The sequence below is a fragment of the Tachypleus tridentatus genome, unplaced genomic scaffold, assembly GCF_004210375.1.
Source record: "Tachypleus tridentatus isolate NWPU-2018 unplaced genomic scaffold, ASM421037v1 Hic_cluster_1, whole genome shotgun sequence".
In the NCBI taxonomy this organism is placed as follows: Eukaryota; Metazoa; Arthropoda; class Merostomata; order Xiphosura; family Limulidae; genus Tachypleus; species Tachypleus tridentatus.
Genome location: NW_027467777.1, coordinates 33,487,685 through 33,559,773, shown reverse-complemented (window position 1 = coordinate 33,559,773; position 72,089 = coordinate 33,487,685). Strand labels below are relative to the sequence as shown.

The 72,089-nt window shown below is 29.9% G+C and overlaps 1 protein-coding gene across 1 annotated transcript; it reads right to left on the bottom strand.

Annotated features, from left to right (window-relative positions):
• Window positions 1–20,678: 20,678 nt before the first annotated feature.
• LOC143241755 (high affinity cAMP-specific and IBMX-insensitive 3',5'-cyclic phosphodiesterase 8B-like) lies at window positions 20,679–66,978 on the bottom strand. The gene is made up of 7 exons (XM_076484978.1): window positions 66,965–66,978; window positions 65,152–65,212; window positions 61,767–61,827; window positions 27,362–27,430; window positions 25,508–25,647; window positions 23,741–23,900; window positions 20,679–21,130 (listed from the first exon to the last, which is right to left on the bottom strand). Exons 1-7 carry the CDS (start codon window positions 66,976–66,978, stop codon window positions 20,982–20,984), a joined length of 654 nt encoding a protein of 217 aa, XP_076341093.1. The 3' UTR covers window positions 20,679–20,981.
• Window positions 66,979–72,089: the final 5,111 nt, after the last annotated feature.

Genomic DNA, 72,089 nt, shown 5'->3' with positions numbered 1-72,089 from the left:
AAGAGTTATTATTGTTAGGTTAAAAGAGTTATTACTGTTAGTTTAGGTTATAAAGAGTTATTATTGTTAGTTCAGGTTATAAAGAGTTATTATTGTTAGTTTAGGTTATAAAGAGTTATTATTGTTAGTTTAGGTTATAAAGAGTTATTATTGTTAGTTTAGGTTATAAAGAGTTATTACTGTTAGTTTAGGTTATAAAGAGTTATTATTGTTAGTTTAGGTTATAAAGAGTTATTATTGTTAGTTTAGGTTATAAAGAGTTATTATTGTTAGTTTAGGTTATAAAGAGTTATTATTGTTAGTTTAGGTTATAAAGAGTTATTACTGTTAGTTTAGGTTATAAAGAGTTATTACTGTTAGTTTAGGTTATAAAGAGTTATTATTGTTAGTTTAGGTTATAAAGAGTTATTACTGTTAGTTTAGGTTATAAAGAGTTATTACTGTTTTAGGTTATAGGTTATAAATAAAGAGTTAGTTTAGGTTATAAAGAGTTATTACTGTTAGTTTAGGTTATAAAGAGTTATTACTGTTAGTTTAGGTTATAAAGAGTTATTAGTTGTTAGTTTAGGTTATAAAGAGTTATTAGGTTGTTAGTTTAGGTTATAAAGAGTTATTATTGTTAGTTTAGGTTATAAAGAGTTATTATTGTTAGTTTAGGTTATAAAGAGTTATTATTGTTAGTTTAGGTTATAAAGAGTTATTACTGTTAGTTTAGGTTATAAAGAGTTATTATGTTAGTTAGTTATTAGGTTATTAAAAGAGTTATTATTGTTAGTTTAGGTTATAAAGAGTTATTATTGTTAGTTTAGGTTATAAAGAGTTATTATTGTTAGTTTAGGTTATAAAGAGTTATTAGTTTAGGTTATAAAGAGTTATTATTGTTAGTTTAGGTTATAAAGAGTTATTATTTAGTTTAGGTTATAAAGTTTTAGTTAGTTTAGGTATAAAGAGTTATTAAGTTAGTTTAGGTTATAAAGAGTTATTATTGTTAGTTTAGGTTATAAAGAGTTATTACTGTTAGTTTAGGTTATAAAGAGATATTACTGTTAGTTTAGGTTATAAAGAGTTATTATTGTTAGTTTAGGTTATAAAGAGTTATTACTGTTAGTTTAGGTTATAAAGAGTTATTACTGTTAGTTTAGTTATTATTGTTAGTTTAGGTTATAAAGAGTTATTACTGTTAGTTTAGGTTATAAAGAGTTATTAGTGTTAGTTTAGGTTATAAAGAGTTATTACTGTTAGTTTAGGTTATAAAGAGTTATTACTGTTAGTTTAGGTTATAAAGAGTTATTATTGTTAGTTTAGGTTATAAAGAGTTATTATTGTTAGTTTAGGTTATAAAGAGTTATTAGGTTATAAAGAGTTATTATTGTTAGTTTAGGTTATAAAGAGTTATTATTGTTAGTTTAGGTTATAAAGAGTTATTATTGTTAGTTTAGGTTATAAAGAGTTATTATTGTTAGTTTAGGTTATAAAGAGTTATTAGTTTAGGTTGTTAGTTTAGGTTATAAAAGAGTTATTATTGTTAGTTTAGGTTATAAAGAGTTATTATTGTTAGTTTAGGTTATAAAGAGTTATTACTGTTAGTTTAGGTTATAAAGAGTTATTATTGTTAGTTTAGGTTATAAAGAGTTATTACTGTTAGTTTAGGTTATAAAGAGTTATTATTGTTAGTTTAGGTTATAAAGAGTTATTACTGTTAGTTTAGGTTATAAAGAGTTATTACTGTTAGTTTAGGTTATAAAGAGTTATTATTGTTAGTTTAGGTTATAAAGAGTTATTACTAGTTTAGGTTATAAAGTTATTATTGTTAGTTTAGGTTATAAAGAGTTATTATTGTTAGTTTAGGTTATAAAGAGTTATTATGTGTTTGTTTAGGTTATAAAAGAGTTATTACTGTTAGTTTAGGTTATAAAGAGTTATTATTGTTAGTTTAGGTTATAAAGAGTTATTACTGTTAGTTTAGGTTATAAAGAGTTATTATTGTTAGTTTAGGTTATAAAGAGTTTATTAGGTTATAAAGTTAGTTTAGGTTATAAAGAGTTATTATTGTTAGTTTAGGTTATAAAGAGTTATTATTGTTAGTTTAGGTTATAAAGAGTTATTATTGTTAGTTTAGGTTATAAAGAGTTATTATTGTTAGTTTAGGTTATAAAGAGTTATTACTGTTAGTTTAGGTTATAAAGAGTTATTATTGTTAGTTTAGGTTATAAAGAGTTATTACTGTTAGTTTAGGTTATAAAGAGTTATTATTGTTAGTTTAGGTTATAAAGTTATTATTGTTATTAGGTTATAAAGTTATTATTGTTAGTTTAGGTTATAAAGAGTTATTATTGTTAGTTTAGGTTATAAAGAGTTATTATTGTTAGTTTAGGTTATAATAAAGAGTTATTATTGTTAGTTTAGGTTATAAAGTTATTATTGTTAGTTATTATTATTGTTAGTTTAGGTTATAAAGAGTTATTATTGTTAGTTTAGGTTAGTTTTAGGTTATAAAGAGTTATTATAGGTTATAAAGTTATTATTGTTAGTTTAGGTTATAAAGAGTTATTATTGTTAGTTTAGGTTATAAAGGTTATTACTGTTTAGTTTAGGTTATAAAGAGTTATTATTTAGTTTAGGTTAGTTATTAGGTTATAAAGAGTTATTATTGTTAGTTTAGGTTATAAAGAGTTATTATTGTTAGTTTAGGTTATAAAGAGTTATTATTGTTAGTTTAGGTTATAAAGAGTTATTACTGTTAGTTTAGGTTATAAAGAGTTATTACTTGTTAGTTTAGGTTATAAAGAGTTATTACTGTTAGTTTAGGTTATAAAGAGTTATTATTGTTAGTTTAGGTTATAAAGAGTTATTATTGTTAGTTTAGGTTATAAAGAGTTATTATTGTTAGTTTAGGTTATAAAGAGTTATTACTATAAAGTTAGTTTAGGTTATAAAGAGTTATTACTGTTAGTTTAGGTTATAAAGAGTTATTACTGTTAGTTAGTTTAGGTTATAAAGAGTTATTACTGTTAGTTTAGGTTATAAAGAGTTATTATTGTTAGTTTAGGTTATAAAGAGTTATTATTGTTAGTTTAGGTTATAAAGAGTTATTATTGTTAGTTATAAAGGTTATAAGTTTAGGTTATAAAGAGTTATTATTGTTAGTTTAGGTTATAAAGAGTTATTATTGTTAGTTTAGGTTATAAAGAGTTATTATTGTTAGTTTAGGTTATAAAGAGTTATTACTGTTAGTTTAGGTTATAAAGAGTTATTATTGTTAGTTTAGGTTATAAAGAGTTATTATTGTTAGTTTAGGTTATAAAGAGTTATTATTGTTAGTTTAGGTTATAAAGAGTTATTATTGTTAGTTTAGGTTATAAAGAGTTATTATTGTTAGTTTAGGTTATAAAGAGTTATTACTGTTAGTTTAGGTTATAAAGAGTTATTACTGTTAGTTTAGGTTATAAAGAGTTATTACTGTTAGTTTAGGTTATAAAGAGTTATTACTGTTAGTTTAGGTTATAAAGAGTTATTACTGTTAGTTTAGGTTATAAAGAGTTATTACTGTTAGTTTAGGTTATAAAGAGTTATTATTGTTAGTTTAGGTTATAAAGAGTTATTATTGTTAGTTTAGGTTATAAAGAGTTATTATAAAGAGTATTATTGTTGTTAGTTTAGGTTATAAAGAGTTATTATTGTTAGTTTAGGTTATAAAGAGTTATTGTTGTTAGTTTAGGTTATAAAGAGTTATTATTGTTAGTTTAGGTTATAAAGAGTTATTATTGTTAGTTTAGGTTATAAAGAGTTATTACTGTTAGTTTAGGTTATAAAGAGTTATTATTGTTAGTTTAGGTTATAAAGAGTTATTACTGTTAGTTTAGGTTATAAAGAGTTATTATTGTTAGTTTAGGTTATAAAGAGTTATTATTGTTAGTTTAGGTTATAAAGAGTTATTATTGTTAGTTTAGGTTATAAAGAGTTATTATTGTTAGTTTAGGTTATAAAGAGTTATTATTGTTAGTTTAGGTTATAAAGAGTTATTACTGTTAGTTTAGGTTATAAAGAGTTATTATTGTTAGTTTAGGTTATAAAGAGTTATTACTGTTAGTTTAGGTTATAAAGAGTTATTATTGTTAGTTTAGGTTATAAAGAGTTATTATTGTTAGTTTAGGTTATAAAGAGTTATTACTATTGTTAGTTTAGGTTATAAAGTTTAGGTTATATAAGAGTTATTACTGTTAGTTTAGGTTATAAAGAGTTATTATTGTTAGTTTAGGTTATAAAGAGTTATTATTGTTAGTTTAGGTTATAAAGAGTTATTACTGTTAGTTTAGGTTATAAAGAGTTATTACTGTTAGTTTAGGTTATAAAGAGTTATTATGTTACTTTAGGTATAAAGAGTTATTACTGTTAGTTTAGGTTATAAAGAGTTATTATTGTTAGTTTAGGTTATAAAGAGTTATTACTGTTAGTTTAGGTTATAAAGAGTTATTACTGTTAGTTTAGGTTATAAAGTTTATTACTGTTAGTTTAGTTATAGGTTATAAAGAGTTATTATTGTTAGTTTAGGTTATAAAGAGTTATTACTGTTAGGTTATAAAGAGTTATTACTGTTAGTTTAGGTTATAAAGAGTTATTAGTTAGTTAGGTTATAAGAGTTATTACTGTTAGTTATAAAGTAGGTTATATAAGAGTTGTTAGTTTAGGTTATAAAGAGATATTACTGTTAGTTTAGGTTATAAAGAGTTATTATTGTTAGTTTAGGTTATAAAGAGTTATTATTGTTAGTTTAGGTTATAAAGAGTTATTATTGTTAGTTTAGGTTATAAAGAGTTATTATTGTTAGTTTAGGTTATAAAGAGTTATTACTGTTAGTTTAGGTTATAAAGAGTTATTACTGTTAGTTTAGGTTATAAAGAGTTATTATGTTAGTTTAGGTTATAAAGTTTAGGGTTATAAAGAGTTATTATTGTTAGTTTAGGTTATAAAGAGTTATTACTGTTAGTTTAGGTTATAAAGAGTTATTACTGTTAGTTTAGGTTATAAAGAGTTATTACTGTTAGTTTAGAGTTATTATTGTTAGTTTAGGTTATAAAGAGTTATTATTGTTAGTTTAGGTTATAAAGAGTTATTATTGTTAGTTTAGGTTATAAAGAGTTATTACTGTTAGTTTAGGTTATAAAGAGTTATTATTATTAGTTTAGGTTATAAAGAGTTATTACTGTTAGTTTAGGTTATAAAGAGTTATTATTGTTAGTTTAGGTTATAAAGAGTTATTATTGTTAGTTTAGGTTATAAAGAGTTATTACTGTTAGTTTAGGTTATAAAGAGTTATTACTGTTAGTTTAGGTTATAAAGAGTTATTACTGTTAGTTTAGGTTATAAAGAGTTATTATAAAGTTAGTTTAGGTTATAAAGAGTTATTACTGTTAGTTTAGGTTATAAAGAGTTATTATTGTTAGTTTAGGTTATAAAGAGTTATTATGTTAGTTTAGGTTATAAAGTTATTACTGTTAGTTTAGGTTATAAAGAGTTATTATTGTTAGTTTAGGTTATAAAGAGTTATTATTGTTAGTTTAGGTTATAAAGAGTTATTATTGTTAGTTTAGGTTATAAAGAGTTATTATTGTTAGTTTAGGTTATAAAGAGTTATTACTGTTAGTTTAGGTTATAAAGAGTTATTATATTAGTTTAGGTTATAAAGAGTTATTAAGTTTAGGTTATAAAGAGTTATTACTGTTAGTTTAGGTTATAAAGTTTATTAAAGGTTATAAAGAGTTATTATTGTTAGTTTAGGTTATAAAGAGTTATTACTGTTAGTTTAGGTTATAAAGAGTTATTGCTGTTAGTTTAGGTTATAAAGAGTTATTACTGTTAGTTTAGGTTATAAAGAGTTATTATTGTTAGTTAGGTTATAAAGAGTTATTACTGTTGGTTATAAAGAGTTATTAGGTTTAGGTTATAAGAGTTATTATTGTTAGTTTAGGTTATAAAGAGTTATTATTGTTAGTTTAGGTTATAAAGAGTTATTATTGTTAGTTTAGGTTATAAAGAGATATTACTGTTAGTTTAGGTTATAAAGAGTTATTATTGTTAGTTTAGGTTATAAAGTTAGTTAGTTTAGGTTATAAAGAGTTATTACTGTTAGTTTAGGTTATAAAGAGTTATTATTGTTAGTTTAGGTTATAAAGAGTTATTATTGTTAGTTTAGGTTATAAAGAGTTATTATTGTTAGTTTAGGTTATAAAGAGTTATTATTGTTAGTTTAGGTTATAAAGAGTTAGTTTAGGTTATAAAGAGTTATTATAAAGAGTGTTAGTTTAGGTTATAAAGAGTTATTACTGTTAGTTTAGGTTATAAAGAGTTATTACTGTTAGTTTAGGTTATAAAGAGTTATTACTGTTAGTTTAGGTTATAAAGAGTTATTACTGTTAGTTTAGGTTATAAAGAGTTATTACTGTTAGTTTAGGTTATAAAGAGTTATTGTTAGTTTAGGTTATAAAGAGTTATTACTGTTAGTTTAGGTTATAAAGAGTTATTATTGTTAGTTTAGGTTATAAAGAGTTATTACTGTTAGTTTAGGTTATAAAGAGTTATTACTGTTAGTTTAGGTTATAAAGAGTTATTACTGTTAGTTTAGGTTATAAAGAGTTATTACTGTTAGTTTAGGTTATAAAGAGTTATTACTGTTAGTTTAGGTTATAAAGAGTTATTACTGTTAGTTTAGGTTATAAAGAGTTATTACTGTTAGTTTAGGTTATAAAGAGTTATTACTGTTAGTTTAGGTTATAAAGAGTTATTACTGTTAGTTTAGGTTATAAAGAGTTATTACTGTTAGTTTAGGTTATAAAGAGTTATTATTGTTAGTTTAGGTTATAAAGAGTTATTATTGTTAGTTTAGGTTATAAAGAGTTATTAGTGTTATAAAGAGTTATTAGTTAGTTTAGGTTATAAAGAGTTATTATTGTTAGTTTAGGTTATAAAGAGTTATTTAGTTTAGGTTTAGGTTATTTAAATAAAGAGTTATTATTGTTAGTTTAGGTTATAAAGAGTTATTATTGTTAGTTTAGGTTATAAAGAGTTATTATTGTTAGTTTAGGTTATAAAGAGTTATTATAAAGTTAGTTTAGGTTATAAAGAGTTATTACTGTTAGTTTAGGTTATAAAGAGTTATTACTGTTAGTTTAGGTTATAAAGAGTTATTATTGTTAGTTTAGGTTATAAAGAGTTATTATTGTTAGTTTAGGTTATAAAGAGTTATTACTGTTAGTTTAGGTTATAAAGAGTTATTATTGTTAGTTTAGGTTATAAAGAGTTATTATTGTTAGTTTAGGTTATAAAGAGTTATTATTGTTAGTTTAGGTTATAAAAAGAGTTATTAGTTGGTTAGTTTAGGTTATAAAGAGTTATTAAGTTAGTTTAGGTTATAAAGTTATTATTGTTAGTTTAGGTTATAAAGAGTTATTATTGTTAGTTTAGGTTATAAAGAGTTATTATTGTTAGTTTAGGTTATAAAGAGTTATTATTGTTAGTTTAGGTTATAAAGAGTTATTACTGTTAGTTTAGGTTATAAAGAGTTATTATTGTTAGTTTAGGTTATAAAGAGTTATTATTGTTAGTTTAGGTTATAAAGAGTTATTACTGTTAGTTTAGGTTATAAAAAGAGTTATTACTGTTAGTTTAGGTTATAAAGAGTTATTACTGTTAGTTTAGGTTATAAAGAGTTATTACTGTTAGTTTAGGTTATAAAGAGTTAGTTTAGGTTATAAAGAGTTATTATTGTTAGTTTAGGTTATAAAGTTAGTTTAGGTTATAAAGAGTTATTACTGTAGTTTAGGTTATAAAGAGTTATTAGTTTAGGTTATAAAGAGTTATTATTGTTAGTTTAGGTTATAAAGAGTTATTATTGTTAGTTGTTAGTTTAGGTTTATAAAGAGTTATTATTATAAGTTTAGTTATAAAGAGTTATTACTGTTAGTTTAGGTTATAAAGAGTTATTACTGTTAGTTTAGGTTATAAAGAGTTATTATTGTTAGTTTAGGTTATAAAGAGTTATTATTGTTAGTTTAGGTTATAAAGAGTTATTATTTAGTTAGGTTATAAAGGTTATTATTGTTAATTTAGGTTATAAAGAGTTATTATTGTTAGTTTAGGTTATAAAGAGTTATTATTGTTAGTTTAGGTTATAAAGAGTTATTATTGTTAGTTTAGGTTATAAAGAGTTATTACTGTTAGTTTAGGTTATAAAGAGTTATTACTGTTAGTTTAGGTTATAAAGAGTTATTATTGTTAGTTTAGGTTATAAAGAGTTATAGGTTATAAAGAGTTATTACTTATTTAGGTTATAAAGAGTTATTATTGTTAGTTTAGGTTATAAAGAGTTATTATTGTTAGTTTAGGTTATAAAGAGTTATTACTGTTAGTTTAGGTTATAAAGAGTTATTACTGTTAGTTTAGGTTATAAAGAGTTATTATTGTTAGTTTAGGTTATAAAGAGTTACTGTTAGTTTAGGTTATAAAGAGTTATTATTGTTAGTTTAGGTTATAAAGAGTTATTACTGTTAGTTTAGGTTATAAAGAGTTATTACTGTTAGTTTAGGTTATAAAGAGTTATTATTGTTAGTTTAGGTTATAAAGAGTTATTATTGTTAGTTTAGGTTATAAAGAGTTATTATTGTTAGTTTAGGTTATAAAGAGTTATTACTGTTAGTTTAGGTTATAAAGAGTTATTATTGTTAGTTTAGGTTATAAAGAGTTTTATTAGGTTATAAAGTTATTAGGTTAGTAAAGGTTATTAAGAGTTATTAGTTTAGTTTAGGTTATAAAGAGTTATTACTGTTAGTTTAGGTTATAAAGAGATATTACTGTTAGTTCAGGTTATAAAGAGTTATTATAGTTAGTTTAGGTTATAAAGAGATATTATTGTTAGTTTAGGTTATAAAGAGTTATTATTGTTAGTTTAGGTTATAAAGAGTTATTACTGTTAGTTTAGGTTATAAAGAGTTATTATTGTTAGTTTAGGTTATAAAGAGTTATTACTGTTAGTTTAGGTTATAAAGAGTTATTATTGTTAGTTTAGGTTATAAAGAGTTATTATTGTTAGTTTAGGTTATAAAGAGTTATTACTGTTAGTTTAGGTTATAAAGAGTTATTATTGTTAGTTTAGGTTATAAAGAGTTATTATTGTTAGTTTAGGTTATAAAGAGTTATTACTGTTAGTTTAGGTTATAAAGAGTTATTATTGTTAGTTTAGGTTATAAAGAGTTATTACTGTTAGTTTAGGTTATAAAGAGTTATTACTGTTAGTTTAGGTTATAAAGAGTTATTATTGTTAGTTTAGGTTATAAAGAGTTTATTATTGTTAGTTTATAAAGAGTTATTATAAAGAGTTATTGTTAGTTTAGGTTATAAAGAGTTATTATTGTTAGTTTAGGTTATAAAGAGTTATTACTGTTAGTTTAGGTTATAAAGAGTTATTATTGTTAGTTTAGGTTATAAAGAGTTATTATTGTTAGTTTAGGTTATAAAGAGTTATTATTTTAGTTTAGGTTATAAAGAGTTATTATTGTTAGTTTAGGTTATAAAGAGTTATTACTGTTAGTTCAGGTTATAAAGAGTTATTACTGTTAGTTCAGGTTATAAAGAGTTATTAGTTTAGGTTATAAAGAGTTTAGGTTATAAAGAGTTATTATTGTTAGTTTAGGTTATAAAGAGTTAGTATTGTTAGTTTAGGTTATAAAGAGTTATTACTGTTAGTTTAGGTTATAAAGAGTTATTACTGTTAGTTTAGGTTATAAAGAGTTATTATTGTTAGTTTAGGTTATAAAGAGTTATTATTGTTAGTTTAGGTTATAAAGAGTTATTATAAAGAGTTAGTTTAGGTTATAAAGAGTTATTATTGTTAGTTTAGGTTATAAAGAGTTATTACTGTTAGTTTAGGTTATAAAGAGTTATTATTGTTAGTTTAGGTTATAAAGAGTTATTATTGTTAGTTTAGGTTATAAAGAGTTATTACTGTTAGTTTAGGTTATAAAGAGTTATTACTGTTAGTTTAGGTTATAAAGAGTTATTACTGTTAGTTTAGGTTATAAAGAGTTATTATTAGTTAGTTTAGGTTATAAAGAGTTATTATTGTTAGTTTAGGTTATAAAGAGTTATTACTGTTAGTTTATAAAGTTTTAGTTTAGGTTATAAAGAGTTATTATTGTTAGTTTAGGTTATAAAGGTTATAAAGTTATTACTTTAGGTTAGTTTAGGTTATAAAGAGTTATTACTGTTAGTTTAGGTTATAAAGAGTTATTACTGTTAGTTTAGGTTATAAAGAGTTATTATTGTTAGTTTAGGTTATAAAGAGTTATTATTGTTAGTTTAGGTTATAAAGAGTTATTATTGTTAGTTTAGGTTATAAAGAGTTATTATTGTTAGTTTAGGTTATAAAGAGTTATTATTGTTAGTTTAGGTTATAAATAGTTATTATTGTTAGTTTAGGTTATAAAGAGTTATTACTGTTAGTTTAGGTTATAAAGAGTTATTATTGTTAGTTTAGGTTATAAAGAGTTATTATTGTTAGTTTAGGTTATAAAGAGTTATTACTGTTAGTTTAGGTTATAAAGAGTTATTACTGTTAGTTTAGGTTATAAAGAGTTATTATTGTTAGTTTAGGTTATAAAGAGTTATTATTGTTAGTTTAGGTTATAAAGAGTTATTATTGTTAGTTTAGGTTATAAAGAGTTATTATTGTTAGTTTAGGTTATAAAGAGTTATTATTGTTAGTTTAGGTTATAAAGAGTTATTACTGTTAGTTTAGGTTATAAAGAGTTATTACTGTTAGTTTAGGTTATAAAGAGTTATTACTGTTAGTTTAGGTTATAAAGAGTTATTACTGTTAGTTTAGGTTATAAAGAGTTATTACTTGTTAGTTTAGGTTATAAAGAGTTATTACTGTTAGTTTAGGTTATAAAGAGTTATTATTGTTAGTTTAGGTTATAAAGAGTTATTATTGTTAGTTTAGGTTATAAAGAGTTATTACTGTTAGTTTAGGTTATAAAGAGTTATTACTGTTAGTTTAGGTTATAAAGAGTTATTACTGTTAGTTTAGGTTATAAAGAGTTATTATTGTTAGTTTAGGTTATAAAGGTTAGTTTAGGTTATAAAGAGTTATTACTGTTAGTTTAGGTTATAAAGAGTTATTATTGTTAGTTTAGGTTATAAAGAGTTATTATTGTTAGTTTAGGTTATAAAGTTTAGGTTATAAAGAGTTATTATTGTTAGTTTAGGTTATAAAGAGTTATTATTGTTAGTTTAGGTTTATTACTGTTAGTTTAGGTTATAAAGAGTTATTTAGGTTGTTAGTTTAGGTTATAAAAGAGTTATTATTGTTAGTTTAGGTTAAAAAGAGTTATTATTGTTAGTTTAGGTTATAAAGAGTTATTATTGTTAGTTTAGGTTATAAAGAGTTATTACTGTTAGTTTAGGTTATAAAGAGTTATTAGTTAGTTTAGGTTATAAAGAGTTATTACTGTTAGTTTAGGTTATAAAGAGTTATTATTGTTAGTTTAGGTTATAAAGAGTTATTACTGTTAGTTTAGGTTATAAAGAGTTATTATTGTTAGTTTAGGTTATAAAGAGTTATTATTGTTAGTTTAGGTTATAAAGAGTTATTACTGTTAGTTTAGGTTATAAAGAGTTATTACTGTTAGTTTAGGTTATAAAGAGTTATTAATGTTATTTAGGTTATAAAGAGATATTACTGTTAGTTCAGGTTATAAAGAGTTATTATTGTTACTTTAGGTTATAAAGAGTTTTAGTTATTTAGGTGTTAGTTTAGGTTATAAAGAGTTATTACTGTTAGTTTAGGTTATAAAGAGTTATTACTGTTAGTTTAGGTTATAAAGAGTTATTATTGTTAGTTTAGGTTATAAAGAGTTATTACTGTTAGTTTAGGTTATAAAGAGTTATTATTGTTAGTTTAGGTTATAAAGAGTTATTATTGTTAGTTTAGGTTATAAAGAGTTATTACTGTTAGTTAGTTATAAAGTTATAAAGAGTTATTAGGTTATAAAGTTAGTTTAGGTTATAAAGAGTTATTATTGTTAGTTTAGGTTATAAAGAGTTATTATTGTTAGTTTAGGTTATAAAGAGTTATTATTGTTAGTTTAGGTTATAAAGAGTTATTATTGTTAGTTTAGGTTATAAAGAGTTATTATTGTTAGTTTAGGTTATAAAGAGTTATTATTGTTAGTTTAGGTTATAAAGAGTTATTATTGTTAGTTTAGGTTATAAAGAGTTATTACTGTTAGTTTAGGTTATAAAGAGTTATTACTGTTAGTTTAGGTTATAAAGAGTTATTACTGTTAGTTTAGGTTATAAAGAGTTATTATTGTTAGTTTAGGTTATAAAGAGTTATTACTGTTAGTTTAGGTTATAAAGAGTTATTACTGTTAGTTTAGGTTATAAAGAGTTATTACTGTTAGTTTAGGTTATAAAGAGTTATTATTGTTAGTTTAGGTTATAAAGAGTATTAAGTTTAGGTTATTAAGAGTTATTAGTGTTAGTTTAGGTTATAATAAAGAGTTATTATTGTTAGTTTAGGTTATAAAGAGTTATTACTGTTAGTTTAGGTTATAAAGAGTTATTATTGTTAGTTTAGGTTATAAAGAGTTATTACTGTTAGTTTAGGTTATAAAGAGGTTATAAAGAGTTATTACTGTTAGTTTAGGTTATAAAGAGTTATTACTGTTAGTTTAGGTTATAAAGAGTTATTACTGTTAGTTTAGGTTATAAAGAGTTATTACTGTTAGTTTAGGTTATAAAGAGTTATTATTGTTAGTTTAGGTTATAAAGAGTTATTATTGTTAGTTTAGGTTATAAAGAGTTATTATTGTTAGTTTAGGTTATAAAGAGTTATTATTGTTAGTTTAGGTTATAAAGAGTTATTACTGTTAGTTTAGGTTATAAAGAGTTATTATTGTTAGTTTAGGTTATAAAGAGTTATTACTGTTAGTTTAGGTTATAAAGAGTTATTAGTCTTAGTTTAGGTTATAAAGAGTTATTACTGTTAGTTTAGGTTATAAAGAGTTATTACTGTTAGTTTAGGTTATAAAGAGTTATTATTGTTAGTTTAGGTTATAAAGAGTTATTATTGTTAGTTTAGGTTATAAAGAGTTATTATTGTTAGTTTAGGTTATAAAGAGTTATTATTGTTAGTTTAGGTTATAAAGAGTTATTACTGTTAGTTTAGGTTATAAAGAGTTATTACTGTTAGTTTAGGTTATAAAGAGTTATTATTGTTAGTTTAGGTTATAAAGAGTTATTATTGTTAGTTTAGGTTATAAAGAGTTATTATTGTTAGTTTAGGTTATAAAGAGTTATTATTGTTAGTTTAGGTTATAAAGAGTTAGTTTAGGTTATAAAGAGTTATTAGTTTAGGTTATAAAGAGTTATTACTGTTAGTTTAGGTTGTTAGTTTAGGTTATAAAGAGTTATTACTGTTAGTTTAGGTTATAAAGAGTTATTATTGTTAGGTTATAAAGAGGTATTGCAGTTAGTTTAGGTTATAAAGAGTTATTATTGTTAGTTTAGGTTATAAAGAGTTATTATTGTTAGTTTAGGTTATAAAGAGTTATTACTGTTAGTTTAGGTTATAAAGAGTTATTACTGTTAGTTTAGGTTATAAAGAGTTATTACTGTTAGTTTAGTTTATAAAGAGTTATTATTGTTAGTTTAGGTTATAAAGAGTTATTACTGTTAGTTTAGGTTATAAAGAGTTATTACTGTTAGTTTAGGTTATAAAGAGTTATTATTGTTAGTTTAGGTTATAAAGAGTTATTATTGTTAGTTTAGGTTATAAAGAGTTATTATTGTTAGTTTAGGTTATAAAGAGTTATTACTGTTAGTTTAGGTTATAAAGAGTTATTACAGTTAGTTTAGGTTATAAAGAGTTATTATTGTTAATTTAGATTATAAAGAGTTATTTTTGTTAGTTCAGGTTATAAAGAGTTATTATTGTTTATTATAAAGAGTATTGTTAGTTTAGGTTATAAAGAGTTATTATTGTTACTTTAGGTTATAATTAGTTATTACTGTTAGTTTAGGTTATAAAGAGTTATTACTGTTAGTTTAGGTTATAAAGAGTTATTACTGTTAGTTTAGGTTATAAAGAGTTATTATTGTTAGTTTAGGTTATAAAGAGTTATTACTGTTAGTTTAGGTTATAAAGAGTTATTGTTAGTTTAGGTTATAAAGAGTTATTACTGTTAGTTTAGGTTATAAAGAGTTATTATTGTTAGTTTAGGTTATAAAGAGTTATTAGTGTTAGTTTAGGTTATAAAGAGTTATTATTGTTAGTTTAGGTTATAAAGAGTTATTATTGTTAGTTTAGGTTATAAAGAGTTATTATTGTTAGTTTAGGTTATAAAGAGTTATTACTGTTAGTTTAGGTTATAAAGAGTTATTATTGTTAGTTTAGGTTATAAAGAGTTATTATTGTTAGTTTAGGTTATAAAGAGTTATTACTGTTAGTTTAGGTTATAAAGAGTTATTACTGTTAGTTAGGTTAAAAGAGTTATTACTGTTAGTTTAGGTTATAAAGAGTTATTACTGTTAGTTTAGGTTATAAAGAGTTATTACTGTTAGTTTAGGTTATAAAGAGTTATTACTGTTAGTTTAGGTTATAAAGAGTTATTATTGTTAGTTTAGGTTATAAAGAGTTATTACTGTTAGTTTAGGTTATAAAGAGTTATTACTGTTAGTTTGGGTTATAAAGAGTTATTATTAGTTTAGGTTATAAAGAGTTAGTTAGTTAGGTTATAAGAGTTATTATTGTTAGTTTAGGTTATAAAGAGTTATTATTGTTAGTTTAGGTTATAAAGTTATTATTGTTAGTTAGGTTATAAAGAGTTATTACTGTTAGTTTAGGTTATAAAGAGTTATTATTGTTAGTTTAGGTTATAAAGAGTTATTACTGTTAGTTTAGGTTATATAAGGTTATAAAGAGTTATTACTGTTAGTTTAGGTTATAAAGAGTTATTACTGTTAGTTTAGGTTATAAAGAGTTATTATTGTTAGTTTAGGTTATAAAGAGTTATTACTGTTAGTTTAGGTTATAAAGAGTTATTAGTTTAGGTTATAAAGAGTTATTACTGTTAGTTTAGGTTATAAAGAGTTATTACTGTTAGTTTAGGTTATAAAGAGTTATTATTGTTAGTTTAGGAGTTATAAAGTTAGTTTAGGTTATTAAGAGTTAGTTTAGGTTATAAAGAGTTATTATTGTTAGTTTAGGTTATAAAGAGTTATTATTTAGGTTATAAAGAGTTAGTTAGTAGGTTATAAAGAGTTATTATTGTTAGTTTAGGTTATAAAGAGTTATTATTGTTAGTTTAGGTTATAAAGAGTTATTATTGTTAGTTTAGGTTATAAAGAGTTATTACTGTTAGTTTAGGTTATAAAGAGTTATTATTGTTAGTTTAGGTTATAAAGAGTTATTACTGTTAGTTTAGGTTATAAAGAGTTATTATTGTTAGTTTAGGTTATAAAGAGTTATTACTGTTAGTTTAGGTTATAAAGAGTTATTATTGTTAGTTTAGGTTATAAAGAGTTATTATTGTTAGTTTAGGTTATAAAGAGTTATTATTGTTAGTTTAGGTTATAACGAGGTTTTATTGTTAGTTTAGGTTATAAAGAGTTATTATAAAGAGTGTTAGTTTAGGTTATAAAGAGTTATTACTGTTAGTTTAGGTTATAAAGAGTTATTACTGTTAGTTTAGGTTATAAAGAGTTATTACTGTTAGGTTATAAAGGTTATAATAAAGAGTTATTATTGTTAGTTTAGGTTATAAAGAGTTATTATTGTTAGTTTAGGTTATAAAGAGTTATTATTGTTAGTTTAGGTTATAAAGAGTTATTACTGTTAGTTTAGGTTATAAAGAGTTATTATTTAGGTTATAAAGAGTTATTATTGTTAGTTTAGGTTATAAAGAGTTATTATTGTTAGTTTAGGTTATAAAGAGTTATTACTGTTAGTTTAGGTTATAAAGAGTTATTATTGTTAGTTTAGGTTATAAAGAGTTATTATTGTTAGTTTAGGTTATAAAGAGTTATTATTGTTAGTTTAGGTTATAAAGAGTTATTATGTTAGTTTAGGTTATAAAGTTGTTAGTTTAGGTTATAAAGAGTTATTATTGTTAGTTTAGGTTATAAAGAGTTATTAGTTTAGGTTTATAAAGTTAGTTTAGGTTATAAAGAGTTATTACTGTTAGTTTAGTTAGTTTAGGTTATAAAGAGTTATTATTGTTAGTTTAGGTTATAAAGAGTTATTATTGTTAGTTTAGGTTATAAAGAGTTAGGTTTTAGGTTATAAAGAGTTATTACTGTTAGTTAGTTATAAAGGTTATTAATTACTGTTAGTTTAGGTTATAAAGAGTTATTACTGTTAGTTTAGGTTATAAAGAGTATTAAGTTTAGGTTATAAAGAGTTATTACTGTTAGTTAGTTTAGGTTATAAAGAGTTATTATTGTTAGTTTAGGTTATAAAGAGTTATTATTGTTAGTTTAGGTTATAAAGAGTTATTAGGTTGTTAGTTTAGGTTATAAAGAGTTATTATTGTTAGTTTAGGTTATAAAGAGTTATTATTGTTAGTTTAGGTTATAAAGAGTTATTACTGTTAGTTTAGGTTATAAAGAGTTATTAGGTTGTTAGTTTAGGTTATAAAGAGTTATTATTGTTAGTTTAGGTTATAAAGAGTTATTACTGTTAGTTTAGGTTATAAAGAGTTATTACTGTTAGTTTAGGTTATAAAGAGTTATTATTGTTAGTTTAGGTTATAAAGAGTTATTACTGTTAGTTTAGGTTATAAAGAGTTATTATTGTTAGTTTAGGTTATAAAGAGTTATTACTGTTAGTTTAGGTTATAAAGAGTTATTACTGTTAGTTTAGGTTATAAAGAGTTATTAAGTTTAGGTTATAAAGAGTTATTATTGTTAGTTTAGGTTATAAATAGTTATTATTGTTAGTTTAGGTTATAAAGAGTTATTATTGTTAGTTTAGGTTATAAAGAGTTATTATTGTTAGTTTAGGTTATAAAGAGTTATTATTGTTAGTTTAGGTTATAAAGAGTTATTATTGTTAGTTTAGGTTATAAAGAGTTATTATTGTTAGTTTAGGTTATAAAGAGTTATTATTGTTAGTTTAGGTTATAAAGAGTTATTACTGTTAGTTTAGGTTATAAAGAGTTATTACTGTTAGTTTAGGTTATAAAGAGTTATTATTGTTAGTTAGGTTATAAAGAGTTATTACTGTTAGTTTAGGTTATTATTGTTAAGGTTATAAAGAGTTATTATTGTTAGTTAGTTATAAAGAGTTATTAAGTTTAGGTTATAAAGAGTTATTACTGTTAGTTTAGGTTATAAAGAGTTATTATTGTTAGTTTAGGTTATAAAGAGTTATTACTGTTAGTTTAGGTTATAAAGAGTTATTATTGTTAGTTTAGGTTATAAAGAGTTATTATTGTTAGTTTAGGTTATAAAGAGTTAGGTTATAAAGAGTTATTATTGTTAGTTTAGGTTATAAAGAGTTATTATTGTTAGTTTAGGTTATAAAGAGTTATTATTGTTAGTTTAGGTTATAAAGAGTTATTACTGTTAGTTTAGGTTATAAAGAGTTATTACTGTTAGTTTAGGTTATAAAGAGTTATTATTGTTAGTTTAGGTTATAAAGAGTTATTATTGTTAGTTTAGGTTATAAAGAGTTATTATTGTTAGTTTAGGTTATAAAGAGTTATTATTGTTAGTTCAGTTTATAAAGAGTTATTATTTAGTTTAGTTTAGGTTATAAAGTTATTATTAGTTTAGGTTATAAAGAGTTATTATTGTTAGTTTAGGTTATAAAGAGTTATTATTGTTAGTTTAGGTTATAAAGAGTTATTACTGTTAGTTTAGGTTATAAAGAGTTATTACTGTTAGTTTAGGTTATAAAGAGTTATTAAGTTTAGGTTATAAAGAGTTATTATTGTTAGTTTAGGTTATAAAGAGTTATTATTGTTAGGTTATAAAGAGTTATTACTGTTAGTTTAGGTTATAAAGAGTTATTATTGTTAGTTTAGGTTATAAAGAGTTATTATTGTTAGTTTAGGTTATAAAGAGTTATTACTGTTAGTTTAGGTTATTATTGTTAGTTTAGGTTATAAAGAGTTATTATTGTTAGTTTAGGTTATAAAGAGTTATTATTGTTAGTTTAGGTTATAAAGAGTTATTATTGTTAGTTTAGGTTATAAAGAGATATTACTTTAGTTTAGGTTATAAAGAGTTATTATTGTTAGTTTAGGTTATAAAGAGTTATTATTGTTAGTTTAGGTTATAAAGAGTTATTACTGTTAGTTTAGGTTATAAAGAGTTATTATTGTTAGTTTAGGTTATAAAGAGTTATTACTGTTAGTTTAGGTTATAAAGAGTTATTACTGTTAGTTTAGGTTATAAAGAGTTATTAGTTGTTAGTTTAGGTTATAAAAGAGTTATTACTGTTAGTTTAGGTTATAAAGAGTTATTACTGTTAGTTTAGGTTATAAAGAGTTATTACTGTTAGTTTAGGTTATAAAGAGTTATTATTGTTAGTTTAGGTTATAAAGAGTTATTATTGTTAGTTTAGGTTATAAAGAGTTATTACTGTTAGTTTAGGTTATAAAGAGTTATTATTGTTAGTTTAGGTTATAAAGAGTTATTACTGTTAGTTTAGGTTATAAAGAGTTTATTAGTTTAGGTTATAAAGAGTGTTAGTTTTTAGGTTATAAAGAGTTATTATTACTGTTAGTTTAGGTTATAAAGAGTTATTACTGTTAGTTTAGGTTATAAAGAGTTATTATTGTTAGTTTAGGTTATAAAGAGTTATTACTGTTAGTTTAGGTTATAAAGAGTTATTACTGTTAGTTTAGGTTATAAAGTTATTAAGAGTTGTTAGTTTAGGTTATAAAGAGTTATTATTGTTAGTTTAGGTTATAAAGAGTTATTATTGTTAGTTTAGGTTATAAAGAGTTATTATTGTTAGTTTAGGTTATAAAGAGTTATTATTGTTAGTTTAGGTTATAAAGAGTTATTATTGTTAGTTTAGGTTATAAAGAGTTATTATTGTTAGTTTAGGTTATAAAGAGTTTATTATTGTTAGTTTAGGTTATTATAAGAGTTATTACTGTTAGTTTAGGTTATAAAGAGTTATTATTGTTAGTTTAGGTTATAAAGAGTTATTACTGTTAGTTTAGGTTATAAAGAGTTATTATTGTTAGTTTAGGTTATAAAGGTTATAAAGAGTTATTACTGTTAGTTTAGGTTATAAAGAGTTATTATAAAGAGTTATTACTTGTTAGTTTAGGTTATAAAGTTATTACTGTTAGTTTAGGTTATAAAGAGTTATTATTGTTAGTTTAGGTTATAAAGAGTTATTACTGTTAGTTTAGGTTATAAAGAGTTATTATGTTAGTTTAGGTTATAAAGAGTTTAGTTTAGGTTATAAAGAGTTATTACTGTTAGTTTAGGTTATAAAGAGTTATTATTACTGTTAGTTTAGGTTATAAAGAGTTATTATTGTTAGTTTAGGTTATAAAGAGTTATTATTGTTAGTTTAGGTTATAAAGAGTATTATTGTTAGTTTAGTTTATAAAGAGATATTACTGTTAGTTCAGGTTATAAAGAGTTATTATTGTTAGTTTAGGTTATAAAGAGTTATTAAGTTTAGGTTATAAAGAGTTATTACTGTTAGTTTAGGTTATAAAGAGTTATTATTGTTAGTTTAGGTTATAAAGAGTTATTAGTTGTTAGTTTAGGTTATAAAGAGTTATTATTGTTAGTTTAGGTTATAAAGAGTTATTACTGTTAGTTTAGGTTATAAAGAGTTATTATTATTGTTAGTTTAGGTTATAAAGAGTTATTATTGTTAGTTTAGGTTATAAAGAGTTATTATTGTTAGTTTAGGTTATAAAGAGTTATTATTGTTAGGTTATAGGTTATAAAAAGAGTTATTATTGTTAGTTTAGGTTATAAAGAGTTATTACTGTTAGTTTAGGTTATAAAGAGTTATTACTGTTAGTTTAGGTTATAAAGAGTTATTATGTGTTAGTTTAGGTTATAAAGAGTTATTATTGTGTTAGTTTAGGTTATAAAGAGTTATTATTGTTAGTTTAGGTTATAAAGAGTTATTATTGTTAGTTTAGGTTATAAAGAGTTATTACTGTTAGTTTAGGTTATAAAGAGTTATTACTGTTAGTTTAGGTTATAAAGAGTTATTGGTGTTAGTTTAGGTTATAAAGAGTTATTATTGTTAGTTTAGGTTATAAAGAGTTATTACTGTTAGTTTAGGTTATAAAGAGTTATTATTGTTAGTTTAGGTTATAAAGAGTTATTACTGTTGTTAGTTTAGGTTATAAGTTTAGGTTAGTTATTATTGTTAGTTTAGGTTATAAAGAGTTATTATTGTTAGTTTAGGTTATAAAGAGTTATTATTGTTAGTTTAGGTTATAAAGAGTTATTACTGTTAGTTTAGGTTATAAAGAGTTATTATTGTTAGTTTAGGTTATAAAGAGTTATTATTGTTAGTTTAGGTTATAAAGAGTTATTATTGTTAGTTTAGGTTATAAAGAGTTATTATTGTTAGTTTAGGTTATAAAGAGTTATTATTGTTAGTTCCAAGTGTTTCAGTGTTGACGCCCAGTTTGTGTTGTCAGTGTTTGTGACGTCAGATAGATAAACAGAGAAATATTCGTGGTATCTTGCGATCAAAATTCAATGTAACGTTCTTACTCGAATAGATGGAAATCAGACATGAATTAAACACGTCTTCAACGCTATCACACACAGATCTAACTCTCAGGAGAAATCTTTACGATTCGTTACTATCCACGACACTCGAGAGATAAGATGTCGTTTTCGGAGGAACATTCTACAAAAGCTTACCTTTTGTATATCTGTTAGACGGAAGGGTATCCTGATAAGTAGGAACTAGAAAACTGGTGCATTTACTAACTGTCTATTATTGAACTTACACCTATCACCTGATCAGTACCTACCATGTCTTCCTGAAGGAAACAGTGCATTGCTTGAGTTACGTCAGCTGCATGAACTGCATTGTGGTATGGATTATCAGTGTGGTAACCCACTTCAATGAGACCTGTAAATGGATAAGTGGGTTATCTTAAGTACTCTAAAAACGTATCTTTATTTTATAACTTCTCAGCGGCAACTGTATAATAAAATACTCCATTTTGTGGTGTGCCAGAGTGAAGAGAATTTATATCTTTATAGTCCATTCAAAGACAGCTGGAATTAAATGTAAGTTTTTCAAAATCGTTTCATACGATTATTCCATGAATATATACATTACCTCAAGCCCTTTGAAAGAGTATCTTTTAAAACTGATGTCCCTTCGTCGACTAAAGGTATATGAGAAAGAATTAAAGAGATGACGAGTCGAAAGCAGACTCGTCCACTTCCCACAATCGCCACCCAGGTTATTTTGGCCCCTGCCTCTAAAACAACAACACCTAAAGATTGAATATTTGTTCGTTGAAAACACAAAATTAAAACACTGGTAATAATTTTCCAAAAGAAACGATTATTATATAAAGTAGGGCTAAAGCCTGTCATCTAGGCCTATTTTGATATGACGAACCAACAGCTTGAACAGAAGACTACGTAGAGAACGCATTTGTAATATTTTTATGTTATCTTAACTGGATTAGGATTAAAAACCGGGGTTGCTTAAAAGGTTTAGATTTTATAACATTAAAGGTTGAGGTACGTCAGTAAATATTATTAGAACTTCGAGAATAAAGAAGACACACATTACTGTAAGTGCCTGTATGATAATATTGTAAGTGTTAAATTTCAACATGAAATATTTCGTGACATACGTTACAGTTACGTTATTTTCATTATCCATTCGGAGTTGGTGACCTTTCACCTCAGTTCAGACATTCTTAAAATCCACGAAAACAAACAAATGAATGTAGAGTTCTGCACGAATAGCCCGTGCCCTGTTGTTATCAGGTACCTTTACTACTTAACCACCCTTTCTTTGTTCTGTTGTTATCAGGTACCTTTACTACTTAACCACCCTTTCTTTGTTCTGTTGTTATCAGGTACCTTTACTACTTAACCACCCTTTCTTTGTTCTGTTGTTATCAGGTACCTTTACTACTTAACCACCCTTTCTTTGTTCTGTTGTTATCAGGTACCTTTACTACTTAACCACCCTTTCTTTGTTCTGTTGTTATCAGGTACCTTTACTACTTAACCACCCTTTCTTTGTTCTGTTGTTATCAGGTACCTTTACTACTTAACCACCCTTTCTTTGTTCTGTTGTTATCAGGTACCTTTACTACTTAACCACCCTTTCTTTGTTCTGTTGTTATCAGGTACCTTTACTACTTAACCACCCTTTCTTTTGTTCTGTTGTTATCAGGTACCTTTACTACTTAACCACCCTTTCTTTGTTCTGTTGTTATCAGGTACCTTTACTACTTAACCACCCTTTCTTGGTTCTGTTGTTATCAGGTACCTTTACTACTTAACCACCCTTTCTTTTGTTCTGTTGTTATCAGGTACCTTTACTACTTAACCACCCTTTCTTTGTTCTGTTGTTATCAGGTACCTTTACTACTTAACCACCCTTTCTTTGTTCTGTTGTTATCAGGTACCTTTACTACTTAACCACCCTTTCTTTTGTTCTGTTGTTATCAGGTACCTTTACTAGTTAACCACCCTTTCGTTGTTCTGTTGTTATCAGGTACCTTTACTACTTAACCACCCTTTCTTTGTTCTGTTGTTATCAGATACCTTTACTACTTAACCACCCTTTCTTTGTTCTGTTGTTATCAGATACCTTTACTACTTAACCACCCTTTCTTTGTTCTGTTGTTATCAGGTACCTTTACTACTTAACCACCCTTTCTTTGAGCTGTTGTTATCAGGTACCTTTACTACTTAACCACCCTTTCTTTGATCTGTTGTTATCAGGTACCTTTACTACTTAACCACCCTTTCTTTGATCTGTTGTTATCAGGTACCTTTACTACATAACCACCCTTTCTTTGTTCTGTTGTTATCAGGTACCTTTACTACTTAACCACCCTTTCTTTGATCTGTTGTTATCAGGTACCTTTACTACTTAACCACCCTTTCTTTGATCTGTTGTTATCAGGTACCTTTACTACTTAACCACTCTTTCTTTGATCTGTTGTTATCAGGTACCTTTACTACTTAACCACCCTTTCTTTGATCTGTTGTTATCAGGTACCTTTACTAGTTAACCACCCTTTCTTTGTTCTGTTGTTATCAGGTACCTTTACTAATTAACCACCCTTTCTTTGATCTGTTGTTATCAGGTACCTTTACTAGTTAACCATCCTTTCTTTGATCTGTTGTTATCAGGTACCACACATCTTCTTCTAAACTTCTTAAAAAAATTATGCCATTGATAAAGCAATGCGCACACAAACTTAACTGTCCTAAAGATAGATAGACAAACTTAACTGTCCTAAAAATAGATAGATAAACTTAACTATCCTAAAGATAAATAGACAAACTTAACTATCCTAAAGATAGATAGACAAACTTAACTATGCTAAAGATAGATAGACAAACTTAACTGTTCTAAAGATAGATAGACAAACTTAACTGTCCTAAAGATATATAGACAAACTTAACTGTCCTAAAGATAGATAGATAAACTTAACTATGCTAAAGACAGATAGATAGGATGACAATGAATTGTACTTACTGAAACACTTGTACACTTTTAGTACATCCAGCTGGAAGTCCTTGATGAGTCCATATTGCTGGAATAAGTGAACCAATAGTACTGACAGAGGGCGCCCTCCCGTGACCACATCCAACGTGAAAGTGTTGAAGGCCCACTGTTTAGCGCTATCAAGAATACACTTGAGAGGCGAATAGAGGGAAAAGGGTACAGAGGCAGATTTTGAATGACGTTATTTTGAAATCGGTAATTTCTGTTTATTTACAATAAAAATACTGAACGTTTATCAGATATTAACTTACATTTAGAGATTGATATTAAAAACGTTAACAAACAATTCTAATGAACTATTCAAAATATTCCGAATAACTTCTTTTTTAATTAAAATTCAAATGAGTTTATTAGGAAGGAAAAACGTACATTACCAGTCATTAAATTTGTGATGGTAAAATAAAGTGTCTCTATTTGTCTGAGTTACAATAAGTGTTAGTTATTGACAAGTCTGAACTTGTCTGAGTTACAATAAGTGTTAGTTATTGACAAGTCTGAACTTGTCTGAGTTACAATAAGTGTTAGTTATTGACAAGTCTGAACTTGTCTGAGTTACAATAAGTGTTAGTTATTGACAAGTCTGAACTTGTCTGAGTGACAATAAGTGTTAGTTATTGACAACTCTGAACTTGTCTGAGTTACAATAAGTGTTAGTTATTGACAAGTCTGAAATTGTCTGAGCTACAATAAGTGTTAGTTATTGACAAGTCTGAACTTGTCTGAGTTACAATAAGTGTTAGTTATTTACAAGTCTGAACTTGTCTGAGTGACAAGAGATGTTAGTTATTTACAAGTCTGAAATTGTCTGAGTGACAATAAGTGTTAGTTATTGACACGTCTGAACTTGTCTGAGTTACAATAAGTGTTAGTTATTTACAAGTCTGAACTTGTCTGAGTGACAATAAGTGTTAGTTATTGACACGTCTGAACTTGTCTGAGTTACAATAACTGTTAGTTATTTACAAGTCTGAACTTGTCTGAGTGACAATAAGTGTTAGTTATTGACAAGTCTGAACTTGTTTGAATTACAATAAGTGTTAGTTATTTACAAGTCTGAACTTGTTTGAATTACAATAAGTGTTCGTTATTGACAAGTCTGAACTTGTCTGAGTTACAATAACTGTTAGTTATTTACAAGTCTGAACTTGTCTGAGTGACAATAAGTGTTAGTTATTGGCACGTCTGAACTTGTCTGAGTTACAATAAGTGTTAGTTATTTACAAGTCTGAACTTGTCTGAGTGACAATAAGTGTTAGTTATTGGCACGTCTGAACTTGTCTGAGTTACAATAAGTGTTAGTTATTTACAAGTCTGAACTTGTCTGAGTTACAATAAGTGTTAGTTATTTACAAGTCTGAACTTGTCTGAGTGACAATAAGTGTTAGTTATTGACAAGTCTGAACTTGTTTGAATTACAATAAGTGTTAGTTATTGACACGTCTGAACTTGTCTGAGTTACAATAAGTGTTCGTTATTGACAAGTCTGAATTTGTCTGAGTTACAATAACTGTTAGTTATTGACAAGTCTAGTCAAAATATTAGGATATACTAGAAATATAAAATTCGTTTTTGGTGTTTGTTTTAGGATAATTTCCAATATATTATGTTAGAATAAAAACAAGTATATGGGATGTGGTACATTTGTTCGTTACTTCTTTAAATACCTCAAGTATTTACCATAAACATTAATTTGTTTTTCATGTTTACGTGTGACGTGCTTATTTCAACAAACCATACTTGTGTAATTCCACTGCAAGAGTCGTCTATACCAGGCTGCCGGTGAATTTCTGGTTTGAGGATTGGCTGATTCCGCTTGGGCCGTTGTAAGGTTTTAAATTGACCAATCGGATGCGATCTCCTATCACATAGGTTTAGTTCTAGAAATATAGAAACCAAACAATCAAAACACGTATTATATAGATACAGAAAGGGAAAGAAACTCCCGAACTCTGAAGTAGTAAGTGTGGTCACTTGTTTAAGAATAACCGTGTTAGAAGTGGAAACAGCGTTTAACATGCAGTTTATGTCTCTGAATCCATTATAATTTTTGGTGAGAAAAAACATAGTTTTTCATATTTAAATTATCTACTCAAGAAACAGAAAATATAGTTTGATGACACACCTGAATGACTCGTGTTCCGTACGATAACACAGCTAAATGTTTCATGTTTTGCGTGGAAACGCAGCTTGGTGAGTTATGTTCCGTATGATAATACAGCTAATCGAGTCATATTTCATTTGATAACACAGCTAAATGTGTCCTGTTTCGGGTGGAAAGTCAACTAAGTGGGTCGTATTCCGCATGATAACATAGCTAGATGTGTAATGTTATGTGTGGTAAGTGAGCTAAGTGTAATTTTATGTGTGGTAAGTGAGCTAAGTGTAATGTTATGTGTGGTGAGCTAAGTGTAATGTTATGTGTGGTGAGCTAAGTGAGTCATGTTTTAATGTCGAGGAAACTGCTATACCCATTCTAATCTTTCCAACCTCGGATTCACTAACTTCTAGATTTTAGACTATCTTCTTAAATAATGTTTTTTCTGCACGTGCGTGTAAAGACCAACTTCATCACCAATAGCATTTTCATTATTCTGTCGTCTTTCATGTCTAACTTGTTTTACCTATCTGTTGTTGTTCACCCATATGTTGTTCACCTATCTATTGCTGTTCATCTATATGTTGTTGTTCACCTATCTGTTGCTGTTCATATATATATGTTGTTCACCTATCTGTTGCTGTTCATCTATTTGTTGTTGTTCATCTAGCTGTTGCTGTTCATCCATATGTTATTGTTATTCCCTTAATTCTATTAACTTTATTCCCTTAATCTTCACTATATCCATCTGCCTGTCTTCCAAATTACCCAATCGTCTTCCCTTAATCTATACTATATCCATCTGTCTGTCTTACAAATTCCCCACTCGTTTTCCCTTAATCTTTATTATATCCATCTTTCTGTCTTACAAATATCCCACTCGTCTTTCCTTAATCTTCACTATATCCATCTGCCTGTCTTACAAATTTCCCACTCGTCTTCCCTTAATCTTTACTATATCCATCTGTCTGTCTTCCAAATTACCCAATCGTCTTCCCTTAATCTATACTATATCCATCTGTCTGTCTTACAAATTTCCCACCTGTCTTAACAATACACTACTTCTGTTTCCTTCATCTTCTGGAATATTTACTTGTATTTTCGATCGACTATCAAATTCTCTTCCAAGTTTCGTTTGCTCACCGAACTCTCTCACCTTTTTATGACGTTCGTTATTAAGATATCAACATTCGGTGAATTCGATGTCATTTTCTCATGAATGTTTTGTTCATGTGTTTCATCAGTTCTTTCTTCAAAGTTTATGTTTGTTCGTCACGTCAACACTTTAGTGCGTTTCCTCATATCGATACTTTACATAATGATTAGTTTAAGAAATGTTATTACAATAAAGATTAACACACTGGTTATAAAGTCCTTACTGAAATAAAGCAAATACATTGAATTGAACCAGTTAAACAGAAACTGTTTAGAGTTATGTAATTATGATACACCTAAGACAAGAACGTTAGTCGACTGTCACAATAAGTCAAACTTACTTTGAATGAGAGCATGTTCTGATTTAGAAATATTCAAATGTTTTCCTTCAGATTCCACTTCTGTGTTTTCTGTTAAAACACCAATAAATAAATTTAAAATGCGTACATATTTGTAAATCTTATAAACTATTTATTCACCAGAAGAAATACGGAGTTATAACAACATGGACACTATTAATTAACATTGAAAATGAAGACACTATTAAATTATAGTGAATAACAATGACACTATTAAATAATAGTGAATAACAATGACAATATTAAGTAACAATGAATAACAATGACACTATTAAGTAACAGTGAATAACAATGACAATATTAAGTAACAGTGAATAATAGTGACACTATTAATTAACAATGATAACAATGACAATATTAAGTAACAATGAATAATAGTGACACTATTAATTAACAATGAATAACAATGACAATATTAAGTAACAATGAATAATAGTGACACTATTAATTAACAACGAATAACAATGACAATATTAAGTAACAATGAATAATAGTGACACTATTAATTAACAACGAATAACAATGACAATATTAAGTAACAATGAATAATAATGACACTATTAATTAGCAATGAATAACAATGACACTATTAAGTAACAGTGAATAATAGTGAAACTATTAATTAACAATGACAATATTAAGTAACAGTAAATAATAATGACACTTAATTAACAGTGAATAACAATGACACTATTATTTAACAGTGAATAATAATGACACTATTAAGTAACAATGAATAATAATGACACTATTAAGTAACAGTGAATAACAATGACACTATTAATTAACAGTGAATAACAATGACACTATTAAGTAACAATGAATAATAATGACACTATTAAGTAACAGTGAATAACAATGACACTATTAAGTAACAGTGAATAATAATGACACTATTAAGTAACAGTGAATAATAATGACACTATTAATTAACAATGAATAACAATGACACTATTAAGTAACAGTGAATAATAGTGAAACTCTTAATTAAGAATGACAATATTAAGTAACAGTAAATAATAATGACAATTAACAGTGAATAACAATGACACTATTAAGTAACAATGAATAATAATGACACTTAATTAACAATGAATAACAATGACACTATTAGTTAACAATGAATAACAATGACAATATTAAGTAACAGTGAATAATAATGACACTATTAATTAACAATGAATAACAATGACACTATTAAGTAACAGTGAATAATAGTGAAACTCTTAATTAATAATGACAATATTACGTAACAGTGAATAATAGTGAAACTATTAATTTACAATTAATAACAATGACAATATTAAGTAACAGTGAATAATAGTGAAACTATTAATTTACAATGAATAACAATGACAATATTAAGTAACAGTGAATAATAGTGAAACTATTAATTAACAATGAATAACAATGACAATATTAAGTAACAGTGAATAATAGTGACACTATTAATTAACAATGATAACAATGACAATATTAAGTAACAATGAATAATAGTGACACTATTAATTAACAATGAATAACAATGACAATATTAAGTAACAATGAATAATAATGACACTATTAATTAGCAATGAATAACAATGACACTATTAAGTAACAGTGAATAATAGTGTAACTATTAATTAACAATGACAATATTAAGTAACAGTAAATAATAATGACACTTAATTAACAGTGAATAAGAATGACACTATTATGTAACAGTGAATAATAATGACACTATTAATTAACAATGAATAACAATGACACTATTAAGTAACAATAAATAATAGTGAAACTCTTAATTAACAATGACAATATTAAGTAACAGAAAATAATAATGACACTTAATTACCAGTGAATAACAATGACACTATTAAGTAACAATGAATAATAATTACACTATTAAGTAACAATGAATAACAATGACACTATTAAGTAACAGTGAATAATAATGACACAATTAAGTAACAGTGAATAAGAGTGAAACTCTTAATTAACAATGACAATATCAAGTAACAGTAAATAATAATGACACTTAATTAACAGTGAATAACAATGACACTATTAATTAACAATGAATAACAATGACACTATTAAGTAACAGTGAATAATAGTGAAACTCTTAATTAAGAATGACAATATTAAGTAACAGTAAATAATAATGACAATTAACAGTGAATAACAATGACACTATTAAGTAACAATGAATAATAATGACACTTAATTAACAATGAATAACAATGACACTTAGTTAACAATGAATAACAATGACAATATTAAGTAACAGTAAATAATAATGACACTATTAATTAACAATGAATAACAATGACACTATTAAGTAACAGTGAATAACAATGACAATATTAAGTAACAGTGAATAATAATGACACTATTAATTAACAATGAATAACAATGACACTATTAAGTAACAGTGAATAATAGTGAAACTCTTAATTAATAATGACAATATTACGTAACAGTGAATAATAGTGAAACTCTTAATTAATAATGACAATATTACGTAACAGTAAATAATAATGACACTATTAATTAACAATGAATAACAATGACACTATTAAGTAACAGTGAATAACAATGACAATATTAAGTAACAGTGAATAATAATGACACTATTAATTAACAATGAATAACAATGACACTATTAAGTAACAGTGAATAATAGTGAAACTCTTAATTAATAATGACAATATTACGTAACAGTGAATAATAGTGAAACTCTTAATTAATAATGACAATATTACGTAACAGTAAATAATAATGACACTTAATTAACAGTGAATAACAATGACAATATTAAGTAACAATGAATAATAATGACTATTAATTAACAATGAATAACAATGACACTATTAAGTAACAATGAATAATAATGACACTTAATTAAAATTGAATAACAATGACACTATTAATTAACAATGAATAACAATGACAATATTAAGTAACAGTGAATAATAATGACACTATTAATTAACAATGAATAACAATGACACTATTAAGTAACAGTGAATAATAATGACACTATTAATTAACAATGAATAACAATAACACTATTAAGTAACAGTGAATAATAGTGAAACTCTTAATTAACAATGACAATATTAAGTAACAGTAAATAATAATGACACTATTAAGTAACAATGAATAATAATGACACTATTAATTAACAGTGAATAACAATGACACTATTAAGTAACAGTGAATAATAATGACACTTAATTAACAGTGAATAATAATGACACTTAATTAACAGTGAATAACAATGACAATATTAAGTAACAATGAATAATAATGACAATATTAAGTAACAATGAATAATAATGACAATATTAAGTAACAATGAATAACAATGACAATATTAAGTAACAGTGAATAATAATGACACTATTAATTAACAATGAATAACAATGACACTATTAAGTAACAGTGAATAATAGTGAAACTCTTAATTAACAATGACAATATTAAGTAACAGTAAATAATAATGACACTTAATTAACAGTGAATAACAATGACACTACTAAGTAACAATGAATAATAATGACACTATTAAGTAACAATGAATAATAATGACACTATTAATTAACAATGAATAACAATGACACTATTAAGTAACAGTGAATAATAGTGAAACTATTAATCAACAATAAATAATAGTGACACTATTAATTAACAATGAATAACAATGATACTATTAATGAAAAGTGAATAACAATGACAATATTAAGTAACAGTGAATAATAATGACACTATTAATGAACAGTGAATAACAATGACAATATTAAGTAACAGTGAATAATAATGACACTATTAATGAACAGTGAATAACAATGACAATATTAAGTAACAGTGAATAATAGTGACACTATTAATGAACCGTGAATAACAATGACAATATTAAGTAACAGTGAATAATAATGACACTATTAATGAACAGTGAATAACAATGACACTATTAATGAACAGTGAATAACAATGACACTATTAAGTAACAATGAATAACAATGACACTATTAAGTAACAATGAATAACAATGACACTATTAAGTAACAGTGAATAATAATGACACTATTAATTAACAATGAATAACAATGACACTATTAAGTAACAGTGAATAATAGTCACAGTATTAAGTAACAGTGAGTAACAATGGCCATATTAAGTAACAGTGAATAATAGTCACAGTATTAAGTAGCAGACAGTTTATTGTGTAGATTTTTGCTTAGAGTTCAAACGAACAAACTTTATCTGTAGTTGTCCCTCTAGTGAATGTAAATTACATTAACATTTAACTTTAGTTTGAGAAATAAAAATGAAATTTAGACTAACCAAGGTCTGGGTAATAATGAAAGTAAGAAATCGAAATCCCGATTGTAAGTGTAATCTGTCACGCCCATTTCAGTTATAAAAATAAGGTATTGTGATTTAAATGTTCAAGAATATTGGACATTTGATCACTTCTGTTTTGTTTTTAAGTCATAAATCTACCAATTGTTGATGAATAAAAGGAGGAACAAACACGAAGAATTGAAAAACCAAATAGTTTTAGTTTCTCAAAGAAGCAAAGCAAATAAATCAATAACCGGAATCAGATTGAGACAACTGGACAAAACACAATAAGATGACGTCTACAGATAGAGACAACAATATATTTACTGGTCCAATTCGACTCTATCATCCATTAAGCTGAACTAAAGCTATTTATAAAAAGATCTTAAAGCTGGCCCTCATTATATTATGTAATAAAATTTTTACTTTTTCTTGTTCCTGGGCAGAAAGTGTTATTTCCCAATTGTTTATGTCTGAAGTAAATGGAAAAGACCTATTTTTCTCTTCAAACTTTGTTTTTGTGACCTGGGTGATGAAATTTTCAAATTTACCCCTTTTCCAGAACATTTCAGTTAGATTCAGTGCTGAGTAGCTGATAGAGAATTTTCTCGAACTTGAAAGAATTTTCTAGAACTTTCCATAGTAATGTATATACAGGGGCTCACCACTCACCACTTCAGTTTAGTTCTAGCTGCTTAAGTGAACACACAGACCTATCTGATTTTACCAGAGATGACATCAAGAAGCTGCAAGCATTCTTCAGACGCATCCAGAAGCCTCAAAGCTGTGCTGCTCCATAACGGGAATAAGTATCCGTCTCTTCCCCTAGCTCATTCGGTGCACCTCAAAGAGGAATACAACAGCATCAAGACCTTGCCAGAAGTCTTGAAGTATGGCTGGGAGATTATTGGAGACCTCAAAATGGTGGCATTCCTGATGGGTCTCCAAGGAGGCTTTACCAAGTTTCCCTGTTATCTTTGCCTTTGGGACAGCAGGGATACCTCAGCGCACTAAAACAGGAAGCACTGGCTGCAACGGGCTGGTATCTCTGTGGGGAGGCACAATGTCAAATGTGAGCCACTAGTGGACCTCCAGAAGGTGTTGTTCCCACCGTTGCACATAAAATTGGGTCTTATGAAACAATTTGTGACAGCACTTGATAAGGAGACTGCAGCCTTCAAGTGCCTTCGAAACTTCTGAGGCTGTCTGAGGCAAAGGTCAGAGCTGGTGTCTTCGTTGGACCACAAAGAAGATCCTGGAGTGCACAGAATTCCCCAAGAAGCTCAGTAGGAAGGAAAAAACTTGGGGCAGCATTGTCGCAGTGATTCGGGGCTTCTTGGGCAATCACAAGACCGAAAATTATGTGGAACTGGTTGAAGCTCTGGTGAAGAACTACAGCAAAATGGACTACAGGATGTCCCTGAAAGTCCATATCCTTAACACTCATCTTGATAAATTCAAAGTGATTTACATTACAGTCGCAAATCTAGAAAAACTACCCACTTCTAAACATTTTTGTTCATTTTTATATAAAATTAGTACAAATACATGTAAATCTTGATTCATATGTTGTTTTATTCAGACCTTATGTAAATGAAAATGTGCAAATTTGCCCGTTTTTACATTGAAGTTAGGTTAATTTCTAAATTTCATTATCCAGGTTACAAAAGCAAAGTTTGAAGGGAATAATGGCCATTTTCTTTACTTTTACGACATACGCAATTACGAAATAACACATACTATCCAGGAACATAATTTGTGTTACATAGTGTTATTGATACAATTATCAAGTTCATTTCTCGTCCTAAACAACGACATTCTGCACAATGCTTTTAAAAACCTAGTGACAAACAATTTCCAATAACAGTTAGTAAACATAGTTTATTTTACAAACACTACACGATATCTTGGGTTTCATTAAGCTACCTCAACAGCAGTACATCTTAGAAAATCATTAGACTGGAGAAACATTTTATTACCCATGCGCACACCCGTTCAGTTTTGTGTCTTAGTCAGCCACTGTAACGCTGTTATAACTGCGTCCTCTAGGGAGGAAAGTTCAATTTATCTGGAAGATTATCACATATGTTTAGGGACAACAAAAGAAAACTTGGTCCATCTCGGCTGCTCCACCTTCTAAACTAAACTGTTATGAGTTAGCAATTATTATTCATATATTTATCAAGTGTTTTCTTAAACTCAATTAAAGTTCCTGTCTCTACAACATCTGATGGCAACTAATTCTGAAAGTGAACCACGCTGATCGTAGCTGAAGATGACCCTGACAAATCACGTCCCTGGTTATACTGTTCTCTCTGTTGCTTATGAAAAGTGTTGGTACATCAACACCGTCATTTCCTTTTCTAATCTTAAACACTTCAATCTTTGTCAAAAGAAAACAACTTAAGAGATTTGAACCTCTCATCATATAAAAACCACTCCATCTGGTAACTTTCTTCTGAACCATTTCCAAAAATTCAATTATTTACTGACGTAAGGAGCCCAACACTGAACACGATATTGCAAATGTGGCTAACCAGTAACCTATACAAGAAAATTATAACCTCTTTAGACTTGTATTCAACATTTCTGTAAATACAACCTAAAATCCTATTTGTCCTACTACTACTAACAACAACACTGATTGGATGACTTTAGAGACTGATCAACCATTACACCAAGATCTCTTTCCTTCATAACACTGTTAAGGTTATTCACATCTATATTATACCTATAATTCAAATTATGATAAACTACATACATTATGTTACATTTATTATAATTAAAACCATTTATTTATCCAATTAACTAAATGATCTAAATCATTTTATAAATCAGTAACATCCTGTTCACAGTCACCAACATCTTAATATCATCAGTGCATTTAAATAATTTATTGACCATTCATTCAATATGTCACTGATGTAAATAAAAGATCAAAGGTCCTAAGACTGAACCATGAGGTACCTCACTTGTAACATTAATCCAATTTGACTAAACTCCATTTATAATAACCCTGTTTTCTTCCATCAAGCCACTGTTCTATCCAAATAGTTAACTCATCTCTCACACCAATAGAGATAAGTTTCTATGAAAGTCTTTTATGTGGACTTTGTCAAATACTTTCTGAAAATCCAGGTACACCTGGTACATCTACATAACGAGTAACCTTTTCAAAGAATCTCAAAAGATTTATAGTTCAAACCATATTGGCTATTCAATAAAATTCTGATTTTGCAAAGCACGTTTTAACAGATTTTCCAAAACGTTTTCCACAACTGATATAAAACTAATCGCCCTATAATTACTGGGACAGTTACTACCTTCTGTGAAAAGACGAGTGAAATTAGCTAACTTCCAATCCGTTGACACCTGGCCACTATTTAAGGACTTTGAAAAAACGTATCAACTGGTAACTATAACCATACTGAAAGAACAAAATGATACAGACAGTCAGAAATCGGTTGTGAAAACTGCACTAGAACAAATCAATCAATATAAACAGCAAGTGGAAATTACAGACTATTTTAATTATTTGACGATTCGTTCCGGAGAATTCAATCAATTAGTGATTCGTTCCGGAGGGTTCAATCAATTGATGATTCGTTCCGGATGGTTCAATCAATTGGTGATTCGTTCCGGAGGGTTAAATCAATTGATGATTCGTTCCGGAGGGTTAAATCAATTGGTGATTCGTTCCGGAGGGTTAAATCAATTTATGATTCGTTCTGGAGGGTTCAATCAATTGGTGATTCGTTCCGGAGGGTTCAATCAATTGGTGATTCGTTCCGGAGGGTTCAATCAATTGGTGACTCGTTCCGGAGGGTTCAATCAATTGTTGATTCGTTCCGGAGGGTTCAATCAATTAGTGATTATATTTCATTTCAACTTTGCATCGTTGGACAACCGACAGCAATAGGTTGACCTGCGCCTAGTGTTTAGTGTGCAGGAATTGTAAATCCGAAGGTTCAAGGTTCGCATTCCATGACCGCAAATATGTGCTCCGTGCTTTTTGGCGCGCCAAAGCAGTGAATGTGAAACCCCACTGTTCGATCAAACAAGAGTTGCCCAATAGATGGCGGCACCAGTCTTTGGGTTCAGAATGACAGACTGGCATGTAAAGATAGCTCGTGTGTGAAAACAAACAAAAATGTCAATGAAATTATACATATTCTATTGATTGGGCAGTAGAAAGACACGTAATTAGTTACTAGTCTTATTATGAAGATTTTTTTATCTTGAAATAGAACATAATTCTATTCATCGTTACACCAGTTTCATATGTTGTTCTCTAATGACTCAATTTAATCTTCTTTTATCCGGTCATGGGTGGAAATCTAAGCTGTTATAAAATAAGAGCTTAAAAACATGTTTCTTCCATTTCAAGGACGTTTTGATACTGAAGTCAAACTCACAGCTGCAAGTAATAAATAGACAACAAATGACGCTGCCATCGCGGATATGGTAAGTTCGATTTAGAGAAAAGGGAATTTTGTAAGTTAAACTCCAAACATGTAACGAAATTATACAAATTAAGTCCACTCTAGGACAACAGAGGACTAGTTCTCCAATCATGAAGGACGTAATAAGCCTTGGGTTTCTACCTGATCACTTATGATCACGCATCAGTTGGTATACAATAAAGAAAACGAGAAAAGAACTCCACACGAGTGAACGAGCCCACGTGTTACTGTTGAAAGACCACTTACATTACATATATACATCTTTGTATTGATGTTTTTCATCATCACTTGCTAGTTACTGGTCAGCTGGTTACTCAAAGTATTCTCATATCTTAACATTCTGTCAATTACTTTGGTCAAAAACACCTCGACTTACGGTGAATCGGTGCTTAGTGTATAAATTTATAATGCTAAAGTTTGTGTTTCGAACCCTATTGTGGGCATGAAACAGATAGCCGATCGTGCAGCTTTGTGCTTAACAACTGAAAAACGAGAAACTCCTAGGCGCCCGTTGATTTGACGGTAGCCTCGAAAGCTTATAACGCTAGAATTTGGGGTTTGATCACTGCATAGAGATTACGCAAATTATTTAGAGAATTAAAATCGTCCAAGTGATCACTAAGAGAGTAAAAAAGGGTTCTAGAAACCGACATCAGAAGTCCGCAACAACAGAGCAAGCGTGGCCTGTCTGCCATTCAGTTGGAATTTGACACGCTCACACTGGTTCAGTAACACCAACACAAAAAATGATACTAGAAGGTATGACTTTCAAAACGTTGTCTCAAAGCTAAGGAAGTGATGGTGAAAGTGAAAAAAAGAAATGGATAAATGAAAAAAAAAACTAAACAAAATAATTTTTTCGAACATATATTTGTTATACCTAGATGTCTATAATTGTTTAATTTTTAAGCAGCGTCCTAGAACATTTCGGGATATATCTCAATATCCAAGTTCAATGTATTAAGACTCCATTATAATATTTTTTTTATATTTTCTTCCGCCACAGAATGGAGAACATTCATGCGCAAGAACTGTTCCTTACCTTGAAATGTTCTTTGCTGCTCAAGTGTTGTCGGAAATACGACATCTGGTTTGTGTGGACTGAAAACGAATCACGCATCTGATGCTGAAAAAAAAGTAATTCACGTGCACAGAGATAAGCCTGGGTTTCACAGAGTACAAAATCACGTTTTTCCGTTTTCCCTTTCGACAGCTGCAGTGAAACATGGACACTTTTATGTTTATTTTGTGTACCTATCTAAATGTAAAAAAAACCAACAACGCTTGTGCTTTCCAGTGGCAAACCAGTATGTCTGCGCACTCACACCGCTAGAAACTGGGTTTCGATACCCCTGGTGGGCAGAGCACAGATTCCACATTTCGCTTTGTGCTTAATTACAAACAAACAAACAAAACTACAGGGTGAAACAAATTCACCACCAAATCAGGTTTCCTAGGTATCATGGAACCAGGTCTCTTGACCTTACCTCTAGTCTACTACGGTACTACATGTTGGAGTTGTTCTCGAGGACCATGAGGTACTAAGCCCCAAACATTGAAAAACATACAGATTATAGAGGAAGTGTGCATAACCTATTTTCACATTAATAAGTCATGGACTGTTTTAAGTTTCAAGATATCTTTTGATGTAAAACGTTTTACACTAATAAGTCATGGATTGTTTTAAGTTTCAAGATATCTTTTGATGTAAAACTTTTTACACTAATAAGTCATGGATTGTTTTAAGTTTCAAGACGTTTTCGGATGAAATATTTTTTTCACTATAAAGTCATGACACCCGAGATAAACGATTATAAGTCTAACATTATATCGACTCAACCTTTGGCACCAATAAATAAGGTAGCCAAAGCCCACTTGAGACATGGGGATAGCAAGCCATAAGTTGTTGAAATAAAAACAAGTTTCGTCTCCCTTGTTAACCAAATGTTTGAAGACAGAGAGTGACTGACGTAGCCAGATGATCGCGTGCACAGCACGTGCACGGCTCTGATCTAACTGATATATTATTTCCATTAACAATTGGTTCATTTGTAATTTGGTTTGCTCTTAGTGTTTGTTTTGTGAAGTTACTATTAAATCTAAATCTCCCTTTAATCATTGACTGATAAATGACGTAATTAAAGTCACTGACTGCATATTTAAATTTGTATATTTTCATTACCTGTATAGAGTTATTCTCGTTAAGAAGTTAAAATTCAAACAATGTCTTCACGTTTTAATTGTCATCAGATTAATTTCGTAAGGGTTTATGGTCATTAAACCTAATATCACGCTTGGTTTGACATAATGCACCTAATTAGCTAAGCACCTATAGATACTCGTTAGAGTTGTTATACTAAATGTTCTTATGAAGAGAAAGATACCACAAAAGGAACTGGTCTGTGTCATTAAAAAAAAACAACAACAACAAACGTGAACAGAAAAGATGATTTGTTTTACGACGCGTTTCCTTAAGACGTAAAAAGATTTTTTTGAGATATGCTGGAGAAAGATAACCAAAGAATACAGCTTCCAAATAAAACAGATAGTCCGTCAACAAAGTAAGACTAGAAACAGTTAGACAGAAGAGTAGTTGCTCAACTTCCTCTTAATACAAGACTAAACCTAATTCACAGTGATGCAGCGGTGGACTTGAAACGTTAGAAACCAAGTATCATTACTCACAGGTGAAAACTGCCATTATTGTTCAGCCAGAAATCATACAGAGTGGGTTGGTTAGGCTATTTTTTTTCCTTTTGTGTATGATAGGTGTGGTAAAGCAGGTATCGTACTTAACCACCTTAAAACACAACTAGGCTTTGTCAAGCTCTCCTTGATCTTATCTATTTATATAAAGCCGGAGGAAACGGTTTCCTAGAGCAGAGAAACCAGATATTGCATTGCGCAACATGTGAGGCCACTATCTTATGTTCTGTGGAATTTTAAAAACGGATGTGGGTTTTATTCTTTCATAGCCTGAAAACTAGTGCGAGCTCGGCCATGTTGACAGGCAACTGAAATTCAAGATATTGCAAGAAGTTCAAATACGTATTACAAATTAAAACAAAGGGAGAATTTAAAATATTTTTATTTTATAATCCATCCCCAAACATATCTTCGTGGATTCTGGGACTGGATGTTAACGTTACAGTAATTTCATAAATTCTGTTTGTATGTTTTTTTATTTACAGAATCCTTTACGTCAATTTAACTCATATAAAACTTTTGTGCTTTGAAACAAACAATTTGTATAACAAGAAAATTACGTCATGGCCAATCAGACTTATCCATAAAATGCGTTCCTTATCTAGCCTCTAATGACTTTTAAAAAATTATAACTACATATAACAATAGTATTCCAAGTATGCGTTCCTTATCTAGCCTCTAATGACTTTTAAAAATTATAACTACATATAACAATAGTATTCCAAGTATGCGTTCCTTATCTAGCCTCTAATGACTTTTAAAAAATTGTAACTACATATAACAATAGTATTCCAAGTATACTACATTAGCCATATACATTACAGTGGCACTTAGTGGCATGTTTCCGAACTTATAGTGCTAAAATTCTGGTTTCGATATCCCTGGTGGTTACAACATAAATAGCCTACTGTGTAGTTTTGTGCTCAAATACAAACAAACAAATAAACCATTGCAGTGTTTAAAAATGAAATAGGCCTAACACTTATGTCTTATTACAAGTATAATTGTAATAATTGTTTACCAGCTTGTAAAAGGTGGCCACACCATAACAGTTCTCGTTGAAACAATGACTTATATAAAGTGTTCTGCCTAGCACTGTGTTGATTAATATCCAACCAATTAATTAATTCTGAACTGAGCAATACGCGTCCTCGGCATAACACATGGTGAATATAATGTGGTTGGATAACCAGTGTCATATTCTTTAAAAAATATTTTAAGAATCTCTACTGGACTAGATAAAGAATGCAAAGGTGAAAAATATATTAGCCCTAATTCAATAATCTGGTGACAAATATAGTTAATCCAAATCATGGTTCGAAGCTTGGAAAAGATGTTGAAACCGTAAAAAGAGTTGATTTCACATAACGTCATGCCGAAACAAAGTCTAAAGTAATGTTCTCAGTCGATACAAGTCTTACTTCACGTATTGTCTGAAAATGAAATTTAAATCGAACACACGGTGGCGTCATAATTTAATATTGAGAATTGTTTATCAGTTTGTATCGATTCCAGAGTGAAACGTAGCCTTTGTGTTATAACAAAATAAAAATATTAACAACAACAGGGAGAGTAAAACGTGTTTGTTTCTTTGAGCACGAACATGCTTCTTGTTCTATTAAGTTACAAAGGTTAAATTAAGATTACGTGATAAAGTCTGAAATAGTACGTGTTTTTTTCCATTTTAAACTTTAAAATACACATTCTAAATCTATCTACTGTTGATCGCAATTAAAATAAAACTTTAGGAAAAATACGATAAGTATCCCTTTAAGTTCATATTTTCCTTTTCAGGAGTTTAAAACAGATAACTTGATAACGAACGTATTACACTTTGTATGTCTGAATAAAAATACCAATACAAAAACCCCAGTAATATCGATGTATTTCTTCTATTTGTTTTGTGCGTTTTGCCCGCCAGCGGAATACCTGCGGACTTACAGTGCTAGAAACCAGGTTTTGATACCTGCGACGGGCAAAGTACATCACGGCCCCTTGTGTAGCTTTGTGCAGAATAAAAAAACACGCCAATAATCATATCGAACGTTTCAATGACGTCATAAACGAGTTTTTCAATATTCTAGAAAAAATAAAAATAAATTAATTAAATCTTCGTGGCTGCAGTGACGTCACTTCCGTTTCACTCAGGGGTAATTGTTTCCCAAGACAAATGAATAAATTCTGGTGAACGTAACTGAAAGAATAAGGTCACAATGAAGGTCAAACACTTTCATTAAAATTCCAGCAAATCTGGATTATTCTCGATTCAAGAAGTTTGAGGGCAAGCTGGAGATGAAAGGTGTATTTTAGGTTGGTTACTAGTGTGAGGTTGTCTTGAATTTTAGACGTTTTTAAACACGCGTTACTAATTATTTCTCTTTGTACTTTTATTGTATTTGAGACCACATTAGAATCAACAAGAATCTTTGTTGAGCACATTCTACAGAAGACAACATAAAGTTATTATTAATTATTAATTAATTAACTCGTTAAATCTAACTTCTTCTAGATATTAAACAACTGGTCTAAAATTAATCGATCTCCCTACAATTACATTTCAAATTAATGACTTTCTTTAGCTTTGTGATAATTATGTTAGTATTAGTTCATACAGTAGTTATAACACACAATCTAATAAACCGTACGAAACATTCATAATATAAGTTATTTTGAGAGATAGTTCTGTGAAGCTATATATCACAATTAATTTACCCCTTAAAGCTTACACATTTGGCAGAATTTGGACCACATCAAAAATAACTAGTTGTGTATAAAAATCAACCACAACACTATATGTTTGCCATACGTTCGTGTAGTGTCATACTAGGCAGTCATTTCTACTCTATATGAACAGTTGATCCTGAAGGCTACAACTTACAAACCTTTTTTTTCGTTAAAATTTTTAATATTATTTAACTTGATATAGACTATGTATTATTATAGTTTTAATATTATATAACCTGATGGAGACTATGTATTATTGCAGTTTTAATATTATATAACCTGACGAAGACACTGTGTTACTATATTTTTGATATCATATAACCTAATGTAGACATTATGTATTACTATATTTTTAATATCATATAACCTGATGTAGACATTATGTATTACTATATTTTTAATATCATATAACCTGATGTAGACATTATGTATCACTATATTTTTATTATTATATAACCTGATGAAGACACTGTGTTACTATATTTTTAATATCATATAACCTGATGTAGACATTATATGTTACTATATTTTTAATATCATATAACCTGATGTAGACATTATATGTTACTATATTTTGTAATATTATATAACCTGATGTAGACATTATATGTTACTATATTTTGTAATATTATATAACCTGATGTAGACATTATGTGTTACTATATTTTGTAATATTATATAACCTGATGTAGACATTATATGTTACTATATTTTGTATTATTATATAACCTGATGTAGACATTATGTGTTACTATATTTTGTATTATTATATAACCTGATGTAGACATTATGTGTTACTATATTTTGTGATATTATATAACCTGATGTAGACATTATATGTTACTATATTTTGTAATATTATATAACCTGATGTAGACATTATGTGTTACTATATTTTGTATTATTATATAACCTGATGTAGACATTATGTGTTACTATATTTTGTGATATTATATAACCTGATGTAGACATTATATGTTACTATATTTTGTAATATTATATAACCTGATGTAGACATTATGTGTTACTATATTTTGTAATATTATATAACCTGATGTAGACATTATATGTTACTATATTTTGTATTATTATATAACCTGATGTAGACATTATGTGTTACTATATTTTGTATTATTATATAACCTGATGTAGACATTATGTGTTACTATATTTTGTGATATTATATAACCTGATGTAGACATTATATGTTACTATATTTTGTAATATTATATAACCTGATGTAGACATTATGTGTTACTATATTTTGTATTATTATATAACCTGATGTAGACATTATGTGTTACTATATTTTGTGATATTATATAACCTGATGTAGACATTATATGTTACTATATTTTGTAATATTATATAACCTGATGCAGACATAATGTATTACTATATTTTTAATATTATATAACCTGATGGAGACATTATGTATTACTATATTTTAATATCATATAACCTGATGTAGACTATGTATTATTATAGTTTTAATTATATATAACCTGTTGTAGACGTTATGTATTACTATATCATATAACCTGATGTAGACATTATGTATTCCTATCAACACAGTTAGTAAAAGTGTGATGTGATTCTGGTTGAATTAACCAGAGAATAATGACTTCTGATTACGAACACCAAGAACAAACTATAAAAAGTGTGTTGGGTTTAATCATTCGTCACCCACTTCTGTTGATACAGGCCTAGCCACAAAGAAACTAATTTTCGCCATTAGTGTATCTGTTCACGCCATATACACTTCAGCCTCCTGAGGGAAACTCAAAGCTGTTAGAACATATCTAATGATGTAACCCGCACAAAAATACGTTTAATTTAATTACCACATCTTTCCTCTCGTATTTTCGCCAGCCATAGATTTGTATAATGAAACTTAAGGTAGGAAACTTTACAATTTTTTGTAATTCTAACACAAATATAACAAATTAACGATACAACTAAAATTAAATACACAGGTCAAAGTTAAAACTGTATTGTTTGAAACAATTTAGTTTGTTATGTAAGAATGACTAAAATCAAATTGTGTTTCTTTTCTTTATCCGTGGTTAGAAAACAGTAACAGTGATTATCCGTCGCTTGAAAACAGTAATAATTATTATCCGTGGTTAGAAAACACTTATAATCATTATCGGTGGTTAGAAAACAGTAACAATGATTATCTGTGGTAAGAAAAGAGTAATAAACAATATCCGTGGTTAGAAAACAGTATGATTATTATCCGTAATTAGAATACAGTAACAATGATTATCGGTGATTAGAAAACAGTAACGATTATTATCCGTGGTTAGAAAACAGTAACAATGATTATCCGTGGTTAGAGAACAGTAACAATTATTATTTGTGGTTAGAAAAACAGTAATAATTATTATCCGGGGTTAGAAAAAAGTAATGATTTTTATCCATGGTTAAAACAGTAATAATTATTATCCGTGGTTAGAAAACAGTAATAATCATTATCGGTGGTTAGAAAACATTAACAATGTTTATTCGTGGTTAGAAAATAATAACAATGATTATCAGTGGTTATAAAAGCGTAACAATGATTATCCGTGGTTAAAGAACAGTAACAATTGTTATTCGTGGTTAAAAAAACAGTATAATTATTATCCGAGGTTAGAAAACAGTAACGATTATTATCCGTGGATAGAAAACAATAAAAATTGTTATCCGTGGTTAGAAAACACTAACAATTATTATCCCTGGTTAGAAAACAGTAATAATTATTATGCGTGGTTAGAAAACAGTAACAATGATTATCCGTGGTTAGAAAACAGCAATTATTATTATCCGTGGTTAGAAAACAGTAATAATTATTATACGTGGTTAGAAAACAGTAACAATGATTATTTGTGGTTAGAAAAAAGTAACGATTATTATCCGTGGTTAGAAAACAGTAATAATTATTATCCGTGGTTAGAAAACACTAACAATTATTATCCCTGGTTAGAAAACAGTAATAATTATTATGCGTGGTTAGAAAACAGTAACAATGATTATCCGTGGTTAGAAAACAGTAATAATTATTATCCGTGGTTAGAAAACAGTAACAATTATTAGCCGTATTTAGAAAACAGTAATAATTATTATCCGTGGTTAGAAAACAGTAACAATTATATCTGTGGTTAGAAAACAGTAACGATTATATTTCTGGTTAATTAAAAAGAGTAACAATGATTATCCGTGGTTAGAAAGCAGTAACAAAGATTCCGTGGTTAGAAAAACAGTAACAATAATCATCTGTTGTTAGAAAACAGTAATAATTATTATCCGTGGTTAAAAACAATAATAATTATTATCCGTGGTTAGAAAACAGTAACGATTATATCCGTGGTTAAAAGACATTGATAATTATAATTCGTGGTTAGAAAACAGCAATTATTATTATTCGTGGTTAGAAAACAGTAACAATAATAATCCGTTGATAGAAAACAGTAACAATGATTAACCGTGGATAAAAAAGAGTAAAAATGATTATCCGTGGTTAGAAAACAGTAATAATTATTATCCGTAGTTAGAAACCAATAATGATAATTATTATCCGTAATTAAAAACACTAATAATTATTATCCGTGGTTAGAAAACAGTAACGATTATATCCGTGGTTAAAAGATATTAATAATTATAATTCGTGGTTAGAAAACAGTAATTATTATTATCCGTGGTTAGAAAACAGTAACAATGATTATCCGTGGTTAAAAAAAAACGATTATTATCCGTGGATAGAAAACAGCAATGATGTTTATCCGTGGTTAGAAAAAAGTAACAATTTTTATCCGTGGTTACAAAACAGTAACAATTATTATCCATGGTTAGAAAACAGTAACAATTATTATCCGCGGTTAGAAAACAGTAATAATTATTATACGTGGTTAGAAAACAGTACAATTATATTCGTGGTTAATAAAAAAGAGTAACAATAATTATCGGTCGTTAGAAAAGAGTAATAATTATTATCCGTTGTTAGAAAACAGTAACAATTATTATCCGCGGTTAGAAAACAGTAATAATTATTATCCGTGGTTAGAAAATAGTACAACTATTATCCGTGGTTAGAAAACAGTAATAATAATTATCCGTTGTTAGAAAACAGTATTAATCATTATCCGTGGTTAGAAAACAGTAACAATTATTATCCGTTGTTAGAAAACAGTATTAATCATTATCCGTGGTTAGAAAACAGTAACAATTATTATCCGCGGTTAGAAAACAGTAATAATTATTATACGTGGTTAGAAAATAGTACAACTATTATCCGTGGTTAGAAAACAGTAACAGTGATTATCCGTGGCTGGAAAACAGTAATAATCATTATCCGTGGTTAGAAAACACTAACAATTATTATCCGTGGTAAGAAAACAGCAACAATGATTAACGGTGGTTAGAAAACAGTAACAATGATTAACCGTGGTTAGAAAACAGTAATAATTATTATCCGTGGTTAGAAAACAATAATAATTATTATCCGTGGTTAGAACAGAGAACTGATTGTTATCCGTGGTTAGAAAACAGTAAGAATGATTATCCGTGGTTACAAAACAGTAGCAATTATTATCCGCGGTTAAAAAACAATAACAATGAGTATTCCTGGTTAAAAACACTAACAATTATTATCCGTGGTAAGAAAACAGCAACAATGATTAACCGTGGATAAAAAAGAGTAAAAATAATTATCCGTGGTTAAAAAACAGTAATAATTATCATCCGCAGTTAGAAACCAATAATAATAATTATTATCCGTAATTAAAAACACTAATAATTATTATCCGTGGTTAGAAAACAGTAACGATTATATCCGTGGGTAAAAGACATTAATAATTATAATTCGTGGTTAGAAAACAGTAATTATTATTATCCGTGGTAAGAAAACAGCAACAATGATTAACGGTGGTTAAAAAACAGTAACAATGATTAACCGTGGTTAGATAAGAGTAATAATTATTATCCGTTGTTAGAAAACAGTATTAATCATTATCCGTGGTTAGAAAACAGTAACAATTATTATCCGTTGTTAGAAAACAGTATTAATCATTATCCGTGGTTAGAAAACAGTAACAATTATTATCCGCGGTTAAAAAACAGTAATAATTATTATACGTGGTTAGAAAACAGTAAAGATTATTATCCGTGGTTAGAAAATAGTACAACTATTATCCGTGGTTAGAAAACAGTAACAGTGATTATCCGTGGCTGGAAAACAGTAATAATCATTATCCGTGGTTGGAAAACACTAACAATTATTATCCGTGGTAAGAAAACAGCAACAATGATTAACGGTGGTTAGAAAACAGTAACAATGATTAACCGTGGTTAGAAAACAGTAATAATTATTATCCGTGGTTAGAAAACAATAATAATTATTATCCGTGGTTAGAACAGAGAAATGATTGTTATCCGTGGTTAGAAAACAGTAAGAATGATTATCCGTGGTTACAAAACAGTAGCAATTATTATCCGCGGTTAAAAAACAATAACAATGAGTATTCCTGGTTAAAAACACTAACAATTATTATCCGTGGTAAGAAAACAGCAACAATGATTAACGGTGGTTAGAAAACAGTAATAATTATTATCCGTGGTTAGAAAACAGTAACAATGATTAACCGTGGATAAAAAAGAGTAAAAATAATTATCCGTGGTTAAAAAACAGTAATAATTATCATCCGTAGTTAGAAACCAATAATAATAATTATTATCCGTAATTAAAAACACTAATAATTATTATCCGTGGTTAGAAAACAGTAATTATTATTATCCGTGGGTAAAAGTCATTAATAATTATAATCTGTTGATAGAAAACAGTAACAATGATTAACCGTGGTTAGAAAACAGTAATAATTATTATCCGTAGTTAGAATCCAATAATAATAATTATTATCCGTTGTTAGAAAAGAGTAATAATTATTATCCGTGGTTAGAAAACAGTAACGATTATATCCGTGGTTAAAAGATATTAATAATTATAATTCGTGGTTAGAAAACAGTAATTATTATTATCCGTGGTTGGAAAACAGCAAAGATGTTTATCCGTGGTTAGAAAATAGTACAATTATATTCGTGGTTAATAAAAAAGAGTAACAATAATTATCGGTCGTTAGAAAAGAGTAATAATTATTATCCGTTGTTAGAAAAGAGTAATAATTATTATCCGTTGTTAGAAAACAGTATTAATCATTATCCGTGGTTAGAAAACAGTAACAATTATTATCCATGGTTAGAAAACAGTAACAATTATTATCCGCGGTTAGAAAACAGTAATAATTATTATACGTGGTTAGAAAACAGTAAAGATTATTATTCGTGGTTGGAAATTAGTACAATTATATTCGTGGTTAATAAAAAAGAGTAACAATAATTATCGGTCGTTAGAAAAGAGTAATAATTATTATCCGTTGTTAGAAAAGAGTAATAATTATTATCCGTTGTTTGAAAACAGTATTAATCATTATCCGTGGTTAGAAAACAGTAACAATTATTATCCGCGGTTGGAAAACAGTAATAATTATTATACGTGGTTAGAAAAGAGTAAAGATTATTATCCGTGGTTAGAAAATAGTACAACTATTATCCGTGGTTAGAAAACAGTAACAGTGATTATCCGTGGCTGGAAAACAGTAATAATCATTATCCGTGGTTAGAAAACACTAACAATTATTATCCGTGGTAAGAAAACAGCAACAATGATTAACGGTGGTTAGAAAACAGTAACAATGATTAACCGTGGTTAGAAAACAGTAATAATTATTATCCGTGGTTAGAAAACAATAATAATTATTATCCGTGGTTAGAACAGAGAAATGATTGTTATCCGTGGTTAGAAAACAGTAAGAATGATTATCCGTGGTTACAAAACAGTAGCAATTATTATCCGCGGTTAAAAAACAATAACAATGAGTATTCCTGGTTAAAAACACTAACAATTATTATCCGTGGTAAGAAAACAGCAACAATGATTAACGGTGGTTAGAAAACAGTAATAATTATTATCCGTGGTTAGAAAACAGTAACAATGATTAACCGTGGATAAAAAAGAGTAAAAATAATTATCCGTGGTTAAAAAACAGTAATAATTATCATCCGTAGTTAGAAACCAATAATAATAATTATTATCCGTAATTAAAAACACTAATAATTATTATCCGTGGTTAGAAAACAGTAATTATTATTATCCGTGGGTAAAAGACATTAATAATTATAATCTGTTGATAGAAAACAGTAACAATGATTAACCGTGGTTAGAAAACAGTAAAAATGAATATCCGTGGTTAGAAAACACTAACAATTATTATCCGTGGTAAGAAAACAGCAACAATGATTAACGGTGGTTAGAAAACAGTAACAATGATTAACCGTGGTTAGAAAACAGTAATAATTATTATCCGTGGTTAGAAAACAATAATAATTATTATCCGTGGTTAGAACAGAGAAATGATTGTTATCCGTGGTTACAAAACAGTAACAATTATTATCCGCGGTTAAAAAACAGTAACAATGATTATTCCTGGTTAAAAACACTAACAATTATTATCCGTGGTAAGAAAACAGCAACAATGATTAACGGTGGTTAGAAAACAGTAATAATTATTATCCGTGGTTAGAAAACAGTAACAATGATAATCCGTTGATAGAAAATAGTAACAATGATTAACCGTGGATAAAAAAAGAGTAAAAATGATTATCCGTGGTTAAAAAACAGTAATAATTATTATCCGTAGTTAGAAACCAATAATAATAATTATTATCCGTAATTAAAAACACTAATAATTATTATCCGTGGTTAGAAAACAGTAATTATTATTATCCGTGGTTAGAAAACAGCAATGATGTTTATCCGTGGTTAGAAAAAAGTAACAATTTTTATCCGTGGTTACAAAACAGTAACAGTTATTATCCGTGGTTAGAAAACAGTAACGATTATATCCGTGGTTAATAAAAAAGAGTAACAATAATTATCGGTCGTTAGAAAAGAGTAATAATTATTATCCGTTGTTAGAAAAGAGTAATAATTATTATCCGTTGTTAGAAAACAGTATTAATCATTATCCGTGATTAGAAAACAGTAACAATTATTATCCGCGGTTAGAAAACAGTAATAATTATTATACGTGGTTAGAAAACAGTAAAGATTATTATACGTGGTTAGAAAATAGTACAATTATATCCGTGGTTAATAAAAAAGAGTAACAATAATTATCGGTCGTTAGAAAAGAGTAATAATTATTATCCGTGGTTAAAAAACAGTAACAATGATTATCCGTGGTTAAAAAACAGAAATTATTATTATCCGTGGTGAGAAAACAGTAATGATTATGTCGGTGGTTAAAAAAATGTAACAATGATAATACGTTGTTAGAAAACAGTAATAATTATTATCCGTGGTTAAAAAACAGTAACAATGATTATTCCTGGTTAAAAACAATAATAATTATTATCCGTGGTTAGAAACAGTAATAATTATTATTTATCTGATTTATAAAAAAAAGAATAAAATCTAATATTGACTCGATGTGACTACTTGTAACAGCTATAGAGATTGAGTTATGTTGTTTAATAATACCATGCTGTCAAGTAGAGAGACAACTTTAACCACAATTAGAAAATATTCGACAACGTCTGGCACTGATAAACACTTATAGAGTTTCTATGAATACCATATCATCACTGAAGATTTCTCATAGTCAGTTGAAGGTAAGATTGTTAACAATGTCCACATCATAGTCAGTTGAAGGTAAGATTGTTAACAATGTCCACGTCATAGTCAGTTGAAGGTAAGACTGTTAACAATGTCCACATCATAGTCAGTTGAAGGTAAGATTGACAACAATGTCCACATCATAGTTGAAGGTAAGATTGACAACAATTTCCACATCATAGTCAGTTGAAGGTAAGATTGTTAACAATGTCCACATCATAGTCAGTTGAAGGTAAGATTGTTAACAATGTCCACATCATAGTCAGATGAAGGTAAGATTGTTAACAATGTCTACGTCATAGCCAGATGAAGGTAAGATTGTTAACAATGTCCACATCAAAGTCAGTTGAAGGTAAAATTGTTAACAATGTCCACATCATAGTTGAAGGTAAGATTGACAACAATGTCCACATCAGAGTCAGTTGAAGGTAAGATTGTTAACAATGTCCACATCATAGCCAGATGAAAGTAAGATTGTTAACAATGTCCACGTCATAGCCAGATGAAGGTAAGATTGTTAAAAATGTCCACATGATAGTTGAAGGTAAGATTGTTAACAATGTCCACATCGTAGCCAGATGAAGGTAAGATTGTTAACAATGTCCACATCGTATCCAGATAAAGGTAAGATTGTTAACAATGTCCACATCAAAGTCAGTTGAAGGTAAAATTGTTAACAATGTCCACATCATAGTTGAAGGTAAGATTGACAACAATGTCCACATCAGAGTCAGTTGAAGGTAAGATTGTTAACAATGTCCACATCATAGCCAGATGAAAGTAAGATTGTTAACAATGTCCACGTCATAGCCAGATGAAGGTAAGATTGTTAAAAATGTCCACATGATAGTTGAAGGTAAGATTGTTAACAATGTCCACATCATAGTCAGATGAAGGTAAGATTGTTAACAATGTCCACATCGTATCCAGATAAAGGTAAGATTGTTAACAATGTCCACATCATAGTCAGATGAAGGTAAGATTGTTAACAATGTCTACGTCATAGCCAGATGAAGGTAAGATTGTTAACAATGTCCACATCATAGTCAGTTGAAGGTAAGATTGTTAACAATGTCCACATCATAGTCAGTTGAAGGTAAGATTGTTAACAATGTTCACATCATAGTCAGTTGAAGGTAAGATTGTTAACAATGTCCACATCATAGTCAGTTGAAGGTAAGATTCTTAACAATGTCCACGTCATAGTCAGTTGAAGGTAAGATTGTTAACAATGTCCACATCATAGTCAGTTGAAGGTAAGATTGACAACAATGTCCACATCATAGTTGAAGGTAAGATTGACAACAATTTCCACATCATAGTCAGTTGAAGGTAAGATTGTTAACAATGTCCACATCATAGTCAGTTAAAGGTAAGATTGTTAACAATGTCCACATCATAGTTGAAGGTAAGATTGACAACAATGTCCACATCATAGTCAGTTCAAGGTAAGTTTGTTAACAATGTCCACATCATAGTCAGTTGAAGGTAAGATTGTTAACAATGTCCACATCACAGTCAGATGAAGGTAAGATTGACAACAATGTCCAGATCACAGTCAGATGAAGGTAAGATTGACAACAATGTCCACATCATAGTCAGTTGAAAGTAAGATTTTTAACAATGTCCACATCAAAGTCAGTTGAAGGTAAAATTGTAAACAATGTCCACATCATAGTTGAAGGTAAGATTGACAACAATGTCCACATCAGAGTCAGTTGAAGGTAAGATTGTTAACAATGTCCACATCATAGCCAGATGAAAGTAAGATTGTTAACAATGTCCACGTCATAGCCAGATGAAAGTAAGATTGTTAACAATGTCCACGTCATAGCCAGATGAAGGTAAGATTGTTAACAATGTCCACATCATAGTCAGATGAAGGTAAGATTGTTAACAATGTCCACATCGTAGCCAGATGAAGGTAAGATTGTTAACAATGTCCACATCATAGTTGAAGGTAAGATTGACAACAATGTCCACATCATAGTCAGTTGAAGGTAAGATTGTTAATAATGTCCACATCATAGTCAGTTGAAGGTAAGATTGTTAACAATGTCCAAATCATGGCCAGATGAAAGTGAGATTGTTAACAATGTCCACGTCATAGCCAGATGAAGGTAAGATTGTTAAAAATGTCCACATCATAGTCAGTTGAAGGTAAGATTGTTAACAATGTCCACATCATAGTGAGTTGAAGGTAAGATTGACAACAATGTCCACATCATAGTCAGTTGAAGGTAAGATTGTTAACAATGTCCACATCATAGTGAGTTGAAGGTAAGATTGTTAACAATGTCCACATCATAGTTGAAGGTAAGATTGACAAAAATGTCCACATCATAGTCAGTTGAAGGTAAGATTGTTAACAATGTCCACATCATAGTCAGATGAAGGTAAGATTGTTAACAATGTCCACATCATAGTCAGTTGAAGGTAAGATTGTTAACAATGTCCACATCATAGTCAGTTGAAGGTAAGATTGTTAACAATGTTCACATCATAGTCAGTTGAAGGTAAGATTGTTAACAATGTCCACATCATAGTCAGTTGAAGGTAAGATTGTTAACAATGTCCACGTCATAGTCAGTTGAAGGTAAGATTGTTAACAATGTCCACATCATAGTCAGTTGAAGGTAAGATTGACAACAATGTCCACATCATAGTTGAAGGTAAGATTGACAACAATTTCCACATCATAGTCAGTTGAAGGTAAGATTGTTAACAATGTCCACATCATAGTCAGTTAAAGGTAAGATTGTTAACAATGTCCACATCATAGTTGAAGGTAAGATTGACAACAATGTCCACATCATAGTCAGTTCAAGGTAAGTTTGTTAACAATGTCCACATCATAGTCAGTTGAAGGTAAGATTGTTAACAATGTCCTCATCACAGTCAGATGAAGGTAAGATTGACAACAATGTCCAGATCACAGTCAGATGAAGGTAAGATTGACAACAATGTCCACATCATAGTCAGTTGAAAGTAAGATTTTAACAATGTCCACATCAAAGTCAGTTGAAGGTAAAATTGTTAACAATGTCCACATCATAGTTGAAGGTAAGATTGACAACAATGTCCACATCAGAGTCAGTTGAAGGTAAGATTGTTAACAATGTCCACATCATAGCCAGATGAAAGTAAGATTGTTAACAATGTCCACGTCATAGCCAGATGAAAGTAAGATTGTTAACAATGTCCACGTCATAGCCAGATGAAGGTAAGATTGTTAACAATGTCCACATCATAGTCAGATGAAGGTAAGATTGTTAACAATGTCCACATCGTAGCCAGATGAAGGTAAGATTGTTAACAATGTCCACATCATAGTCAGATGAAGGTAAGATTGTTAACAATGTCCACGTCATAGCCAGTTGAAGGTAAGATTGTTAAAAATGTCCACATCATAGTTGAAGGTAAGATTGTTAACAATGTCCACATCGTAGCCAGATAAAGGTAAGATTGTTAACAATGTCCACATCATAGTCAGATGAAGGTAAGATTGTTAACAATGTCCACATCATAGTCAGTTGAAGGTAAGATTGTTAACAATGTCCACATCATAGTTGAAGGTAAGATTGACAACAATGTCCACATGATAGTCAGTTGAAGGTAAGATTGTTAATAATGTCCACATCATAGTCAGTTGAAGGTAAGATTGTTAACAATGTCCAAATCATGGCCAGATGAAAGTGAGATTGTTAACAATGTCCACGTCATAGCCAGATGAAGGTAAGATTGTTAAAAATGTCCACATCATAGTCAGTTGAAGGTAAGATTGTTAACAATGTCCACATCATAGTGAGTTGAAGGTAAGATTGACAACAATGTCCACATCATAGTCAGTTGAAGGTAAGATTGTTAACAATGTCCACATCATAGTCAGTTGAAGGTAAGATTGTTAACAATGTCCACATCATAGTTGAAGGTAAGATTGACAACAATGTCCACATCATAGTCAGTTGAAGGTAAGATTGTTAACAATGTCCACATCATAGTCAGATGAAGGTAAGATTGTTAACAATGTCCACATCATAGTCAGTTGAAGGTAAGATTGTTAACAATGTCCACATCATAGTCAGTTGAAGGTAAGATTGTTAACAATGTTCACATCATAGTCAGTTGAAGGTAAGATTGTTAACAATGTCCACATCATAGTCAGTTGAAGGTAAGATTGTTAACAATGTCCACGTCATAGTCAGTTGAAGGTAAGATTGTTAACAATGTCCACATCATAGTCAGTTGTAGGTAAGATTGACAACAATGTCCACATCATAGTTGAAGGTAAGATTGACAACAATTTCCACATCATAGTCAGTTGAAGGTAAGATTGTTAACAATGTCCACATCATAGTCAGTTGAAGTTAAGATTGTTAACAATGTCCACATCATAGTCAGTTGAAGGTAAGATTGTTAACAATGTCCACATCATAGTTGAAGGTAAGATTGACAAGAATGTCCACATCATAGTCAGTTCAAGGTAAGTTTGTTAACAATGTCCACATCATAGTCAGTTGAAGGTAAGATTGTTAACAATGTCCACATCATAGTCAGTTGAAGGTAAGATTGTTAACAATGTCCACATCACAGTCAGATGAAGGTAAGATTGACAACAATGTCCAGATCACAGTCAGATGAAGGTAAGATTGACAACAATGTCCACATCATAGTCAGTTGAAAGTAAGATTTTTAACAATGTCCACATCAAAGTCAGTTGAAGGTAAAATTGTTAACAATGTCCACATCATAGTTGAAGGTAAGATTGACAACAATGTCCACATCAGAGTCAGTTGAAGGTAAGATTGTTAACAATGTCCACATCATAGCCAGATGAAAGTAAGATTGTTAACAATGTCCACGTCATAGCCAGATGAAGGTAAGATTGTTAAAAATGTCCACATCATAGTTGAAGGTAAGATTGTTAACAATGTCCACATCGTAGCCAGATGAAGGTAAGATTGTTAACAATGTCCACATCATAGTCAGATGAAGGTAAGATTGTTAACAATGTCCACGTCATAGCCAGTTGAAGGTAAGATTGTTAAAAATGTCCACATCATAGTTGAAGGTAAGATTGTTAACAATGTCCACATCGTAGCCAGATAAAGGTAAGATTGTTAACAATGTCCACATCATAGTCAGATGAAGGTAAGATTGTTAACAATGTCCACATCATAGTCAGTTGAAGGTAAGATTGTTAACAATGTCCACATCATAGTTGAAGGTAAGATTGACAACAATGTCCACATCATAGTCAGTTGAAGGTAAGATTGTTAATAATGTCCACATCATAGTCAGTTGAAGGTAAGATTGTTAACAATGTCCAAATCATAGCCAGATGAAAGTGAGATTGTTAACAATGTCCACGTCATAGCCAGATGAAGGTAAGATTGTTAAAAATGTCCACATCATAGTCAGTTGAAGGTAAGATTGTTAACAATGTCCACATCATAGTGAGTTGAAGGTAAGATTGACAACAATGTCAACATCATAGTCAGTTGAAGGTAAGATTGTTAACAATGTCCAAATCATAGCCAGATGAAAGTAAGATTGTTAACAATGTCCACGTCATAGCCAGATGAAGGTAAGATTGTTAAAAATGTCCACATCATAGTCAGTTGAAGGTAAGATTGTTAACAATGTCCACATCATAGTCAGTTGAAGGTAAGATTGTTAACAATGTCCACATCATAGTCAGATGAAGGTTATAAGACTGTCAACATCACAGCTAGTAGAAGACTAGAACAGTGTCAATATATATCAAACCGTGACACACTACAACATCTTCTGTGTCAATATATATCAAACCGTGACACACTACAACATCTTCTGTGTCAATATACAGCAAACCGTGACACACTACAACATCTTCTGTGTCAATATATATCAAACCGTGACACACTACAACATCTTCTGTATCAATATATATCAAACCGTGACACACTACAACATCTTCTGTGTCAATATATATCAAACCGTGACACACTACAACATCTTCTGTGTCAATATATATCAAACCGTGACACACTACAACATCTTCTGTGTCAATATATATCAAACCGTGACACACTACATCTTCTGTGTCAATATATATCAAACCGTGACACACTACAACATCTTCTGTGTCAATATAACATATAAATACGTCAAGGACTGTAACCATAATCTCGCTGTAACAAAAGCCACTCTGGGCTTCAGACAAGAACAGAAGAATTTTATGTGCAGATAACAACCTGTCAAGAACGTGGAGACTACATTAGTAGTGATAAAGTTTAGGTTATAGCCACTTGGAGACAACATCTAGATGAAAGCGAGATAAACATCAATATTACATAATTAGGTTATATAATACACAGGTCTACCACCTATTGTTACTGGTTTAGCATGATGTATTTCAATGAGTTCACATATATCTGCCACATTCATTTATCGTGTTAACCAACCTACCTGGATGCTCGTAGCTTGATAAATGGTTTACACTACGTCGTTACAATTTTTTGTGAAAATAATTCAGACTATCATAATCTTAGCTTGATTCCTATACAAGATAATTTCCACGCTATCAAAACATATCAAAGGAACTAGCTCATTAGGCCTATCGAACTTTAGAAATTGAAAAACACATTTTGCCATAGACAGATACGTCATATCAATATGCTCAACGCATTTCAGTTCCTTCTTGTCTTGGAAAAGACTACCTGGGAGACGATGTTCTACATAGGACAAGAGAATATGCTAATTCATAGGAGTCGAGTAATCGAACTATTCGATAGAACTCCTGGAGGGTTGACTTAATTAATTTTCCAATATAATTTGTAAAAGACAGCCATGTTGTCAGAACAGGCGGAAGGCAACGGTTAACGTTAATGTCTAAAATTCAGTAAACGTAATTGGTTTAATAGAAAACGTTGCAGGTGATTCTACTAAAAACGACATAACTTATAGTCACAAACTTTCTAAATAGTAAGTGTAAATTTTCATGTACCAAAATTGTTTCAAACTATTGGTAATGTTGTTATTATGGTTATAGTGAAACTCAAGCTAATCAGGAGAGCTTTGTGTTGGTAAACAACGTCCTAGTGAGATGAAACATTGTCCTAATCAGAGACAACACTGTAATCAGATCAAAAACTGTTCTAACCAGAGAAAACACTGTCCAAGTCAGATCAAACACTGTCCTAGTTATGGCAAACACTGTCCAAATCAAATCAAACACCGTTCTAGTTATGGTAAACATTGTCCTAGTCAGATCAAACACTGTCCTAGTTATGGCAAACACTGTCTAAGTCAGATCAAACACTGTCCTAGTTATGGTAAACACTGTCCTAGTCAAATGAAACACTGTCCTAGTTATGGTAAACATTGTCCTAGTCAGATAAACACTGTTCTAGTTATGGCAAACACTGTCTAAGTCAGATCAAACACTGTCCTAGTTATGGTAAATACTGTCCTAGTCAGATCAAACACTGTCCTAGTTATGGCAAACACTGTCCAAGTCAGATCAAACACTGTTCTAGTTATGGTAAACACTGTCCAAGTCAGATCAAACACTGTTCTAGTTATGGTAAACACTGTCCAAGTCAGATCAAACACTGTCCTAGTTATGGTAAAATCTGTCCAAGTCAGATCAAACACCGTTCTAGTTATGGTAAACACTGTCCAAGTCAGATCAAACACTGTCCTAGTTATGGTAAACACTGTCCAAGTCAGATCAAACACTGTCCTAGTTATGGTAAACACTGTCCAAGTCAGATCAAACACTGTCCTAGTTATGGCAAACACTGTCCAAGTCAGATCAAACACTGTTCTAGTTATGGTAAACACTGTCCAAGTCAGATCAAACACTGTCCTAGTTATGGTAAAATCTGTCCAAGTCAGATCAAACACTGTCCTAGTTATGGTAAACACTGTCCAAGTCAGATCAAACACTGTCCTAGTTATGGTAAACACTGTCCAAGTCAGATCAAACACTGTCCTAGTTATGGCAAACACTGTCCAAGTCAGATCAAACACTGTTCTAGTTATGGTAAACACTGTCCAAGTCAGATCAAACACTGTCCTAGTTATGGTAAACACTGTCCAAGTCAGATCAAACACTGTTCTAGTTATGGTAAACACTGTCCTAGTCAGATCAAACACTGTTCTAGTTATGGTAAATACTGTCCTAGTCAGATCAAACACTGTCCTAGTTATGGTAAACATTGTTCTTGTTAGGGCAGTGATATCAAAATTATTTGGGTGAATAACGAAGCAAGAAACCCTCCAGGAAACCTATTAGATGAGATGAAACCTTCCAGGAAACCTATTAGATGAGATGAAACCTTCCAGGAAACCTATTAGATGAGATAAAACTTTCCAGGAAACCTATTAGATGAGATGAAACCTTCCAGGAAACCTATTAGATGAGATGAAACCTTCCAGGAAACCTATTAGATGAGATGAAACCTTCCAAGAAACCTATTAGATGAGATGAAACCTTCCAGGAAACCTATTAGATGAGATAAAACCTATCAAGAAACCTATTAGGTGAGATAAAACCTTTCAAGAAACCTATTAGGTGAGATGAAACCTTCCAGGAAACCTATTAGATGAGATAAAACCTTCCAGGAAATCCATTAGATGAGATGAAACCTTCCAGGAAACCTATTAGATGAGATGAAACCTTCCAAGAAACCTATTAGATGAGATGAAACCTTCCAGGAAACCTATTAGATGAGATAAAACCTTCCAGGAAATCCATTAGATGAGATAAAACTTCCAGGAAACCCAATAGATGGGAAAAGATCTTCCAGGAAATCCAGTTGATGAGAGACGAGTCATAATACAGTTATTATTGTTGTCAGTATTTGAACGGTTTTTTTAACTTGTCTCCTGATACTTGTATGTTGGGATTGGGGGGTTGAGGCCAGACTGCGCCAGAGATTGTCCTTCACGTCTCGGATTGTTCGTCAGAGACGAGATACTTTAATGTGTCAACCCTTCAGTGGTGGTGCATTATGTACAAACGAAGCGTTGAAGTATTCACTAGTAGTGTGTTATGCATAAATGAAACGTTCAACACTTCAGTAGTGGTTTATCACATATATACGTAACGTTCAACTCTTCAGTTGTGGTTTATCACACATAAAAGAAACGTTAAACTCTTTAGTACTGATTTATCACGTATAAACAAAACGTTAAACTCTTTAGTAGTGGTTTATCACATATAAACGAAATATTCAACTCTTCAGTACTGGTGTATCATGTATAAACGAAACGTTCAAATACAGTGATAACAGTTATAATTATTTCCACTTGGAGCTAAAGGTTTGAAAACTGTTTGAATTAGTGTAATACACAGTGTGTAATCTAACGTTATGATAGACTTTAATACAGTACCACAATCTGTGTGAAAATATGATAAGATCTGTGGAATAGTAGCCGAACAACGTTGGTAGGTATTCAATGTTTATTGCTACAAAGCTACAAGGCTATCTGTGTCAGACAAGATGTGGTACAGTATAGGTAGAACAACGTTGGTAGCTAGGTAGGTATTCAATGTTTATTGGCACAAAGCTACAAAGTTATCTGTGCCAGACAAGATGTGGTACAGTATAGGTAGAACAACGTTGGTAGCTAGGTAGGTATTCAATGTTTATTGGCACAAAGCTATAAAGTTATCTGTGCCAGACAAGATGTGGTACAGTATAGGTAGAACAACGTTGGTAGGTAGGTAGGTATTCAATGTTTATTGGCACAAAGCTACAAAGTTATCTGTGCCAGACAAGATGTAGTACAGTATAGGTAGAACAACGTTGGTAGGTAGGTAGGAATTCAATGTTTATTGGTACAAAGCTACAAGACTATCTGTGCCAGACAAGATGTGGTACAGTATAGATAGAACAACGTTGGTAGGTAGGTATTCAATGTTTATTGGCACAAAGCTACAAGGTTATCTGTGCCAGACAAGATGTGGTACAGTATAGGTAGAACAACGTTGGTAGGTAGGTAGGTATTCAATGTTTATTGGTACAAAGCTACAAGGTTATCTGTGCCAGACAAGATGTGGTACAGTATAGGTAGAGCAACGTTGGTAGGTAGGTATTCAATGTTTATTGGTACAAAGCTACAAGGTTATCTGTGTCAGACAAGATGTGGTACAGTATAGGTAGAACAACGTTGGTAGGTAGGTAGGTATTCAATGTTTATTGGCACAAAGCTACAAAGTTATCTGTGCCAGACAAGATGTGGTACAGTATAGGTAGAACAACGTTGGTAGGTAGGTAGGTATTCAATGTTTATTGGCACAAAGCTACAAAGTTATCTGTGCCAGACAAGATGTAGTACAGTATAGGTAGAACAACGTTGGTAGGTAGGTAGGTATTCAATGTTTATTGGTACAAAGCTACAAGGCTATCTGTGTCAGACAAGATGTGGTACAGTATAGGTAGAACAACGTTGGTAGGTAGGTAGGTATTCAATGTTTATTGGTACAAAGCTACAAGGTTATCTGTGTCAGACAAGATGTGGTACAGTATAGGTAGAACAACGTTGGTAGGTAGGTAGGTATTCAATGTTTATTGGTACAAAGCTACAAGGCTATCTGTGTCAGACAAGATGTGGTACAGTATAGGTAGAACAACGTTGGTAGGTAGGTAGGTATTCAATGTTTATTGGTACAAAGCTACAAGGTTATCTGTGTCAGACAAGATGTGGTACAGTATAGGTATAACAACGTTGGTAGGTAGGTAGGTATTCAATGTTTATTGGTACAAAGCTACAAGGTTATCTGTATCAGACTAGATGTGGTACTCTAAGGTTACCATTCTCAGTGTCACGTGTCTGTAAGTTGACCTTTCTTAGTATAACTTGTCTCTAAGGTGACCATTCTCAGTGTCACGTGTCTGTAAGTTGACCTTTCTTAGTATAACTTGTCTCTAAGGTGATCATTCTCATTGTCACGTGTCTGTAAATTGACCTTTCTTAGTATTACTTGTCTCTAAGGTGACCATTCTCTGTGTTACGTGTTTGTAAGTTGACTTTTCTTAGTATTACTTATCTCTAAGGTGACCATTCTCAGTGTCACGTGTCTGTAAGTTGACCTTTCATAGTATTACTTGTCTCTAAGGTGACCATTCTCAGCGTCACGTGTCTGTAAGTTGATATTTTCAATTTAACTTGTCATAATCTCAACTGATCATGATATTAATATTTCATATTTCATCGTCAGTCATTAAGAATGTAGTTGATTGTATTAACTAATATTAACTAATAATAATTAGTTGGACAAACAAACTAACAGACAGGCATGTATATTTATTCGTGGCTCGACCAAAGTTCGATAGAGAAACGTATACGTCTTTAGGAAAACCAAACTGTACTTGAACACCAACAAATAACATGAACATAACACCACAAATATCCTGCGACAGACACGTGAATATCTGATATCTATATAATGTGTACTTACCAGTTACTTCAATACACAGTGTTCCATCATCTCTCCTTCCCACAGTGACTTTAGTTTTTTCCTGAAAAAAACAACAAAAACAATGTTCTTATCATGAAACTGTACATAAACATAAATACACTTGTTCTGCTTCACACATATAATAATAAAATCAATTGATGTGAGCTAGTGCAGAGCTGATGATACAACTTTAAAATGTTTGTTAATAAATAACACTAAATATACCCAGGAATATACAAGATAAGGACACCACTACAGTAGATAACACTAAACATAGCAAGGAATATACAAGATAAGGACACCACTACAGTAGATAACACTAAACATAGCAAGGAATATACAAGATAAGGACAACCCTCCAGTAGATAACACTAAACATAGCAAAGAATATCCAAGATAAGGTCAACCCTCCAGTAGATAACACCTAACATAGCAAGGAATATCTAACATAAGGACAACACTCCAGCAGATAACACTAAACATAGCAAGGAATATCCAAGATAAGGACAACCCTCCAGTAGATAACACTAAACATAGCAAGGAATATCCAAGATAAGGACAACCCTCCAGTAGATAACACTAAACATAGCAAGGAATATACAAGATAAGGACAACACTCCAGTAGATAACACTAAACATAGTCAGGAATATCCAAGATAAGGACAACACTTCAGCAGATAACACTAAACATAGCAAGGAATATCCAAGATAAGGACAACACTCCAGTAGATAACACTAAGCATAGTCAGGAATATCCAAGATAAGGACAACACTACAGTAGATAACACTAAACATAGTCAGGAATATCCAAGATAAGGACACCACTCCAGCAGATAACACTAAACATAATCAGGAATATCAAAGATCAGGACACCACTCCAGTAGATAACACTAAACATAGCAAGGAATATCCAAGATAAGGACACCACTCCAGTAGATAACACTAAACATAGCAAGGAATATCCAAGATAAGGACACCACTCCAGTAGATAACACTAAACATAGCAAGGAATATACAAGATAAGGACTCCACTACAGTAGATAACACTAAACATAGTCAGGAATATCCAAGATAAGGACAACACTACAGTAGATAACACTAAACATAGTCAGGAATATCCAAGATAAGGACAACCCTCCAGTAGATAACACTAAACATAGCAAGGAATATCCAAGATAAGGACACCACTCCAGTAGATAACACTAAACATAGTCAGGAATATCCAAGATAAGGACAACACTACAGTAGATAACACTAAACATAGTCAGGAATATCCAAGATAAGGACAACCCTCCAGTAGATAACACTAAACATAGCAAGGAATATCCAAGATAAGGACACCACTCCAGTAGATAACACTAAACATAGCAAGGAATATCCAAGATAAGGACACCACTCCAGTAGATAACACTAAACACAGCAAGGAATATCCTAGATGAGGACAACACTTCAGTAGATAACACTAAACATAGCAAGGAATATCCTAGATAAGGACACCACTCCAGCAGATAACACTAAACATAGCAAGGAATAGCCAAGATAAGGACACCACTCCAGTAGATAACACTAAACATAACAAGGAATATCCAAGATAAGGACACCACTCCAGTAGATAACACTAAACATAACAAGGAATATCCAAGATAAGGACACCACTCCGGTATATAACAGTAAACAAATATTCAGCCTAATAATGTTTTACGCTTATTATCAGAATTATGAAAACTACAGCGTCAAGTCAGTAACCAGACTGAATAGGAAACTACAGCGTCAAGTCAGTAACCAGACTGGGTAGGAAACTAGAGCGTTAAGTCAGTAACCAGACTGGGTAAGAAACTACAGCGTCAAGTCAGTAACAAGACTGGGTAGGAAACTACGGCATCAAGTCAGTAACCAGACTGGGTAGGAAACTACGGCATCAAGTCAGTAACCAGACTGGGTAGGAAACTACAGCGTTAAGTCGGTAACCAGACTGGGTAGGAAACTACAGCGTTAAGTCGGTAACCAGACTGGGTAGGAAACTACAGCGTTAAGTCGGTAACCAGACTGGGTAGGAAACTACAGCGTTAAGTCAGTAACCAGACTGGGTAGGAAACTACAGCGTTAAGTCGGTAACCAGACTGGGTAGGAAACTACAGTGTTAAGTCAGTAACCAAACTAGGTAGAAAACTACAGCGTTAAATCAGTAACCAGACTGGGTAGGAAACTACAGCGCCAAGTCAGTAACCAGACTGGGTAGGAAACTACAGCGTCAAGTCAGTAACCTGACTGGGTAGGAAACTACAGCGTTAAGTCAGTAGCCAGACTGGGTAGGAAACTACAGCGTTAAGTCAGTAGCCAGACTGGGTAGGAAACTACAGCGTTAAGTCAGTAGCCAGACTGGGTAGGAAACTACAGCGTCAAATCAGTAACCAGACTGGGTAGGAAACTAGAGCGTTAAGTCAGTAACCAGACTGGGTAGGAAACTATAGCGTTAAGTTAGTAACCAGACTGGGTAAGAAACTACAGCGTCAAGTCAGTAACCAGACTGGGTAGGAAACTACGGCATCAAGTCAGTAACCAGACTGGGTAGGAAACTACAGCGTTAAGTCAGTAGCCAGACTGGGTAGGAAACTACAGCGTCAAATCAGTAACCAGACTGGGTAGGAAACTAGAGCGTTAAGTCAGTAACCAGACTGGGTAGGAAACTATAGCGTTAAGTTAGTAACCAGACTGGGTAAGAAACTACAGCGCCAAGTCAGTAACCAGACTGGGTAGGAAAGTACAGCGTTAAGTCAGTAACCAAACTGGGTAGGAAACTACAGCGTCAAGTCAGTAACCAGACTGGGTAGGAAACTACAGCGTTAATTCAGTAACCAGACTGGGTAGGAAAGTACAGCGTTAAGTCAGTAACCAGACTGGGTGGGAAACTACAGCGTTAAGTCAGTAACCAGACTGGGTAGGAACCTAGGTTGGCAACTACACCTTTTGACCTTTATTGTTTTGTATAAAAAGTACACCAAAATATGAAAGGTAGAACATAACAATGTCTTCTGAACCTATTTACAGAAAGCTGTAGTTATGTAGTTGTATATTTTGGATATATAAGAATGTACGGCAAACACCAATGTCTTCAGACAACTTTGATGTGGCTGTTCCATTCACCGGGTTTACTGAACTCTGCGTGTGAGAAAAAAATGTTGCAAACACACTAAATCCCCTGCTGTCACGACGCGTCACACAAACCACGTAATACGTAAAAATCGATCTTATTTGTTAGAACAGGAATAGTATTCATACAGCCTGTGCACAGAAAAAACACAGGTGTCTGTCTAACTGTCTGTTAACATGTCCATCTGGAAGCAGGAGTTAACTGTTGATCGCTTCAATATCCCAGCAATGTACCTCTGGACTTTTCTCTAAGCTTTTTGGAAAGGGACCTAAAATTGAATTTCTCTGTAAAAGTCTACATCAGAGAAAGCAAAAAAAAAGAAAGAAAAGATTTACGAAACTCTTAAGTAAACAAACTAACAAATATATAAAGACTAGTTACTGATATAGGTTATAACATGTAAAGAAACTCAAATAAAACAGATATTAAATCTCCACGACTATCCGACAAAAAGTACAAAAAACAAGTTCTGTTTATCTGTAGTCTTGAATTATTGTTAAATCCACAATAAGTGACGGTGTAGTTCTTTTATAGATATTTGATGAGCGAAGAAATCATCGACACGTTCTTTGATGTCTTTATTTTAAGGCCCCGGCATGGCCAGGTGGGTTAAGGCGCTCGACTTGTAATCTGAGGGTCGCGAGATCGAATCTCCGTTAAATCGAATATGCTCGCCTTTTCAGCCGTGGGAGTGTTATCTTATGGTGAATCCCACTATTCGTCGGTAAAAGAGTAGCCCAAGAGTTGGCGGTGGGTGGTGATGACTACCTGCCTTCCCTCTAGTCTTACACTGCTAAATTAGGGACGGCTAGTGCAGATAACCCTCGTGTAGCTTTGCGCGAGATTCCAAAACAAACAAATTTTATTTTATTATATAGGCTCTGATCAGTTCGTCCAAGTTGGATGTTGGAGACACAAGTTCAACATTTTAAATTACACCCAGCGCCCGCTATTACTGCTAAAAGAAACACTGACTCGTTAAAGTGTGTACAATCGTTTTCATATATTTTATTGCTATGGTTTAGTTAATTAATGTGAAATGAAACGGTGCTAAACCAACAGTGAATCACGTACAAAGTATGGTTAGTTATTTCGAGCTAATCGAGTGTTTTTGTTTTGGTTAGCACGACTTAAATAGTTGCAGTAGGCGACTAAATAACTACTTGATTGAGAAACAGTAATTTGAACTGGAAAGCAACAGTGACAGCTAACACCATTGTACATTACAAGAACTTAAAACCGTTTCTTTTGTAAGTATTTCCATAAGTTGAAGAATTTTAGGGTTACCGAGGAAACTCTACGTCACCTAAACGAGGAACCAATGAGCAGTAAGTGATGCTTTCCCTAATAATAAATAGTTCTTTAATAATAACAATAATCACATATTCTTTAGATTTTTCACGTACATAACAAGTTCACCTTTCTTTGGTCGGAATGCGCTACTTAGAACAATTCTCTTTCCAAACAGTTAATGATTAAACATACACACAATCACGCTGATGGAGTACAGAAAGACCGCGCGAAGTGATAAAAAAAAATACGCACAATTCTTTCTCATCTGTCTTCATTATAACAAATAACTGCTCAGCTGAAACTCAGCTATTGAATACAGAGGATGAGAACAGAATGTTGAGGGCTACAAGGTAATGAAAATAATCAAACAAAGAAGAAAAAAATCGAAATTCTCTTCAGTTGGATCACATCACCCGTACATAGTAAACCCTTCATCAGGATTAGCAATAGAAGCTCGTGAAATACTCAGAAATGAAAAGGAAAAGAAAGAGCGAATACATGATCGAGCACTCCGTATTTCACATTATTTATTTATTAGTTATCACGTTCGTTTACTTTTTGTTAAGGGGGGGTGTTGTTAATAGCAAAGCTACACAACGGATTATCTGTTCCAGTCTACGTTTAAATTATTATTATACTGAACAGAGACGACTGATTGGATATCAGATTACCAGAAGGATGGATCTATTATTCGGTTGCAATGGACTGAAAATTCTGCTCATGCGTATTAAGAGCTATATTTCTTAATCTAACCCTGAAGAGGCCATATCACGTGAATTATTTTTGTAATTAGTTAAAAAGGACTGGTAACTTACGTAACAAATACATTCAAAAACTAGGGTTACGGTGGAAACTTTACGTATCAGTTTAAATGGCAGTGCGGGTTATCTGAACCAATTATTCGGTCTCCAGCTTCTAGAAAGACCATTTCTGTGTTCTGTTTACTCTATGAGCCCAAACATTACCCATTGGATTTTCCCAAACCAAAAATCTAAGTTAGAAATCAATATTTTTTTGACAACTCATGTTTTTTAACCATTCACTAGATAATAAATAAATAAAACGAAATAACAATTGTAATTATTTACATGATTCAATAAGAAACGTTGTTTACTAGAAAGCTATAATATCATTAACATAACGAAACGTAACAAAAAACACCAGCAGAAGTAATAATATAAACGTTAAAATATCTCACAATTCCACGCGATACAAAGTTATAAATACAGCTGCGCAAAAGAAGACATACGAGTGCTTATATAACGCTGTTATTCATTGCGGTAAAGGTCCATTTATTGCAAGTCCATGATAGTACCGTCAACGAACCAGCTGCAACGAGCCGTTGCGTCATTATTTCTAAAATAATGGAAAGTTTTACGTTTCTGGGAAATTCTACTTCACAGTTAACGTCAAAGGTGTGCTTTCGGAGAAGCTTTGCTCACTTAATGAATCAATGTTTAACGCACCATAAAAGTGATTTATACGATGGCACCTAGCGGGAATTGAATAAACTACACGTTTAAAAAGGGTTACGTGCTAGTTTTTAACATAGAATCACGTAAAATATATAAAAACTTAAACGTGTTAAACACTTGTAAATATGAGGTTTTAACAATGTAATAGTGCAAACAGAATTATTAAGTGTTAATCTAACAGTGCAGTAGTGTAACAAAACCATTAAACACGAGATTTTAACAACGTAATAATGCAAACAGTTTTTTCTTAAGCACAAAGAAGTGTTTTAGAACCAAAGTTGATTATGAAAATGAACACGTTGTTCTTACACTAAAGTAGTTCGTAAATCAGAATTAATGAAACGGTACAAAACAACAGTTACTGCATAATTAAACCGAACGACCACAACTCCAAACTTAATTTTTATTTGCATTAAACACACTAGATAGTTTTAACTTCAACAATAAATAATTCAGTGCGTTTCGCGCGATTATTTCTATCAAGTTGTTCTATAAACAAACATTATTTAATGAGACGTTGAGTGTCTGTCTAACCGCTCACGAAACAAATAAAAAGAAATCTAAGCAGTGATGTCGAGAAAACCCACTTGTAGAAAAAAATATATATATAAAAAATCTAGATTAAAGACATATTCACGATGATGTTCGCTCGAATAAAGGTGATACGCGAATTGCTCGTAAAATGGAAGGAAGAGAATTCTTATGTGAAAGAAAATATTGTGTGGTTCTAATGAAGAAACAAACAGATGAAATAGGTACTGTGTGGTTCTAATGAAGAAACAAACAGATGAAATAGGTACTGTGTGGTTCTAATGAAGATACAAACAGATGAAATAGATACTGAGTGGTTCTAATGAAGATACAAAACAGATGAAATAGATACTGAGTGGTTCTAATGAAGATACAAAACAGATGAAATAGATACTGTGTGGTTCTAATGAAGAAACAAACAGATGAAATAGATACTGAGTGGTTCTAATGAAGAAACAAACAGATGAAATAAATACTGTGTGGTTCTAATGAAGATACAAAACAGATGAAATAGATACTGTGTGGTTCTAATGAAGATACAAAACAGATGAAATAGATACTGTGTGGTTCTAATGAAGAAACAAACAGATGAAATAGATACTGTGTGGTTCTAATGAAGAAACAAACAGATGAAATAAATACTGTGTGGTTCTAATAAAGTTACAAACAGATGGAATAAATACTGTGTGGTTCTAATGAAGATACAAAACAGATGAAATAGATACTGTGTGGTTCTAATGAAGAAACAAACAGATGAAATAAATACTGTGTGGTTCTAATGAAGATACAAAACAGATGAAATAGATACTGTGTGGTTCTAATGAAGATACAAAACAGATGAAATAGATACTGTGTGGTTCTAATGAAGAAACAAACAGATGAAATAGATACTGTGCGGTTCTAATGAAGAAACAAACAGATGAAATAAATACTGTGTGGTTCTAATGAAGATACAAAACAGATGAAATAGATACTGTGTGGTTCTAATGAAGATACAAAACATGAAATAGATACTGTGTGGTTCTAATGAAGATACAAAACATGAAATAGATACTGTGTGGTTCTAATGAAGAAACAAACAGATGAAATAGATACTGTGTGGTTCTAATGAAGATACAAAACAGATGAAATAGATACTGTGTGGTTCTAATGAAGAAACAAACAGATGAAATAAATACTGTGTGGTTCTAATGAAGATACAAAACAGATGAAATAGATACTGTGTGGTTCTAATGAAGAAACAAACAGATGAAATAAATACTGTGTGGTTCTAATGAAGATACAAAACAGATGAAATAGATACTGTGTGGTTCTAATAAAGTTACAAACAGATGGAATAAATACTGTGTGGTTCTAATGAAGATACAAAACAGATGAAATAGATACTGTGTGGTTCTAATGAAGAAACAAACAGATGAAATAAATACTGTGTGGTTCTAATGAAGATACAAAGCAGATGAAATAGATACTGTGTGGTTCTAATGAAGATACAAAACAGATGAAATAGATACTGTGTGGTTCTAATGAAGATACAAAACAGATGAAATAGATACTGTGTGGTTCTAATGAAGAAACAAACAGATGAAATAGATACTGTGTGGTTCTAATGAAGAAACAAACAGATGAAATAAATATTGTGTGGTTCTAATGAAGATACAAAACAGATGAAATAGATACTGTGTGGTTCTAATGAAGATACAAAACATGAAATAGATACTGTGTGGTTCTAATGAAGAAACAAACAGATGAAATAGATACTGTGTGGTTCTAATGAAGATACAAAACAGATGAAATAGATACTGTGTGGTTCTAATGAAGATACAAAACAGATGAAATAGATACTGTGTGGTTCTAATGAAGAAACAAACAGATGAAATAGATACTGTGTGGTTCTAATGAAGAAACAAACAGATGAAATAAATACTGTGTGGTTCTAATGAAGATACAAAACAGATGAAATAGATACTGTGTGGTTCTAATGAAGATACAAAACATGAAATAGATACTGTGTGGTTCTAATGAAGAAACAAACAGATGAAATAGATACTGTGTGGTTCTAATGAAGATACAAAACAGATGAAATAGATACTGTGTGGTTCTAATGAAGATACAAACAAATGAAATAGATACTGTATGGCTCTAATGAAGATATAAACAGATGAAATAGATACTGTGTGGTCCTAATGAAGATACAAACAGATGAAATAGATAATGTGTGGCTCCAATGAAGATACAAACAGATGAACTAGATACCGTGTAGCTCTAATGAAGATAACAACAGATGAAATAGATACTGTGTGGTTCTAATGAAAATAGAAACAGATAAAATAGATACTGTGTTGTTCTAATGAAAATAGAAACAGATGAAATAGATACTGTGTGGTTCTGATGAAGTTACAAACAGATGAAATAGATACTGTGTGGTTCTAATGAAGATACAAAACAGATGAAATAGATACTGTGTGGTTCTAATGAAAATAGAAACAGATAAAATAGATACTGTGTGGTTCTAATGAAGTTACAAACAGATGAAATGGATACTGTGTGGTTCTAATGAAAATAGAAACAGATAAAATAGATACTGTGTTGTTCTAATGAAGATACAAAACAGATGAAATAGATACTGTGTGGTTCTAATGAAGTTACAAACAGATGAAATAGATACTGTGTGGTTCTAATGAAGAAACAAACAGATGAAATAGATACTGTGTGGTTCTAATGAAATATATACTGTGTGGTTCTAATGAAGAAACAAACAGATGAAATAGATACTGTGTGGTTCTAATGAAGTTACAAACAGATGAAATAGATACTGTGTGGTTCTAATGAAGAAAGAAAACAGATGAAATAGATACTGTGTGGTTCTAATGAAGATACAAACAGATGGAATAGATACTGTATGGTTCTAATGAAGATACAAACAGATGAAATAGATACTGTGTGGTTCTAATGAAGAAACAAACAGATGAAATAGATACTGTGCGGTTCTAATGAAGATACAAAACAGATGAAATAGATACTGTGTGGTTCTAATGAAGTTACAAACAGATGAAATAGATACTGTATGGTTCTAATGAAGATACAAACAGATGAAATAGATACTGTATGGCTCTAATGAATATACAAACAGATGAAATAGATACTGTGTGGTTCTGATGAAGATACAAACAAATGAAATAGATACTGTATGGCTCTAATGAAGATATAAACACATGAAATAGATACTGTGTGGTTCTAATGAAGATACAAACAGATGAAATAGATAACGTGTGGCTCCAATGAAGATACAAACAGATGAAATAGATACCGTGTAGCTCTAATGAAGATAAAAACAGATGAAATAGATACTGTGTGGTTCTAATGAAGATACAAACAGATGAAATAGATACTGAGTGGTTCTAATGAAGAAACAAACATATGAAATGGATACTGTGTTGTTCTAATGAAAATAGAAACAGATGAAATAGATACTGTGTTGTTCTAATGAAAATAGAAACAGATGAAATAGATACTGTGTTGTTGTAATGAAAATAGAAACAGATGAAATTGATACTGTGTTGTTCTAATGAAAATAGAAACAGATGAAATAGATACTGTGTGGTTCTAATGAAGTTACAAACAGATGAAATAGATACTGTGTGGTCCTAATGAAGATACAAACAGATGAAATAGATACTGTGTGGTCCTAATGAAGATACAAACAGATGAAATAGATAATGTGTGGCTCCAATGAAGATACAAACAGATGAAATAGATACCGTGTAGCTCTAATGAAGATAAAAACAGATGAAATAGATACTGTGTGGTTCTAATGAAGATAACAACAAATGAAATAGATACCGTGTGGCTCTAATGAAGATAAAAACAGATGA

Excerpts from the sequence above, each read along its gene's own strand:
- LOC143241755 (XM_076484978.1), bottom strand. Across the intron at positions 27,431-61,766 it reads ACTGTGTATTGAAGTAACTG|AAAACACAGAAGTGGAATCT; the intron begins GTAAGTACACAT and ends GTGTTTTAACAG. Across the intron at positions 23,901-25,507 it reads CTTGCAGTGGAATTACACAA|TGTATTCTTGATAGCGCTAA; the intron begins GTATGGTTTGTT and ends TCGCCTCTCAAG.